The sequence below is a fragment of the Mytilus galloprovincialis genome, chromosome 12 (genome assembly GCF_965363235.1).
Source record: "Mytilus galloprovincialis chromosome 12, xbMytGall1.hap1.1, whole genome shotgun sequence".
In the NCBI taxonomy this organism is placed as follows: Eukaryota; Metazoa; Mollusca; class Bivalvia; order Mytilida; family Mytilidae; genus Mytilus; species Mytilus galloprovincialis.
This window is the reverse complement of record NC_134849.1, coordinates 15,818,615-15,890,570: the sequence shown is the minus strand read 5'-3', so window position 1 is coordinate 15,890,570 and position 71,956 is coordinate 15,818,615. Positions and strand designations below refer to the sequence as shown.

The window sequence follows — 71,956 nt, the reverse complement described above, 5'->3', positions numbered from 1 at the left end:
TTTGAAAAACCGAAGACAAGGAACATTTTCGTGTTGATAATGTTAACAGTTTTTAAGTATCAGTTCTCCCTTAACAAGCATTTCTTAAGTAATCAAAGATAACACACCATCAAATTAGTAAACCGGTTGTGTGCCTAGTCTACAAAAGAAACAAAATAGGAGCTCTAACTAACACAGATGCAAAACTAACTCAAATAGTAAGAAGTTTAAGAAGTTCAGATAAACAAAAACAGTGATCGTTGATTGTTTTCCACTTTAATGATAGCAATGATAGTTATTTATATAAAATAAGCATTTCAATGCACGGTGGTCATGCAGACATTCTGAAATTGGATCTGATAAGGTAACAATGAACAGTTACAAAACAAAATAAAAAAATACAATACTATGTTTAACCCTACTTTTTTCCATTTTATTAAAAAACAAACAAGGCCTAATGTTAAGGTCATATACAATGATATATGTATGTGATCAATAGGTCTGATGTTTGAATTAGTCAGAAGTTATGAACGTCACCCTTTTTAAGATGAACCTTCAGTATTTTTGTCATATTGAGTAGCTTGTCAGAGTCTTGTCGAGCCAATGGTTGCTTTCCAACTTGTCTGTTCATTAATACCATTAATATTACAGATCTCTGTTAGTTTAAACATATTTTATTGTTCCAAAAAGAGACAAATGGATTAGACACAAGTTTTTCAACTTAGTAACGTCTTCTCCAAAAGATCTCTGTTGGTACATTTAAAAGGATTGTTAACGGAAAACAGTCACCAGGACTATTCAAAACGGAACATTAAGATATAGAAAGTTCAAACACATCAAATGAATGGAAAACAATTTTCATATTCTGATTTAGAGCAGACAGTGCCTTCTATTTAGTGACAACAAAGTGTGATTAAAACAAACAGACATTATAGGAAAACATGTCAAAATACATGGAACAACAATCAATATTGTGGTTTAATCTGTGTCACAACAAAATCCAAACAAATATGTCAGCATAGAAAACAATTTGTCAAATAGACAAAGCACATGTTAAGTAAAAACGAAAGATAGGAATACAAAAATTACCAAAACACAATAACGCAATGACCTGAGGGCGAAAGTAGCAGTTGCAAGCTCTTGTAAACTAAATGAGTTGGTAAATGTATAACCTAAATGCAGGTGAAGTTGATATACATTTGTACTGCTACTAAGGTTGCTGAAATGGATAATTTGAAAATCAAAATTAATACTTAGATTTGTTTTTCATTTCTTGTAGACCGGTGATTTGTTTTTTTGTAAGTGTCTCTCCAAATTACCAAACAATACTACGGATGCAAACAACTGTGCAAAGGACACTTATAGCTACCTAACTGTTTACGGACGTAAGTTTAAACCCATCTAACTATGTAAATATTATGAACACTTAATTTTGCATAATAGTTAATAAGAAAGACAAATTCTAGTTAGTTGATGGTAGTATAAAAAACATAAATCAAGTGAAAATTTAAAGACGAAAAAAGCCAAAAAAAAAACCAAACAAATTGTTCAAAAGTTTGACCAATACCAACCTAAACAAAATCAGTCAATGAACTCAAATGGCCCGGAATGATACTTAAGTAATGCCGTCTTCACATACATGTATGACACCTGTCATATTGTATTTGATGGAACATTCCCTAAATATAAACAAAAAACAACAAGAAAAAACAATTGCTGGCATGATCCTGTATGGTGTTCAACATGTAGTAAATAAACTCATCATATATATTAGGACTTAATTTAGTATATACGCCAGACGCGCGTTTCGTCTACAAAAGACTCATCAGTGACGCTCGAATCCAAAAAAGTTTAAAAGGCCAAAATAAGTACGAAGTTAAAGAGCATTGAGGATCAAAATTCCTAAAAGTTTTACCAAATACAGCTAAGGTAATCTTTGCCTGAGGTAGAAAAGCCTAAGTATTTCCAAAATTTCAAACATATGTAAACAGTAAATTTATAAATATAACCATATCAAAGACAATTCATGTCAGCACAAAAAGTGTTGACTACCGGGCTTGTGATACCTTCGGGGAAATAACTCTCCACCAGCAGTGGCATCGACCAAGTGGTTGTAAATAAACTCATCATAGATACCAGGACTTAATTTACTGTATACGCCAGACGCGCGTTTCGTCTACAAAAGACTCATCAGTGACCCGCGAATCCAAAAAAGTTAAAAAGGCCAAAATAAGTACGAAGTTGAAGAGCATTGAAGATCAAAATTCCTAAATGTTTTACCAAATACAGCTAAGGTAATCTTTGCCTGAGGTAGAAAAGCCGAAGTATTTCCAAAATTTCAAAAATTTGTAAACAGTAAATTTATAATTATAACCATATCAATGACAATTCATGTCAGCACAAAAAGTGCTGACTACCGGGCTTGTGATACTCTCTGGGAAATAAATCTCGACCAGCAGTGGCATCGACCAAGTGGTTGTAAATAAACTCATCATAGACATGATAGATACCAGGACTAAATTTAGTAAATACGCCAGACGCGCGTTTCGTCTACAAAAGACTCATCAGTGACGCTCGAATCCAAAAAAGTTAAAAAGGCCAAATTAAGTACGAAGTTGAAGAGCATTGAGGATCAAAATTCCTAAAATATTTGCCAAATACAGCTAAGGTAATCTTTGCCTGAGGTAGAAAAGCCTTAGTATTTCTAAAATTTCAAAGAATGAAATGCCAGAAAAAAAGTTTTATTTGTAATATTGTATTTTTTCGAAAATATTGTATGTTATTATCTTCATCTCTTCTTAACATTTAGTTTTTGTATATTTATGTCACAACATTTAGAAACCTCTTTGATAAGATGATCGCTCTGAATATGACAGGTCGTGCGATATATTACTGTCCGGATCTACATGAGGCAATTCTGCATCTTTGCTAAGTATCTGGCATTAAGGAATAAGGCCTAACATTAGTAAAGCCATGTGTTCCTCAAGACATTTAGCTTTAAACTACCACCGTAACGTTAGAATTGCTGGAAAATGTGTTGGTGGTGTAAAAAGCAAGTTCACTATTCCAACATCTAAAGATCTTTAAAACATTATTTCGCTTGTCCACAATCGATATCAAATATTGTACAGTAACTGAATATAATTTGATATGCAAAACACATAATTTCCACATTAATTATACATTTTATCTAACATGACTGTATCATATTTTAAAATTGAAATGAAATTCAATAAAAACAAATTTGCTGAAAACGCGAATGGCCCAACTAACGGTTACGCAGATTCTTTAAAACAAAATTTTCAAACGGAAAAAAAATCCTACTCTAACCTAATGGATAAAACAGAGGATACCGAAAATCTGACAAAAATCCCAAAACATGACAAGCGAACATAATTAAGTTACCATCACAAACCACTCTCATCATTTTGAAAAAAAAGTCAAAAGTATAAGAACAATATTTCTCCAATCTAGTCTGTATTCATAATTCGTAGAATTGATAATTGGAAAATGATGCATGCAGTTTTTATGGAAAGCCAACGGGGTCAAAATTCTTAATTCGTAAATGTTGATTTGTAAAATGTCTATTTGTATATTGATGTTTTGTAAATTGTCGATTCGTAAATTGTCAATTTGTATATTAATGTTATGTAACTTATCGATTCGTAAATTGTCAATTTGTTTTTTGATGATTTGTAACTTATCGATTCGTTAAATGTCAATGTGTGAAATGTCATCGTTGTATTATGCTAACGATCATTATGACGATAGATGGCGCTCGGTTTTTTTTAAGTGTATAAGCCTCCTGTAAGTATGTGCATCGCCATATGGAATATATACCAAAGTAATTCAAATCAATTATGTACACCACATAGATATACAAGAAAACGAATAGATAAAACACATTTGTTTGTTTTATATGGCATATATACCAGGGAATCGATGTTATATAGAGGTGACCTCACATATACATGTTTGTTTACTGTAATGTTAACCAAACCTGGAATGGGGTGTGTCACTTCCTGCATTAAGGTATATACAGATGTGTCGCTAGAACGGGCTTCCTTATCAACTTCGCAAATATATCACTGTCACTTGGAAGGAAATGTCTATCTAATATTTAGCAGGGTCAAAATAAGACTAAATACATGAAATATAAGACGGTGCACTATTTTTTAATCAAATCTAAAGGAACAAAAACTAAACAAGGACCTAAAATGGAATACCAATATTTCCATCGTAGCCAAGAAGGCAAATTAACAGTAGGATTCCTGATAAGAAATTTTGAGATACTGTCCATTGGAATGCTAGAAAACCGCATATATATTTAAATGGTCAGGTCAATAATGGGATATCTTATGATTAACAGTATGGGACAAGTACAAATCTACAAACAACAATAAGCTTAAAAAATACAGCGACAACCTGCGAGATTTATAACAGGAGACTACAAATTCAGAGAAGTTGGTTGCGCCTCAAATACGCTCACCAAGCTGAAACTACCAGGCATACAGACAAGACACGCAAGCCAGAAGCTAATATTTATGTACGAGGTGGTTGATGGCTGGTTTCTCAGTGCTATAGAAACAGACAATTTAAAAAAAGCTCGTCCATAAAGACATTTTATTTGACATGCAAATCTAAAAAAAATAGCTTTATTGATTAACATCGTAAATCAGATCGGTAAGTTAACGATCCGACTGACAAAATATTAGATTTTGTAAGGTTGTCAGGCTATACGGAGATGTGGCACCGGGTGAGGTTCCTGTCGGGGGTACTGAGCGTTAAGCAGTTGTGAAGGTCGAGGGACTCGTCGATATTTTGGTCTTTTTGGTTGTAAATTTTTATAGAATGGAAATCTGGTAGCGGCAATATTTAAGCTTCTTGACCAGAAACTTTCAACTGTAGGCATGTATATTAATATATTTATTGCAGCCCTTTCCCCTCCTGTCAGAATAAAATGGTCCGATGATAACATTTTAGGGTTGATAGAAACCGTACCTGGGTTTTCCAGTAATGATGTAGCCTTTTATAGCCGACTAGATGGTATTAGGTTTTCTCATTGTTGAAGGCCGTAGATTGCCTATACTTGCTTACATCGACTTTGACTTCACGTTGGTGGATAGTTGTCTCATTTGCAATCATACGATTTATTACAACATCTCCTTATTGTATTTACCTAAATAATCCAGTTGTTTGTATATTCCGCTGACCAATTTACAAGTTACAAAAGAGCAATATACAAATTGACAAATCACACAGTTACAAATTACAAATTGAAAAGTTAGAACTTTGACTCCGTTGGCTTTCCATAGATTTGTTTACTCCCAGTTATACTCCCAGAGATACAGTCAGGTATTGATTTGAGTATAAGTTCTATAAATATAAACAATATAGGGAAACACACAGCAAAACATGAACTATCTTTATTTAAATTGACCATTATGTGAAAATACTAGGCAGTCAGACATATTGATATTCAAACGTTTCCATTTATGGGATTTGTATTTAAATTGTAATGTAAGAAGCATCCATGTATAATGGACACATTCACTAGAATATTGTAATAACTTCGAAGTAAAATTCGATAGAAGAATGTTTTGTTCATTTTCACATTTTATCGGCCATTTTGTAAAAAAATATATATAACATCATGACTTCCAGGAAACATTGAATTACATTTTTGATGATTTCAAAACCTTCGCTTTCGAAATTAAATGCTCTAATTGATACACGGTTGCGACATTTGGACTGATTAGAAGACATCATATTGCATTTTACAGAACGGGTTTGTTGTTTAAAATTGACTATCAAATGATTTTTCTATAATAGTGCAAAGGTTCATTATCATGATAATGTTATCATCAAACCCACAATTCTTCTAAAAATATTCACAAATTACCAGGATAAACACTTAGTCTATTTTAAAAAATATATCGTAAAAACCGTAATCAACGTATTAAACATCACATAAATTATACACTTGCTGATCTGTTATCTATAATACAGAATAATGATAGACATCAAGTATTATGCAACTGGGTCAGATGCCTATAAGTAAATTATATGCTATTTTCCTGGAGTGTGATACAATTTTTTTTAACCCGTGTCATGAATACACTAGTATTATTACAGCTGTTTGTCATCACAGGCTATTTCCTAGTATTACTAAACCTGAAAATTATAAACGACATTTTCTAAAATTAAAATATATGAATAGAGGTATTGATTTTATTAACTTGTCTAGCATATGCAATGACTCTTCCGTCTATAGCGTAATACCTCCATATTTTGATAATATAGAACAACCCATTATTTCGTATTCTTATAAAAAAACGAGCAGAAATTTGACTTTTAATTATACGTCAGTTAAATTAGATGTCAATATAGAAAAAAATGTTCCTTCCACTTGAGACTGCAAAACATCTAGTTTTAGATAAGTTCCCTATGGTCATGTTATTACAGGAGACCTCAACATCGTCGAAGACCGTGAGGTCATAACTTTTCTAAAGAAAGGACCGAAATACCGTCCTCCATCTAAAAAAAAATTGGGAACAGTGCCGTCAGGTCATTTAAGACGCTCTGTCCGCCCACTGTAAAAATTGGTGCAAACGTGAAAAATCTGATAAAAAAATCTTTAGACAGTTATTTAAATAAAAATTATAAATACTGTTTATATTCGAATATTTCATTTAGAAAACAATTCTGAAATTAATAATAGGATCCATGATATTCCCATTTCTAGAATATAAAATAAACTCAAGGTACTCGCAGAGCGGTTCGTGTTCGTACCGGCAGACAAGGCAGCCAATAATGTAGTGGTGGTGTGACGCATAAACTACACGGAAGTTCTTCAAAACGAAAATGACCAATTCCTCTTAATTCAGGTCCGTACGCACCACAGAATGTCAAATCGTTAACAAATATATTACTGCCACTACCCAGCTTAGAGCCTCTTCCTAACATTTGAAAGTGCCTACCATGTACTGGTTACCGAAATTACACAAAAAAACAACATTTAAATTCCGTTTCATCTCCGCATCGAGTAAGATACTACTCTATCAGTGCTTCTTACTGTCTCGCTTACTACTTTTAAAGAACTGGTTATTAACTTTTGTAATAAAGCTTATGAAAACATTGGTATTAATTATTTTTGGAGTGTTAAACATTCTGTAGAGGTTTTAGATAAAATACATGCTTTTGATGGTCCTTATAATTCTGTTGACAGTTATGATTTTTCTATTCTGTACACTACACTTCCACACAATCTTATAAAGAAAAAGTTTTTTATATTTGATCAAATGGTCTTTCGAAAAATTTCACTGTATTTTTTTTTTTTTTTGCTGTAACTCGTTTAAAACATTTTCTGTAACGAAAAAGGAAAGTATGCTAGATACACTTACTGGAAATGTGATTATATGATTGAAGCTTAAAATGTTCTGCTAGATAACATTTATGTACTCCAAACTCAGTAAAGACCCATCATTGTTATATTTGGTTGATGCATTCAACAATACCTACCGTTATCTAGTTGATATATTTTCGTTAAATAATCAAGAGTTCTCTAAATATACTTCTGGAATTTACCCAAAAGAACTTACTTTGACTAAGTCTAACATAAACAGCAGCAGTTGCCCTTTTGTAGATTTATACATTTCAATTTCTAAAGGGAAACTACATACTAAAATTTATAACAAAAGAGACGATTTTTCATTCCCTATTGTTAATTTTCCTTTTTCAGACGGCGATGTGCCTTTGACTCCATCAAACGGTGTTTCTATATCCCAACTCGTTCGGTATGCCCGTGTGTGTTCTGATGTCATAGATTTTAACGAACGTAATTAATGCATCACTGGGAAATTATTAAGTCAGGAATTTCGATACCATGCATTACTTAAAACCTTTTTCCTAAATTCTTTCATAGATACAAAGATATGATAAGTTACTTTGGCTGTACCTGTAGAAAACTTATAAAAATGGTATTTCACATCCTAAATTGTACGGTAATATTGTACTTAAAGCGCGGAAATCACTATGTGATCCGTGTAAACACATCGAACCTTGTAATTTAGGGTTATCGTACCAATAGTGTAATTAGATCAATGAATCTAGTTTACATTGGTACTTATATCGATGTTGTCATTAGCAAATTAAAACATAACTTAATTGTAATTTCTTTTTAGGCGGGATGTATAGAGACACACACACGTTAATTTTTATCTCTTAAAGATGTCGCTCCTCACTATCCTACTACCTGTCGAAACATTTTTGTTTGGCATTGCACGAGTCATGTCTTCTCTGACTATTCATGAAATATTCATGACTATTCGTTAAAATACTAAATCCCTGGGATGTGTTTTAGTTGATTTTAGTTTCTGATGCATGATTTTTTTTTATCATTAATTGTTTTGGCTTTTAGCTAGCTGTCAGTAAATTCGAGTACTCTTAAATCGTACTTTTTTGTTAATTTGACCTGTTGATACTGTTTGTAATGCTTTTTTGTTATTTTATATAATTTTAAATTGTCTATATACCAGTTTTGATTATTTTGATTATCTATCAATTTTCACTTCTTCGAACTATGAACATCAAGATTATTCTCCTTAAATCTTTACAGGGAAGTTTAACGAGCACTAATTGTATAGTTGTGTTGTTGATATTCACCCAATATGTATTTAGTGTTAAATTAGTTATTTAAATTAGAGAACTGTCTTGTCATTCCTAATTATTTGAAGATTTTATATACACAGATGTAGTATACCTAAAACAACAAAGTTATTTTTCATTTACCTGTATATATTATGAGAAAACGTGTTTTTTCAAAAGTGATTATTTTCTAAGTGTTTTAAATATTTCGCGGTTGTGTCTTGCCATGGCTTTGTTTGGACTTGTTTGTTTGCTTTTTGGTCTTGAATGTTTGTCCTTAATATTTTATTAACAATGTATTTGCATTCAGTTATCGCAGATCAAAATTATTCGTTCATAGTGTGTTAATTTACGTTTTTTGATTGAATTAATTAAGCCTTCCAATTGATATTTTATCATGTGTTTTTCTATGATGAGATGTTATACTATTGTTTCAAAAAAGTGAGAAGGTTTGGTACCATTAAAACGTTTAATACCGCTGCAAGTTTTTGCACCTGTCCTAAGTCAGGAATCTGATATACAGTAATTGTTGTTTGTTTATGTAATTTATACGTGTTCCTCGTTTCTCGTTTTTTTATATAGATTAAGCCGTTGGTTTACCCGTTTGAATGGTTTTACACTAGTAGTTTTGGAGCCCTTTATAGCTTGGTGTTCGGTGTGAGCCAAGGCTCCGTGGAAGGCCGTATATTGATCTATAATTTTGGATTGAGAGTTGTCTCATTGGCACTCATACCACATCTTCCTATATCTATATGTATTGCTCTTAACATTTCAGTGTTTATAATGTAGATCTAATAACATTTTAATAGTGAGATTAAAAACAAAAACTGATATTAATTATGATATATCCTTGAATTATATTTTGTACTATATTTATTCATAACTTAATGGTGAATGAAAGGGACCGGGTAACTGAGACATGCTGTCATGAATGATATGTGTACACATATTTGCACTTTACTATGTTAATCTATATACATGTACCCGCATAGTAAATCAGACATATTTTTTTATGTCAGGATTCAATGCATAATATAAATGGCATGAATATTGAAACAAAATAACTACTCATTTTTGTTTGAATAAATTTAGGGTACCAGCATGTCCTCCTTTAATTCAAAACATTGATACATTACAAAATTTCAGTAGTTTTGTAACCTCAGGCTGACTTGTACAACATAATCATTTGATCGTATCAACGAAAAACTGAAAATATTTGCACTTCATTATGTAAATCTATATAGCCGCACAGTAAATCAGCCGTATTTTTATGTCAGGATTAAATGTATAAAACAAATGACAGCAATATTAAAGTAAAATAACTACAAAATTTTGTCTGCATCAATTTAGGGTGCAAGCATGTCCTCCTTGTATTCAATATATTGATACGTTTCTAAATTTCAGTAGTTTTGATACCTCAGGCTGACTTGTACAACAAAATTATTTGATAAAATCAACAATAACTTACCATATTTGCACTTTATTATGTAAATCTAAATAGCCGCATAGTAAATCAGCTGTATTTCCAGGCGAAAAAACAGTTGAAATAGACCAAAAGAATCGAAGCTCTTTGTTAGAGAAGGCGATGAATGCTAACTGTAATGTTTACAATAGTAACAAAACACTCTCGGTTTTAAGTGGAGTTCGTGTTGTTTCTTTTTTATTATTCATAACTGTTGATGTAAATGTCCTTTGGTTTTATGAGATTTTGTTTACTCCCTGGTTTTGATTGTTATTGTCTTTTAAAAGTTAATAGAAACAAAAGAAATGACCATTTTTCTGCTCAATTACGAACTATTTTATTTTAAAAACACCATTTGCATACGTTTCATCATTAAGCAGAAAAATTAGATATGAAGTCGACGACATGGGTACATTTGGATGTAGAAATGCATAAAATCCGATTAGATACAAAAAAAATCCACGGACGTAGAAAAAATATCAGTCTACTCGTTCAGTAATTTTCGTGTCTGCCCATTATGTGACTCCAGAAAAGGTTCCAAAAAATGTGTAAACATTTTATGGAAAAGAGAAAATCGAGTGCACCTCTTTATGTTAGGGTGTGTTTCAGTTGAATATTTTGTCATTAAAACGTGAAAACAGGAGTATTTGATACATCATCCCGCTATATCAAGGCTACAGGTTGACTTTATAACATCATAATTCACAGTACTAAAAGATGAAATATATTGGGCAGGGAAAATACCTTTCTAATGAATCACAAAAATAGCTAGATTTTGCTAAACGTACTTGACAGTCTTTCAAGTTTTATGTTAAAAATGAATATCTTTGAAAAGTAATCATTTTTTTGTTTGTGATAATAAGGGTTTATAGTCTTCAACCACTGACAATTTCTAGTCTGCCCTTCCACGAAATATTGAACTAGAATTTTTTTTTTGAGATGCTTATGATTTTTCGAAATTCCACATGACAACCGATCGGAGAATAGTTTTAAGTTGACTCAATGCAGACAAAAACATTAAGTGATGGTCATTAGCGAGTAGATACATTTGTCTTTTAAGATACAACTGACAGATAAGGATCGAAATGGTGCTATGTGGATAAATTTATCGGTTTTCAAGAGTTAAATTGACAGCGCGTCATCCCTACAATGGCTTCCATTTCTACGATTGTAAAAATGAACGGGGAGATAATTTTGACGTAGTAGAATCCTGACTGTTTCGTAAAGACAAAACTCTCGACAAATCTGACAAAATTGACGAGATTGTTGATAGTTATACAACAGCTTATGTATCTGGACACTTTACAATTTACGTTAAAATAGTTTGTGGAAAAAACAGAAACGTAAATCAAATGCAAAGAAGGTGAATTACGATCAATAAATCCATGCATGTAATGAATAAACTAAAATTACGGAAGAGACAGTGAAAAAAAGGGATCGAAGCAACGTCGATAATGATGGTGATATCCCGTAATATAAGAATATTGTTCCGATGCGTAGGATAATCTTTCTATCTGCCTTCTAATTAAAACAAACACAACTTCATTTCTTTAACGATAGCTCTATGTGATTGTATAGCTATTGCTTAATGTATATAAAATTATTTGAAATTAATAAAAGAATTGTGTTAATATGTATAATATCTAGTAAAGTCTATAGCGAGTAAAGACATTTGCTATATAGGCCTTCTGGAAGAACAATGCGAATATTATTTACATATGTAAGACTCAAGTCTGATATGAATAGTCTTAAATACGGTTATCTGTCATAAGCAGACCTGTTCTCAGGTCCGGTCAATAGCAGACTTGTCTACAGGTTAGTAGCAGACCTGTCCACGGATCTGGTCAGGTGATGACATATCAACAGGTATGGTCAGGAGCAGCAGACCTATCCACATGTCTGGTCTGAGGTAGACATGTCTTCAGGACTGGTAAACAACATACATGTCCACAGGTCAGGTCTGGAGCAGACCTGTCGTTAGGTCTGCACAGTTTAAAAAAGCAGACCGTAGGTCTTGTTCACCGACGACGAAGTATAACTTAGAAAGCAGTCAAGTCTGCTCCAAGTTAAAATTGTCAAGGTTAGGACCGTACTGATATGTACATCCATTCAACTTTTTATTTAACTTTAAGCAATAGTTCTCTTTTATATTGAAGGATACAAGTCGTCTGAATTGTATGAAAATAGACAGGAAAACTGTATGTTTATGTCGTGTTCTCCTGGACAACCTAACATAATTAATGGTCCACATGTGAGCAACTGCATGTCAAATGCTGCACATTTTGTTTGTGGTAAGTAGTTATAAGTATATGTAACATAATAGTTATCAAAGGTACATTGTACCAGGATTATAATTTAGTACTCCAGACTCGCGCTTCGTCTACAAAAGACTCATCAGTGATGCTCATATCAAAAAAATATTTTTCAATTTAGACTTGTTTATATTTTTTTCGTTTGGGCTTGTATCATATTTTCCCTCCGGTTTATATGTTCCGTTTATCTTATATTGACTCTTAGAATCCAATAATCTATCTTAAATAGAGGGTATATTAAAGGGCCTTTCAAATACCGTTTCGAACTCTAACATCACTGACGAGACATTTATTGTCAAAATCCGGATCTGGTGTACTAAAAAACTATTGACGCCACTTTGTTACATCTTGTGATCAATTTAGTTTGGCAATCGCTAATGGCAGTCAGCAGGGTTAAAAAAAACATCAGCTGTTCATACTGAGATAGTTATCAAAGGTACCAGGGTTATAATTTAGAACGCCAGACGCGCGTTTCGTCTACATCAGACTCATCAGTGACGCTCATATCAAAATAGTTATAAACCAAACAAATACAAAGTTGAAGAGCATTGAGGAATATATCGAAAAAAATTCAAGACTGTATTCAAATGTCAAAAATTTGTCTTGATTTTTTAAGACTATACTCAGAATGTCGAGAACATGTCGAGAAAATTTTGGTTTTTTCCTAGCTGTAAGTAACTGATAATACAGAGACTTCAAATTTGTCTGATTTTGTAAATTACGGATAACATTCATACGCATAATAATTTATAATAATAGACGTTAGAAATTATGTTTATATTACGCCAACCGATTAATTGTTAACCTTGATTTATTTATGTATCGTTAAACTGACCACATATATATTCAAACTAATTTACAATACCTTAGAAAGAAAAAATGCGCCAGTTTTGAAAATACAACAGTAAAAAAAAGGCAAATTCGCCAAAAATAAATCAAATTGGTATTATGTTCATCCTAAATACATAAGCATATTCCCAAAATATTAAGGGTTTATTCGTCTAGATTAGTGAGTTAATCGTTTTTTTGAAAACTTACTTTCAATTCTTAGCAAGTCACCATCTTGAAAAATAATAATCACGGATATCTAATTACCAAAAAGTCCTAGCACCTAGTGTGACATATCATAATTGTGCATCAGTATGAACATAATTAGTCAAGCGTGTGGATGTTCTATCCGACAAAGTAATGGAAGAAGCCTCCATAGTTTCCCGGATCCAGTAAAAAAGAAACAAGTATACCAGACTTTTATCTGCAACTTGTCTGGTAGGATTTTCTAAGGCCAGGGTTACTCCAAATTTGAATTATTTAGGTTAATTATATATACGTTATTGCTTATCTGTTCTAAAGACTTTCGGATGGTTGTGCAAAATAATATGTTCTCGAAAGCCAATCTATCAAAAGTCATTGTAACTTATAGATGTTAAATTCCATGAAATATGGTCTCTAAATGAGGAATAAAACGACCACTCTATTTTTTTTTAAATCTTTATAACTTATAACAAGATCACGTGCATTGGTATAGAACAATTGCGACTACGATTATTAAAAAATGAGGTTTAAAAACCAGAGAAGATAAAATATCAAGTAACACTTTACTAAGATTGATTATAATTTTTCATAAAAAAAGACATCTTAATTGTTTAAGTGGGTTTACATATAAGAAATATTCAAAGTACAATGCCTAATTCAGGTATAAGAGCTATAAATGACAGAAGATCGTACATCAGTTTTAGCTCGTCTTAAAGTTTACATTTTTGCTGTGAAATAGAGTATCAATATTTTATAGAACTTATGCTATAAAAATGTTATAGTAGTCTCAATAAAGGCTGAAAAGTCCGCAGATGCATCATTGTGTACTTATTCAAATGGAGTTATAAACGTATCGTCATACTCACATTTAGTTTTAAAAAGGTGTTGATTTGAGAATTTTTAAACATTTTTTTTTAAATACTTTTTTTCTTACTTATATATTTAGTTTATTTTGGGTTTTACCCTAACTTGGCCAACGTTCGAATATTTGATTAAGGTAAACAGCATTGCTTTATTATTACCAGTATAGTGTCAAATTAAACTGACTTCATTTTTACTCTATATAAGCAATGTTATATTTCGAAATTAATACTTTTTTCTTTATAACTGTTTTATTATTTAACATGTGAATATGCAGAATATAACGTGCAGATTTGCTTTCTTCGAACGAGATAAGAAACCTAGAAAACAGTGCCTTATTAAAACAAGCACTCTCAAATCAAAAGAGAAACAAATATGTCAGTTGAAGTTAATTGGATCAGCAAAATCAATAACCTTTGATCTCGAGTGTATTGGTAATGAATTAATGCGTTTTTATATTATAGCACCTTCCATTATCCAAATGATATTAGATAATCTATATTATTTTTGTTAAATTAATCCTCACGACCTCACCGAGATGAAGTATTGCAGGTATACCTTTCATTTGGTCATAGCTTTCAAATGTGTTCCCGTACATAGTTTGCTTAATAAGGACAATTTAAATGCTCCTGTACAATTAGTTCTATTTTTCCCTCTTTTCATAAAGATACATAAATGGTGAGTGTATATCATTTCATACTGAAACATGCGTTTAGTTTCCTGACTTTATAAAAGCTTTTTGAAAGACAGTTCTTTAATGATATTATGATAATAAAGGAACTAAAAAAGGAAAAGATAATGGGTCTTTGTGCTTGTTTAACAGATATAAGCCATTGGAAATTATGCGTGTACTGATCGTCTCATACTTTTATAATTGGCCGCTTTTTTGTTTCAAAAACTATGAAAAAATAACAAGGATTTTATAAGATTTTCATATAGTATTACGTTTTTTTTTTAACTATATGTGAAAAATTAAGAAACAAGTGTGGAAGTTGGTGGGCCAAATTTTGTAAAAGCAACACATGGATAAACACAGACGTTTCGGTAAATCTGTCAGACATTCAAAAACAAGACATCGCAAGAGGAGTACACATCCTTAAGATAGAAATACATACCAAAAGACTGGCCTTTTTTTTTTTTAACGAGTCAACACTTATCCATTGTATCTATCTAACATATTCCCAGGAGGAAAGATAAAGGAATTTGTAAAAAATAATGGCAACTTTGCAAATTTCCAACAAAGACTATGATGATTAAGTATTGATTCACTTATAATATTAATGATATAATAAAAAAATAATTAAACATAGTGTAATAAAACATAAACCATTTTTATTTTAGCAAATAATGTAAGCTTACCCCTCTGGAATCTTGGATGGAATAGGAGTTTGCAATATTGTATTAAAACGTATGGCATATACTTTTTGGACGACTTTAAAGCTGGATGTGCACTTGTTAGAGCAAACAGTTGGACACGCTTTTTTCGACAACAATCGTCGTTTTATTACGATGTTCACTACAAAGGTGAGTTGTATCAACGAATAACACATACACATATTTTTGTTAACATTGATGATATCAATTTGGTTTCATTTGCTCATTAAGATTTGAATCAAATTTTAAATAACCAAATAATATAGCATCAGGCATCACTGAAAAGAAATTAATTTTTCAAAAAAAGCATCTTGCTCCTTAAAATTGGTACTGTGAATTTTATCATAATCAATCTGCAGTATTTATCAATTATAGACTTTGACGAATTCAATATGTTATTTACGGACCTGTTTAGATTATATTGATCGAGGACGAAGTCCGAATGCAATATAATATAATCGGTCTATACATATTGACTGAGTAAAAGTCCTTAATTTCTATAATAAGCCTCAGTCACACCTTAACGGAGAGCTCGAACGGATCCGTTCATATCCGTTAGACGTCCGTTCTCATCCGTTATACTGCCGTCTATATCCGTTTCATGTTCTTTTAGCGTACATTTAATCCGTAGACGTCCGTTCTGTCCGAAAAAAATTTTTTGCATGTTCAAAACTTTGATCGGACGTCCAACGGATGAAGTATCCGTTGAACGTCCGGTAGGCGTCCGTTTTGAACGGTACTCGTTCGTTTCGTTTCCGTTTTTTATCCGTTACTTGTCCGTTATTTATCCGTTAGATGTTCAGTAGACAAATTCAACAACGGACTTCTACCGGAAGTATAACGGATAAAACGGATGATGCACGGATAAAAGCATATTGAAAATTTTGCGTCAGAAATGACAATCAATAGTATGTCAGATTTCTTGAGTGTCATGAATTCGTATTACTCTTAATTGATCTTACTGTAAGGGCAGGTCGTCACTATCAAGCAGCTCTTATTCAGGTCAGAAACTACCCTTTGGCGGCATTTTGAAGAACAAACCAAAACAAAAACTTAAGGAATAGTTATGCGATTTACATGTATTATTATTGTTGCTTTTATTTTTTCCGTATATCTTGTTCATCCCTTTTACCCGGTACGCTTCCGTTGATTGTCCGTTCTATGCGGTACATGTCCGTTGGATGTACGTTCGACGTCCGTTCTCTTCTGTACGTTTTCGTTTCTCGTACGTTGCATATCCGGTGTATGTCCGTTATGCATTCGTTACACGTTCGTTTTATTTGGTCAGCTTAAATATGTAAAAAAAATTTAATATGTTATTGAAATATCATTTCTTTTTAAACTTCATAGCTTGTTGCATTAGCATTCTTCATGTTTATGTTCTTGTATTCTTATCTTCTGCATTGAACATAAAGTTTTTTAAATCTTGGCATGTTAAACTTGCAAATTTTCTTCTCTGATGCGGCGTTCCCTCCGTGGTTTTTATGTGTGACGTCATGAGGTCATAAATCTGAATTTAGTGATGTTTTCATATTAACCACCAATATTATTATAAATAGAAACATAGCGTCAGATAATGAAAATAAACTTTGAAACACGTAATCGTCATATCCTATGAAAACAGAAGAATGCTACACCATATGTTATATATGTAAGTATAAGGAAGCAAGATATTATACCTTTGTGGCAATACACATCTTATTGTACACATGTGTCCATAGTAATACATATAAATTGAGTATTATGTGGTGTTTTTTTTTTATCTTTTAGATGAAATAAAAAACCATCAACTAGTTAAGTGTGCATCAAAAAGATGGAATGTTGCAAACGATTTATGGATGAAGGAATACATTGATTGTAACACACGACTGCCGTATTATTTTTGCAACAAAGGTATAAACTTATGTGTATGTTCAAATGTAACTAAAACAGTTTTGTTATTGATATGATTAATGTTTTAAAAACAGAGGACAGCAGCCGTGTATGGAATGCCACAACTGTCTTATGATAAGAATAACCATATCATTAAGGTTAAAAATATGTCATAAAGCAAATGTTCTATACTCTAACGACATTTGACTATAATACTCTGTCAAGTTGCTATATCACTAAGATACATTTATATACTATAAAGACATTTGACCAATCTAATTAAAAACCGATCTCTCATCGCTCCTGTTTCTGATATGTCGCGTGGGAGATCTAACGAAACCCGCTTTGAGGTCACATGTGAGTGACCTCGTAGGTGTGTCTTTTTCGACCAATGAAATTGAGTCTTCCACGATCTTGGAAGTTTAACGTAAGGCAAAGGGATGTAACTCATTTTATTTACGACGAAATCGTCAGTCAAAATAATTCATAAACTTTTTTGATTGGCTAATTAATAGGTCGTCAACTCATTTGCATATCTTTATAAATTCATAACTTTTAGTTCACTCACATGTGACCTCAAAGCCGGTTTCGTTAGATCTCCCACGCGACATATCAGAAACAGGAGCGATGAGAGATCGGTTTTTAATTAGATTGACATTTGACTATAGTACTCTGTCAATTCGCTATATCACTAAGATACATTTATATACTATAAAGACATTTGACTATAGTACTCTGTCAACTCGCTATATCACTAAGATACATTTATATACTATAAAGACATTTGACTATAATACTCTGTCAATTCGTTATTTCACAAAGATACATGTATATACTATAAAGACATTTGACTATAATACTCTGTCAATTCGCTATATCACTAATTTACATTTATATACTATAAAGACATTTGACTATAATACTCCGTAAATTCGCTATATCACTAAGATACATTTATATACTATAAAGACATTTGATTATAATACTCTGTCAATTCGCTATATCACTAAGATATATTTATATACTATAAAGACATTTGACTATAATACTCTGTCAATTCGCTATATCACTAAGATATATTTATATACTACAAAGACACTTTGATATAACATTGAACTACCTTTTCATACTATTCTGTCATTTCACTGTGTTACGAAGATAATATTTCATACTATGAAGACATCTGGATATAGCATGGAGCTACGTTTTTATACTGATTTGTCATCTATACTATTAAACAAAAAGACCTCATTTTGTGTGTCGCTTCTCTTCCTGCCACAATAAATTAATCATCCTGCCTCTGTCCTACAGGTACCATGCATAGTCGCATTTGTCATCCATTCTTATGACTATTCAGTTTGGGTTATTTTGGGAGAAAAACGAAAATTGAGGCGTCCGAATATTGCTTCCGTCATCAAACCGACTTTCATGTCACATATATGACTTATCGTTTTAACATTGAGAACCAATCGTATGATAGATAACAAAAATGAAAAATAAACAAGCCAATCAGAGCGTTGTCCATATCGTGGTTTTTATATCGTGTGAACCACTACTATTAAACTTCGGTGTTCACTTACACATAATTTTTATATGTTCTTGGACGGGAAGGGACAACTAATTTTGCGTTTATTTGCAGGTTTACGATGATTAATATACTATTTTAATATAAAGAGACTATAACGCAGTGAGTTTCCGTCATCAAACCGACTTGTGAGTCGGACATGACTACCGGTTATAACATTGATAACCAATCGTATGATAGATAAAAAAAACATGATAAATAAATAAGCCAATCAGAGCGTTGTCCACATCATTGTTTTTAGACCGTAAGAACCACTACTATTATACCGTCGGTTTTAACTTTCACACAGTTTTTATAACGGTACTTGGACGTGGACAAGACAATTATTTTCACGCTTATCTGCATCCTCTCCATGTATACTATGATTAATATACTACTTTAATATATATAGAGACTATCTATACTCTCTATACAATATACATGTAGCAGCGATCACCATGGAGAAGAAATTCTGAAACTTTATAGACCTAATAGTTTATAGAAAATTAAACACACTTTAATATTTATAATATAGATACGTATGTTCAAAGTTTAAAGAAACGCGAAATTAATGGAATATAAAAGAAAACAAAATAATAACGGACTTTGAAAAAAAGAGAGGGCTAAGACATATTGTCCTGTCTCCATGTCCCTATATGACTTTTGATATCATTTCTTAAATTCTCCAGACATAAATTTGTTTACAAAAAGTCAGCGTAAAATAGTTAACATTAAAGCTGAACATGTCCGAAATTTCGCTTTTACGTGTTAGTCAAACAGGACTTCCGGTTTTAAACTTGCCGCGTGACATAAATTTCATAATAGTACTTGAGGACAGGACAACAATTATGGCGTTGATAGAGACTCCAAATAATATAGTAGTGATCGTCTGGGAGAAGAAATTCATAGTTAATGGCAAATGCACTTTATTTATAGTATACGTATGTTCATAAGCGAAAATAAAGGAATTTAACAGAAAAAAATAACGGACATTGGAAACAAGGGAGAGGACTTAAACTGTTTCCGAGTACCTATGAATTTTTATTCCTTTTCTGAAGTTCTCCAGATATAAAATATTTTCCTGAAATTCTCCAAACACAAAATCTCACAATCTCTAATGCCCGCGATTACGCGGGTCTGTTCTAGTTTTACTAAACTGTTTTGTGATATTGCTATTGCATTAAGATACATTTTATAAGAAATCTTAATATAACATTAATATAACACTTGCAAGGTGCATATCGTCTGTCATCGTAAAATTTCTGTATCCTAATTCAACCCCAATACAAATATATCAGACACTCTGCAAGGAAATCGAACATTTTTACCCATGGTCAAAAATTTAAATAGAATTGTGTTTTTCCTGGCACATTGTCGGAATACACCCCTTCAAATACCTGAACCTTGGCTTGAGAATTATTTCCCAAGTCATCTATAGTGTTTAACTTCTGATATACATTTTAAAATGTAGTAATCTTCTCCTGGATTGTCTGCGAAAACGGCTAATATAATCCCGGGTTTTTATTTATTCGATGAAACGGTTTTTGTCGCTGTTTGGGATTCGTCTTTCAATTACCTCCATTTCATACACAAGTTTATATTGACGAAAAGTTCCGGCCACGACAGTTATAACATGAATAGAAGGACAAATCGCGAAGTAAAACATTCAGTGAACTGGTATTAAGTCTTTTAATATTGGTGATTGCACCTTTCTAAAGTGACGACTTTAAATGATCTATTTCGGAGTACTTCCGCAACATAAATTTCAATTCGCAGAGGACTGTCTTGATGTCTCCAATTTGTCTTTGCAAAAGTTGGACGAAGTTCATATAATGAGATTATTCCCCCGTTTAACCATTCTTTAAAGAAATCGTTAAAAGCTATAAACGATTAATAAAAATTGCAAAATTTAACCTGTGTCCAACCTATGTCCCCAGGCGGAGTATATAGCAACATGCAATATTCTTTTATTTCGGCAGCAATCATCAACCTCTTTTTCAAAATTTCATAACAATTTTGTTCAATTACCATGAACATTTATTTGAAACTTTAGCACATGTAACGTCGGAAATTAGAGTCTCTCGGATTTTAGTCGTTTTTTGACGTTTGGACAAATTGGCTACCGTCTATAATGTGTGGAAGCATTTTATTCCTTTAAGACCCAAATATGTAGTTAATAAGAAAAGAATCTTTGCATTTTTTACTCTTCGTGTATCTATCTTTTGTTTTGATCAATTATAAAAAATACGCGTTAACTGCTTTGAAAAATGAAATATCAACTTAAATAATGGAAAAAAGTTACGCTTTCACATACGTAATTTTTTAAATGTTATACATTTTTAAAATCTTAATTACACGACTATTATCTTCAATAAATAATGATACTTAATGTTCAGTGCATCATAATATAAAAAAAGAAGATGTGGTATGATTGTAAATGAAACAACTGACTATACGAGACCAAAATTACACAGAACTTAACAACTATAGGTCGCCGTACGGCCTTCAACAATGAGCAAAGCCCATACCGCATAGTCAGCTATAAAAGGCCCCGAAATGACAATGTAAAACAATTCAAACGAGAAAACTAACGGCCTTATTCATTTAAAAAAAAGAAACGAAAAAAAATATGTATTACATAAACAAACGACAACCACTGAATAACAGGCTCCTGACATGGGACAGGCACATACATACATAAGGTGGCGTTGTTAAACATGTTAGCGGGATCCCAAAGCTCCCACTAACATAGGACAGTGGTATAACAATACAACATAAGACCGAACTATAAAAATCAGTTGAAAAGGGCTTAACTCATCAGATACACAAAAATAAAAGTGGACGTGGCCGGGTACGTACTTGTACATCCCAACATCAAAAAAGACACTAGGAACAGATCTGAGAGTACTCGCAGTTATCTGACAGCTAGACTAGATCGTAACCCTATTTGGCTGACTGAAAATTACTTGTATATATGAATGTAATTGTTTGTTATAATTCAGGTTGCGCTTAAATTTTAAAATATCCATTCATTCTTATACGAAAAGGTTAGCTTACAAGACCCAAAGATGTGTAGATGTAAACCGCTAAATAAGTTCGTAAAATGTAGATAGAAAAGTAAAGATTTATCGACTTTCAGCATAGATTTGTTAACTTCATTTTACAGATCATTATGATTTTAACATTAATGTCAGTTTTGCCGATCTTGACTATCTTCAGCTTTAAGTTAATTATATTATTCAAGAATACGGCTTAATTATAATGGATACGGGGAAAGTTGGTACGGGATACGATTATACATTTTGCATCGTACCGGTATACCTGTCAAAATGATTTGGCTTCACGTGGTTTAAGTAAACTATCTAAAAAAAACAAGTTGCTTTTATGATGATCAAAATTTGGCGAACAGAATATAGAATATCTTTTTGTTTTCGTCTTTTATGTTCTTTAGTTTATGCTTATTTATTTTTTGGGGGTACCAATCTGTGTGTCGCCTATCTTGTCGACACCAAATATTTTCAACTCCGCATTGGCTTGCTGAGGGCAAATGCAACATTAGAATTCACAAATTCATTCATCTTGAAAGCGATTCCCTAAGGTCCGCAAAAAAGATTTCCTTCACAGTCTTTTTTAAAAAATTACAATCGATGTTTCTTATGAATTTTGCGGGGAATTTTCACCGCTATTTATAGCTTTGTCTTATGGTACGATGAAATGGTCTAATGGTATGATGAAATGATCTTATAGTGTAATCAAATAGTCGACTGGTATATAGATGACACCCCGTGATGTAAGATAGTTATATGACATAATAGTATGACAAAATTGTTTCATGTTATATCGAGATGATTGTATAGTATAGAAATGTATCGTTATAATATACTGAGGTGACAACTTGGTATGCGAAAGTTGCTTAATGTTATATTAAGATGTCTCTATAGTATAAAATGTATATTTATGCCATTGCAATATCACATAATAGTTTAGCAAATTGACAAATCAGTATGAAAATGTAGCTCCGTAATATATCCAGATGTCTTCAAAACAAAGTGAAATGACAGAATAGTCTGAAAAGGTAGCTCCATGTTATATCAAAGTGTCTTTATAGTATATAAATGTATATTAGTGATATAGCGAATTGACATAGTATTATAGTCAAATGTCTTTATAGTATATAAACGTATCTTAGTGATATAGCGAATTGACAGAGTATTATAGTCAAATGTCGTTATGGTATATAAATGTATCTTAGTGATATAGCGATTTGACAGAGTATTATAGTCAAATGTCGTTATAGTATATAAATGTATCTTAGTGATATAGCGAATTGACAGAGTACTATAGTAAAAAATCTTTATAGTATATAAATGTATCTTAGTGATATAGCGAATTGACAGAGTATTATAGTCAAATGTCTTTATAGTATAGAACATTTGCTTCATGATATATCTCTAACCTTAATGACATGGTTATTCTTATCATAAGGTGCTGTGGCGTTCCATAGCCGTGTCCTGCACACTAAACGCAGATGATAATTTATATTAAAAACATTTACATTCTTAATTATAATTCGAATATACATAACCATATCACTAAGTAGTACAAATCATTTGACTTGTGTATACTTTTTGTGAAGTCAGTTGTAAGTAAAAATAATTTGGAAACCAAAGGGCGTAGTGAGATTTCCTCCCCTTGTCGTCGTCCGTCGTTTGTCGTCAGTCGCCGTCGTCGTCGTCTGTTTTCTTTTACAAAAATCTTATTCTCTGAAACGAAAAGGTGAAACAAAACCAAACCCCACCACAATCATCCTTAGGGTAACTTGTTTTAAGAAGTGTATCCGATGACCATGCCCATCAACCATTAAGACGTCATGGCTTAAAATGGAATATGGGGGTAAAGGTGTTGTCCTATAGCTCTGAAACTAAAGCATTAAGTGCAAATCTAACATGAGTAGACATGTACATGTGTACAAAGTCATGATATATCTGCTCTAAAATTTCAGTCGCATCATATACCTGGTTACTGGGTTGCTGCACCTAAATTGTTAATTTTAATGAAATTTTGCAGTTTTGGATTATAAACTTGAACATATTAGATAGAGATAATTTTTAACAGCAAAATTGTTCGGCAAAGATAGATCGAAACAAGTCAGCATGATAACAATTGTCAATTGACGCTTCTAGGAGTTATTGCCCTCATAGTATAGTTTTAACTATTCCGTAGATTTGTGTAAGGTTTCACTAAAATCTTCTCCTATGAAACTACCGAGTTAAATAAACCAATATTGGTATAAATCATCGTCAGATTTAAAAATGTATCCAATGATTCCCCCATCAACCAAGATGGCCGTCATTGCTAATACAGAACATGAGTTTAAATGCAGTTTTTAGCCAAGTTCTCTAAAACTAAAACATTTACAGCAAATCTGACTGGGATAAAAATGTTCAGCAGGTCAAAATCTATCTGCTCAGAAATTTCCAGACCTAACCTATTTTATCGACGCGTTGCTGTCCCAGAATTGGCACTTTTAATTTTGGATCTTCAATGCTCTTCAACTTTGTAATTGTTTGGCTTTTTATATACTTTGATATGAGCGTCACTGATGAGTCTTATGTAGACGAAACGCGCGTCTGGCGTACTAAATTATAATCCTCTAATATTTGTTGTTGGTTCAACCACTTCTAGTCAAGCTTAAGAGTTATACATTTCAGCTTTTTTGAGCGATGGAAACTAATATTTTGCATGCGAATGGGGGATGACAGATGTTTTAAAGAAATATTCTTTGTAGGAATATAACTATCTTATTCAGGATACTGTTTTATTATCAAGCAAGATATACTCACCTGACTTGATATTTTGATCCTAAATATGCATAAATAGTTTAAACTGGATGTTAAACAGTCAATAAATAAAGGCAACAATAGTTTTCCATGGTTTAATACTTGCTTTACAAGATTATTTTTTCCTTCTGAAAATGAAGGGTCAGAGAGTCGACAAAAAAATAATAGAAAAATTAAAGTTGTATTAAACATTTCTTTTTAATAATTCAGAATATAGATTACTCTCCTTTTAGCATTTTATTTCATCTTGGTTTAATATGTTTATGAGGAATTTGCATGCCAATAAATGCCTTTATTTATATGTATTTAAGTGTTTATCATGTCTTTATGTAACTTTATCACAAAGGAGTAGGTCCGGTAGGAACCGGTTTTGGCCTCAAATTTCAAGTTCATCTGACAAACAGATTTTGGACACTTTTTAAACACTTAAATGTCTATTTCAATTGATTCAATTATTTTTTGTGAAAGATTTTAAATGATTCACTCATTCAAAACGGCTCGATTTTAGCTTAAATATGAACAATTTATCAAATATGCCAAAAACTGTCACTTTTCATATGTTTTTTGTCAAAAATTAAAGTGACCGCATCCGTGTTCATCCTCGACCTTTATATATGTTATGTATTATCATTAAACACAATTTACATTTAAATATCAAGAATGAACACGAATGCGGCCACTTTCATTTAAGACGGAAATCGTCTAAAATTTAACTAAAATGCTGAAATTGTGAAGAATTTAGTAATTTACCATGACTTAATGATGCAAGTACCCGATATATGTGCATTGTAATGCCAAAAACAGCCCATATTTATGTAGCAGAGGCATTATACCTTCCAAAAAATAACTAAAAGTTTAAATTTAATTAATTTTGTAAAACTGCTATATTTTGGGGCCAAAAGGGGTCTTACTGAACCTACTCCTTTAAAAAGGTGTGGTGTTATTAAAAAATTTCTTATTTTTACTCTCAATATGAATAGACTCACTGATTTGATCATACACGTTATACTGTCCTTGGATACCCTTTTGATTAATTAACCTCTCCAGATTCAAACGTTTAGACATCAAAATGTTATCAGAGTACAGTTACTATCGATAATGCTATTTGATATCCTGCTTAGGTTGCATATTCAGGACAGTTATAATCCTCCTCTGCACTACAAAATATACTCTGAGCCAGATTTTTTTAATGTGCTAGGTCACAAGGTAAAAGTCTGCAGAAAGCCATATCACCCTACCAGGATGCATTATTCTGACTTTGAGCTGACTAGTTTTGCTATTACTCCTTACAGTCTTTAGTTTGACATAGCTCGGGATCTAGCCCTGATTATTCGTTTACTATTTGTTAATAGAGGTCAACAGATTGCTGTTCAATGGATAGACAGCGTTAAAACAAAGTAAATCTAAAAGAGGCACCAATACAAATTTTAGTCAATGGGGTATATACATTTTTGTAATCGTTCACGTTTTATTTCTAGGCCAATAACAACTTGTCATTCAGTTAAATTTTATCAGCACAGAAAAATGACGAGGTCTCTCTAGATGGTTTCGATGTGAGGAAGATGCTTTAGGGGTTGCTGTCTCATTGAATTTCAACTACATCTCATGATCCGTGTTCTAATTGGACATAGCAGTCATCAGAAGGTCATGTCAATCCATCTCAAATCACAGGGGTTTGTTACTTTTTACCAGCTTTAATATCCATGGAAACCCCTACATATTCATGTGATTGCTAGTGGTTCCCATGGATAGTAAACTGGTAAATAATAACAGACCCATGAATTCAAGACTTATAATACTATATATCATGTGTTATAATTGTCTCAGAGTCCATTACTACCTTGCTGTAATATACTCAAATATGTCTTACCCGAAATCGTTAAGTAGCCACAAAGTGTAACTTGCGTTTTGTCGCCTTGTCGGCAAAACACATTTTAACGGACAATGATGTTACCGATTCATAGGCAATATTTGAACAAACCTCCTGCACAGCAATATGTCTGCAATTTGAGTGAATTTCGTTTTCTCGTGGTGACTTTTCGATCAATCTAAAAAATCTGGACCATTCTTAGATCGGGAACTGTTGCTTCTCCACAAATATAATAAGGACATATGAGGTTATGGCACAGTGTTGACTACTGTAACCTATTTTTGACTATTTTACCTATTATGTCTGTTTTGTTAACGCATCGTTGTAAATATAATGAAGTTTGATGCGACTGTCATATACATGAGAGGTTTATCGCTATAACACCAGGTTCAATCCACCATTTTCTACATTTGAAAATGCATGTATTTAATTAGGAATATGACTGTTGTTGTCCATTCGTTTGATGTTTTTATCATTTGATTTTGCCATTTGGTTAGAGAATTTCCGTTTTGATTTTTCCTCGGAGTTCAGTTTTTTTCTTTTTCTTTTTATGAACTATGGTTTCGAATATAAGGCCTTTAAGGCAGTGTTCAACCTCAGCATTAAATAGTAACGACTGATATCCGGTATATTTCTCCACTACGCGAGCAATCTTATAGGGGGGAATCTGAAACCAGATATGACTTCCGTGAAGGAGACTACGGTAAATTGTCGATATTTTTTTTCACAACCGCAAAATTAATGCCATCGTCGATAATATAATATTTTTTTTTCACAGTTTTCTTTTTTCTTTTTATTCCCATTATCGGCAATGTAAGGTCGGCGGGTTTGTCAAATAGATAATTAAAAACGTTGGCCTTAAAAAAATTAACGGAACAGCAGAAACATTGAACTTCAACAAAAAGCATAACCATATAATAAATACTATGAAATATCTGTCAGGGTCTTTTTTGTATTATACATAAACATATTCAAATGTTATTCAACATGTCTCATTTACCTAACTATGTACCATACTTCCTTTTGTAAAACATCATTTTCTATCCAAAATATATACAACTGTATATGGATTAGAAAGAAAATTTACATTGACACAGCTGATTGGAAGAAAATAACAAAAATCAACTAAACTACAATGAGAAAGTCTGATAAAGTACAGGCAAGATATATGCATTGGAGCATACGTTGAACCTCGTTTATCTATGAAGTAAGCCAGTTATAACATGTACATTAATTGTACATCTTCTAAATCAAACACAAATCATACATTCACTTCACTTGTAGGACACTCGCATAAACGAAAACGCATTTTCAAGAAATATATAGTAACAAAAAAACCTTTGCTCGCTCGCGGCATTTTTATGGAGCTATTATCAGAATAAAACTAATAATCAAATTAAGTTGATGTGATTTCAGGACAAAAGTCGATTAAAAAACATCAAAAGGTTTATTTCGAACTTTTAAATAAGAACTTGTTTTAAAATCTTTCAATAATAAGATTTCAAACCTAAATATCTTCTTTCAAAATGAACCATTTTGTGCAAAAAACGTACACAAGTTTAGAACGTTTCGAATTTGTATATAATTTTTTGTTTAGATGCGAGTACTTAACAAAGGTTGACACCTGTAACGCTATATTAAGGCGACAATTGTTGACCGATCTTCAAATCTTGAAGGTCGATATTAAAGTAACAAACAACGTTTGAAAATGTGAAACACTAACAATAAGATTGTTGCACGGTATGATTTCCTTTACAGGTTCTCAATATTCAAAAACTACTGCAAAGGTTGGCTTTTCATCAGCAGTTACAGAGGAAAATGAAAAAAGTATGTACTTACTTCCATGTGTTTTATTATATAAAACTATAAAGGCAGGTAATAGTAACAGAACGTCTTATTGTTTTGTTCCCAGAATGCAAATATCACAAATTGTTGAATCCCTTATTATAATTATAATATTTGAACTCGTGATTACATGAAATACATATCATATGAAGTTATGAAAATATTGAAAAAGATGCAATAATCAATTTATATCCATTTAAATATACTAATCCAGTTTTCAGCGAAAAAGGAAGATTGTAATTCACGTTGATCCTGCTGATTAAGTTGTAAACTTTCAGTTAACTCTCTAGTGGCTTAACTTTGTCTCCTATTATGAAAACTTACAATGTGCTTATGCAAGTATATACATTGTAGTTCTAAAAAATCCATAAACACTTATTTCAACAAATAATAATTTAAAAAAAAAATTTGGTTTCGAAATAGCTTCACAAAAGTTAATTGACCAAGTTGATATTTTTCGTGCAATCATTATCATACAAGGATTACCTTTTCTTTGCTTTACGCTTAATCAGTTCATAACACGTTCTCTTTATTTATATGCTATTCTAAATTGAAAAAAAATGTTTTGAAAGAGGAGAAATATAGTTGCAAAAAAGAGTGATATGAAGGAAATTTCATTTTCTGCATTTCTTTATACACATATACAATCGTTATGTTCAGGAACATTATTCCCAAATTGTGAATGTGTTAAATGTGTGATATGTAAATTTAAGATACTACGTTAATTTATTTGTGTGTAGCAGGAGATAAAGCAGATAAAGCTTAAATCAATGTTTTTAAAATACTGAAACAAAAAAAGAGTATGTGCATACTTTGCTGTTTTTACAAACATAACTTTTTTTTCGTATGTCAAGAGCCCGTTCTTAATTCACTGCCATTGGTTTGTTCTCACCTAAAAATAACAGTATGAAAGCCGAGGATAAATAAACATAAATATAAAGTTATATGACCAAAATAAGATGAACAAAATAGCAATACTCGTATAAGGTCAGTTGATGGTATGATTAACAATGAGACAGTTATCCGTCATGCACCTAATAACGTAGATGAAGCTATAATAAGAAATAAGCATTTTGATTGATCCACTTGGATTTTATTCTCCCTTTTAAAGAATGTACATTTGAATTTCTCAACGTGAATAAAAGTAGCTCTTATTTAATTTGTTGAACTAATAGCTAACACAATGCCTATTAATGACACTAATACCTACATTGTATGTGTATCGATTTCGAATACGATGGTCTATGCAATTTGATCAAGATGCAACCACTGGTCCCCGGAAAACACCAAAACGCTGCAGTATAAATGTACTCGGTCAGACAAAAGGGAACTAATACTGAAGATGTTTCTAATGGTTTAACCTTAAACTCATTTAGAATTTGTAATACACTTTATAATTTATCTTTTTGATATCTAAAAATAAAGGAAGCAATTTATTTGTATTTGTATGTAATAATATTCGCATGTGTGTTTTTTAGCAACAGTAAATCGACGATATTCATCTTACGGGGGTCTTGTTAGGTCAACCATTTTATCCGCATGGACTTCACAAGCAAGTAAGAATGTATTTATATCTATTAGAATGTGAAATATATGATTATTAGGATTTGAAATATATGTTTATTAGGATACGATATATTGATGTTGTTAACAAATGAATTTAGATGTTGACCCGTATTTTGTTTAGTGCAGATGTGTTACATGTAGTTTTACTTAACAAAATGACAGATATACTTTTACTGAACAGAAATTTTATTGCCAAATCAATTATGACTCAGTAGAATATAGATACTAAATGTCATCAGGAAATATTTATGAATTAGACTATACGGCTGTGTAGGTCTCACCTTTAAATTCTAATTCGTAAACTCAAACGAACATAAAATATTTATCAAAAAACCACAAACTCTTACATGGGAGACGCCACTTGCAGATACAAGCGCACATTTTAGTATAAATATGAGTATAATATTTGTTGAAAGTTCATATAAAAATATAGCTATAAAGCAGCTTGTACTGGTTTCTCCATACTTGTGGTCCATAAATCTGAAAATAAATAATATGTTTAATAATATTATTTATTTTGCAAAATGCTACTGTACACTTTGACTGTAATGGCTCGAATGACTTAAACCACCTGAGTTCACTCGTGCATCAACTCAATGTCCCAATCGAACCGACCTTACTATAATTAACCAAACACGTGTGAACTATAAACAAACAACATTTTACATGTTCGATTTTGTACAACTTTGATAAATACATTTCCAGTGCACTCAAGTTTTGATAACTATTTACAACACTATTTACACCACCTGCTACCTTTGATACCTTCGAGTCTTATGTAGACAAAACGCGCGTCTGGCGTAATAAATTATAATCCTGGGACCTTTAATAACTATTTACACCACTGACGATGCCACTTCTGGTGGACGTTTAGTCCCCGAGGGTATCACCTGCCTTCAACCTGCACTTCGGTTTTGACATGAATATCAATTATATGGTTTACAAAACTTTGAATTTTTCGGAAAAATAAGTGTTTTCATATCTCAGGAATAAATAACCTTAGCAGGCATGTATTTGGCACATTTAGTTTTAAATATTTGGTCCTTAATGCTCTTCAACTTTGTAATTGTTTGGCTTTATAACTATTTTGACCTGAGCGTCACTGATGAGTCTCATTTAGGCAAAACGCACATCTGGCGTATTAAATTAGAATCCTGGTTTGTTTGATAAATTTATATTGTTCTTAACTGGTTTGAATGCACATAATGTAAAGACCAACGCACGTATATGTAGGTTAAATGCTCTTACTTGGTTTTTATTATATTTTCTATCAAAAACATGTATAAATTAATGCATGTTATGATGATGTTAATATTACTAAATGTGTGAACATCTTCGTTTAAAACAAAGCTGGCTGCCTCTTAAAACGATTTTTTTTTCAGTGAAGCAATCAAATGGTATTACCAATAGCGTTATGACGACATCTGGACCAACAAAAAATACTAGCTCATCAATTCATAATATTGGAAGAAGTAGTACACGTAACGAAAATCGATCAGGTAAGTATTTGCTTGTTGGTTGATAAGATTTTAAACAACAATCATTATGGTGCTACGAAAGAAATTTCATATGTTGATGTTTTCTGTTATAAAAAGGCAAAAAATACAAAGTAGACATTAAAAACTTACACATCAAGAGAAACTGACAACCCCCTGACAAACAAACAAATAAAAGACGATGAAAGAGACAACCTAGTTTACACAACAGTACATTGAAAACTAAAGCACACCTATCACCACACACTTGGTTGTGATCTCAGTTGCTCCGAAATGGCAAACAGATCAAGTTTCATTAGTAGCACTGTTGTATAAGTCATGTTTAATACAAATCCGATGATGATTTTCATTTTGGTATGTCACTTTCGGGGAATGAAGGACTCGATTGTGGTTACGACAAGTTATTGATTTTTGCATTAACAGAGAGTTATTTACTTCATGGGTTGGAGCTGCAAAAAAACTCATCCCTTTTCGGAGTAAAATTTTAGTTTTGTTCTTAAACATGAGGGAAGTCAAATGGTTTAATGTATAACCATCCTATACTACGAAATACAAATTTGATAAATTGAACAAATCTTCCTAATCCTATTTCTTTAAACACTATAGTGAAGCAGTTGACTCAGTGCCTCCCTGTGAATAAATTTTGACTGGAAACATATACCTTTAACACAGATAACAAACACTGAAAGTATTTTTACTCGAGCAAAACTGATCTTTGACTCGGTTGCCTTTTCTCAATTAAAGATTCCAAGTTTTAGAAAAAAAATATTCTGACAGTTAATTTTAACTCATTCACCTGACATTTTTGCGTGCTATATTTGGATTTTAACGAAAGATAAAAGCCTGATGGTAAACGAGAGGCTCCAAGGAGTATGTGTCGCTCACCTGATATTTTTTATTTACAATAATACAAGATACAAGTCAAACACTGCATTTTCCCCATGTCTGCCATTTGCTCTGAATGGTTTGGTTTCAGAGATATAAACCATTTTACCCTTACGTTCAATTTTTAGCCATGGCGGCCATCTTGGTTGGTTTGCCGGGTCATCGGACAATTGTTTTAAACAAGATACCCCAATGATGGTTGTAACCAAGTCCAATTTGACCCAGTTGTTTCAGAGGAAAATATGTTTGTAAAAGTTAACTTCCACGACGGAACGACGACGACGGACAACGGACGCCAAGTGATGAGATAAGATTACTTTACCAGATGAGCTAAAAAGGGTCTTCTACTTAAGGTTATACATTTAAGATACAGAAGTCGATTTCACAAAGAAACTTACGACTAAGATTGATTTGTTCACGACTTAAGACCAATATTAGTCGTACGCTTTTTTTTTGTGAAATCGACTCCAGGCATATTGTATCAATACCTATTTAGTGTTGAAGGCAAAATGTCGACCTAAAGAGGTTTCATGATCTGTGGTATGTTTTGGCTTTACCATTTATTCACATCTATTATATTTGTTTCTGGATATTCCGAATGATTCTAAATTTAAAATGAATAATTGAAGAGTAGTATTTAACGGATTATAAGGAACATTTGACCATCGTCATTCTGAATTTCTTGTAAATGGCGGAAGCACAATTGCATTGGAATTTTTATGTTAATATTACTCCAAAGTAAAGTTCATTATCAATTGATCGGTAGTTTGCATGTATTTAAAAAAAAAAATTAAAAAAATACTTGAATTATTCGACAACAGTATTTTGAAGTATGAATAATAAACAATATATACGATTAAGATTAAAATTTGAACAGGAATTAACAGTCATTTTTCAAACTTACTTTATAATATCAATAACGTAATTTTGATAAAAAAAGACTCCTTTTTCTGGATCATGAAGATATTCAAGTGACCATAATAAAATCGAATTGAGATCAAAATATTTGTTTGTAAATACACGATTTTTTTTTTAGAAAAAAACAAAAGCAATTTAAAATACAATTTTCATTTTAGTGCTATGGAATTGTTATATTTACCAATTGATCATCATGAGTTAATTGCTAAGTCATAGGCCAATCATAACATATATTACAGTTGACCAGATTAAAATATTATCTACAGGACACTCTTTTTTTTTGTAGTTAGAAACTTAATGAACTCAATGTTAATTTACCGATACGCTATTCTTTACCATGTTAAATTTATTAAAACATGCAACAAACGAAGAATTCCTACTTTCGGTGGAAAATTTGGCACATGCTTGTTCGATACCCGGCTGAGTTAAAATAATAAAATAAGCACGGGACAGTAAGGAAAAAGATCAAAGAAAGGTTGACTTAGATTAAAATTAAGTTTCCACGTAGAGTGACATGTAGTCGTGCGGACCTTTTTCCTTAAAACAAACAAATCTGGCACATCTACACATGACTTTTCTCATCATTTCATTTATTATGTTTTTTTGATATTACAAGGAATAAAATATGTTTATTTGAGCATTGAAAGACCAAATTTACTTGGCCATGATTTTGCATTAAAAATACATGGTAGATTCTAAACCTTACCAACTTGCAATTGTTTTAAATATATATACACATGGAAAAAAGTATTGCAACACCAAATTGAAATTGAAATTAAAAAAACACTCTTTATTTTTTTGTGATATAATTTGGTAAAATAGAACTAGTTAAACATTATTTAAGTATCACCTGAGTTTAATCAATAAATATCGACTCGATAAGTTTTTATCTGCACATGCAGCTACTGTACCCGTAAACAGCAAAACAGATGTTTTTACCCTCATTGTTTTCAACACTTTAAATAACCAATTTTTTAAAGTTATGTGATTGACACCTTGTAATGGGTCCCTGACAACTCCTAACTGCAGCAAGATGGCAGATTATCAGCATAAGAGAAGCAGGGATGTCGCTGTAACAACTGCACGTATTATTGGTCATCACCATTCCACTATAAGTCGTTTTGAGAATAAAAATCAGGCAATAAACGCTAATAAAAGACCTTCCGAGATAATGAAGACCCCCTATACCATTTGCTAGAGAAAATCAAGCATAATGAAGGTTGGTCAGAAGGAAACCCATTGCATACAAGACAATCCTAAAAAGAGAGTGGTGGCCATACAGGAGCCTTTTAACAAGAACTGTTCGAGATCAACTCATCGCTACTGGTTATCGTGCGATAAGACCATTTCGGAGACATCTGCTAACGAACAGACACACAGTTTTCCGTATCTAATGTAGTGCAGAGCCCGCCAAAGTTAGAAATTAGCATCGTGGAGGAAGATCTAATGTTCAAATGGAATTTGGTTCATCTTCCTTGGCCCGATCGTAGCCCGACTTTGAACCATATCGAGCATATATGGGACACTATTGGGCGGAAAGTGCGCGAAAGGATACCCAAGTTCAAACACATCATGAAATAAACAATGCCCTTCATCAGAAATGGTTGCTGCTACCTTAGCAACAAATTAGTCGATTTATTGCAGGATTCAGAAGACGTAAGATGCGGTTATCCGTTTGAATGGAGGCTTCGCACAAAGTACTATTTTTTTGGCATATAACGATCAACCATGATGTGAACAGTCATCTGAAGATTAATTTTGAAATGTCTGACATTGTAAAGTTCGACTACAGTAAAAGTTGTAAAATGCATTTTTTTGTAGAAAAAAACACTTCATTTTGTTATTAAAATTGTGGTTATATAAATCATTTTTTTTCAAACATTTTTGTTCGTTTCAATGCCAATGTTATCATAAACTATGTTTCAATAATATTATACACATATTTTATGATATTTCATCCAAAAAAAGAGGCTGATTTTTCAAGTTTTAACAAATCAAGGTGTTGCAATACTTTTTTCCATGTGTATATTTAGCGTTCAGCTAGGTCAACTTCACTTAACAGCGATGAGAGCATTTCGGAGGTTGTTAGTATATTTGTTATGTATCTGAAAATGTGCAGCATATATACGTATCATTGGCTCCCAATTATTTTGGTTTGGGCGTTCCTGAACATAATAACAGAAAAGCGCTTCGGTGTCATGGAATGATAAAGTGTTTATTTTTTTATTTACTCATAAACTAAGCCTCATTTTTACAGATGTGATCATTGGAACCGTTGTTGGTGGTTTAACAGTTATTGTTGGTGTTAGTATCTTGCTTTTAATCTGCAAAATCAGGTATGCTTTAGTATTTAATATTACAGTTGGGAATGATAGTTTACACAGTTTTGGGTTAAAATCATTGTTTTAGTCTGTCTGAGTGCTACACACATGAAAAATGTTTCAAAATGTTTTTAAACAGCGATATGAAATAATCGAAATATAGAAAATATAGGACGAATAAAATAACAATACGTGTATTCAAAATTTGCAGAATATGAATAAGATTTGGATAAGGTTAAATGTATAATCAATCGTTTTGCATTGTAATTTGAGAAGTTTACATTTTTGTAGCTTTTAGTCAGGCCTATGATAGAAAAAACGGAATACATTAATTTATGATGTTTATCTTTTAGTTCCTAAAGACTTAAAAACTATTCTGTTGTTTGCATACATTTAGGCTTGAGTTGGTTTGAATTTAATATATGGAATATCTATTTCTAGGTCTTTAGGGATATTTTCAAAGAAAACAGACCATTCGATTGCCGAATTTTCTAAAGAATCAGGTGAGAGATCTGATCAATCAATACCAAAGAAAAAGCAGCAAATTGTTGAAAATAAAAGAAGTGGACTTGAAATTCAAAAGACAAAAGACATATATGCAGAAGTGAAAAAAACAAAAAAGACTGAAAATATAAAAACATTGTACTCTGAAGTCAACAAAATACGAACGTTGTCATCCGACATTCGAAAAACAGATGATAACTATATCGAATTGCCCGAGGGAGAATATGATCGCTTGAACAATTTTGACATACGCTTATTGGAAAAAGACTCAAACATGTATGATAGTAACGTAGGAATAAGAAATGTTCAAGACCCCATGTATGATACTACATTGCATGCGAGCAGGCTTGAAAGCGAAGATGTGTATGATCATTCATTCCCTAATGTGAATACAGACTCAAATTATGATTGTTCTTCGTCATTAGCACACACCAATATAAAAGAGAATGATGTTGATAAAAGCGTCTAAAGATTGTTTAATGTTCAAAATTAAGTTTAAAATTATAGGAAAATACAATATGAAATTTTGACTTTATAACTTTTATAAAAAAAATTAAATAAATACAAATATGATAGTAAAACAGTATCAGTAAAACATTTTGGATTAAAACATTTTTAACATATAGATTTGTAATGTTTATAATGTGTCGAATACCCCAAATCTCTTATTTTCCTTTTTGATTCTAAGTTTAAATTAAAGAGATTGGGATGTAAGTCAAAGAACCACTTACTCTACAAAAAAAAAAAGATACTGTTTCCTTTTTGTTAGTAAAATAGCAGAAAGGTACGAACGAACCACACATAATAAAATTGAGAATGGAAATAGGGAATATCTCAAAAAGAGAACGACCATACCAAAGAGCAGACAACAACCAAATAAAATTGAGAATGAAAACGAAAAATGTGTCAAAATGACAACAACCCGCCCATAGAGCAGACAACAGCAGAAGGCCAACAATGGGTCTTCAATGTAGCGAGAAACTCCCACACCCGTAGGCGTCCTTTAGCTGGCCCCTTAAAAATATGTATACTAGTACTAACAGTGATAATGGACGTCAAACTAAACTTCACATTATACACAGGAAACTACAATTAAAAATCATACAGACTGACAAAAGCCAGAGACTCCTGACTAGGGACAGGCGCAAAATTGCGTTGGGGTTAAACATGTTATGCATTGCAATGATATATCCTTAAATGTAACGGAATTTGAAGAAAAGATGTAATTCTTCAATGTAGCGAGAAACTTCCTCACCCGGAAGCGTCCTGCAACGCGGCGAAAAAATCCCACACCCGCAAGTGGTCCTCAGCTGGTCCATATATAAAATTGCGTACTAGTTCAATAAAAAGTGTGAACTACACATAAACAATCATCAAGAAAAAGGACTGAATATTTAAAGAGTGGTTGAAAGATAATACCGAATTCACAAAAATCAGACCGCAACATGTAACAAAGGAAACCAAATTTAACATTCAGAAAAATAAACTTAATATTAATCTGACTAATCTGAAATAAACTCTAGTTAAGTATAGGCCACATACTTAATATTTAATTGAATTGGAAACCAAAAGGCGCATACTAAGCGATCGTAATAACTTGATGTGATTTAATTCTGTTTGTTACAAATATGTTACATTATGTTTGATGAAATCTTAAGAATGACGTTTTAAATCGCGGCAACCCTTATCGGATGCAGTAATTGAATTTCGCAGAAACATATTCAGCAATGAATGTATGATGTTTGATATGAAATTGTAACAGCTGTAGAAACGATATCTACAATATAAATGTATTAATTAGTTAAATACCTTAAACAGAAAAACTTTATATTAAAATGAATGCACACAGTAATAAGATTTGTGACAACAAATGATGTCAACAAATATATCGTCACCGACTGCCTTTTCACTGTGACAGTAATGCAAATTTAAACTTTTTTGCTAAAAAACACCCATTATAAATAGTTACATGTTCATATTTATAACATAACGTTAAGTTATACTAGACATGTTACGAAAAGGTATATTCATGACGCTGAGGTTGACAAATTACACTTTAAATGTGGGGACTGCGTCAAAACATAAAAGAGATTACCTGTGTATACCTGTGTTTACATTGAATGTTATTTGAAAACTGTATTGATTTTTTTGGAGGAAATTTCGTATGGAACGAATATTCAATACCATTTGTACCTTAAGAAATATAAAGAAATAGATATTAATAAATTCCATTATATTTTTTTAAGAAACTCTAATGCAAACAAATGGGAGGGGGGATGGTCATAAAAATGCAACGGAGACACGGGGTAAATACTTGTGTGATTTTTTCGGCTAGTAGCCTTTGATAGACCATGCAAATAATCTTAAGTACTATAATCTGCTTTATACCTGCTCGTGAATATATATACATATATATGTAACGGTCATCTATACTATTAAACGAGAAGACCTCATTTTTTGGTGTCGCTTCTCTTCTTTCCACAATAAAATAATCAACACGACTCTGTGTCCTATATATACAGTGCATAGTCGCATTTGTCATCCATTCATATGATTATTCAGATTGAGTTATTTTGGGAGAAAAACGAGAAAAAAGGCATCCGGATATTGTCCCGTCATTGGACGAAATTTTAAGTCAGATTATACTTCCGGTTTGCGTTTTTTCTGTAAACTTTGAACAAACAAATAGTACGAATAAAGTGTATTTTAATTCAGTTCAGAGTTTATTAAATGGAGAGGGTCTGTATACTATGTCAATTGACCACCATGGATCGATTACTAAACTAAGAATTGAAAGTAAATACATATATAGTAATATACAGATAAGCGCTAAAATTATTCATGTGAACTTTTGATACCTTTTCTGAAATTCTCCATTCATTAAATATTTTACAAAATTCATTGATTACAAAAAGAAAAGATGTGGTCTGATTGCCATGTTGAGACAACTCTCCACAAGAGACCAAAATGACACAGAAATTTACGACTATAGGTCACCGTACGGCCTTCAACAACGAGCAAAGCCCATACCGCATACTCAGCTTTAAAAGGCCCCGAAATGACGATGTAAAACAATTCAAACGAGAAAACTAGCGGCCTTATTTATGTACAAAAAAGGAACGAAAAACAAATATGTAACACACAAACAAACGACAACCACTAAACTACAGGCTCCTTACTTAAATGTTCATAACATACTAAATGTATGTTCATATTGAAATTAATAGCAACCCAAAAATTGGGAATTTTGGAAATGAAGGAGGAGGTATAAAACTTCAAACAACACTTTACATACTTTTAACTCCGCTCTGAATGCCCGCGATTTCGCGGATGTGTTCTAGTTTTTATATACATGTGTAGTTATGAAAAACAAACAAAGAAATTAAGTCTTTTGATCCATATCTAAAGGGGTCTGCTTTAAAACACCTAAACACCATTGTTATATAATTTAAACTTGAAACATGTTGCATTCTAGTTTAAAAAAAATTACTCCCGGTCACATAGCTTCGAGAGCATGCATATTTTCCTTTATATCTTTCCAACTTTGTCTTAATTTAAACAGTTTCATCTCAATTTGTATTTCTTGATAAGGGATTTGTGATTGATTGATTGTTGTTTGCTTAACGTCCAGTGGCAAATATGTAACGCATGTTCAGAACGATTAAAGGTTTGTGTAAAATATGACTCACTATTCACCGGTTGAACATCCCTGCCGCAGAGTTTCAAAAGCATCACATAATGACTTTGCATTTACACCTTAACGCTACCTTATGCAGATATGTTGTATTTTATAAATTCCTGAAACGTCTTGTGGAAATTCGCTAATCGTTTCATTAGAAAATGACGATAGAAAAATTAACACCGAAGACCGATGGGTCTTTCCTCTATTTAAGCTAACAATGCTAGGGTTTTCCTAACAAAATTATTATGGCGTTTTTATAGATTTGTACATATTACATCTCTACGGAGGTACCAGGGTTTTTTTCAGGGAGAGGGAGGGGGCTAAGAATAAATTTGAAAAAGGCATCGACTAAGAGCTAAACCACGAGAAGATAGAAGAAAATAAAAAAAAAATGCTCATATCAGAGTGTCGGGTATATGTCGCAGACGCTATAAGGCGCTTTAAAACTTTCAGAGTCATTTGAAGCTTATGGAGACACCCGAGAGACAGTGGAGTGACAGATTGAACTTTTCCAGGAAATGTAATACATCAATAAAAACTAATGTCTAACTGGCTTACTATGTATATATTATCAAACTAGGATCGAATTAATTTGTATAACTCTCAGCCCCTTTTTCTGGCACACCCACTTCTGCACGCGTACAACTTTCATGCCTTATGATAGCCAGCAATGATATCACAAAAGCAATTGTCATAATATAAGAATGCTTCTTAATGATGTTCTACATACATATTTAAATTTTATCTATTATCAATGTTTTGAGACCGTCCCCAAATTTAAAGTGTAATTTGTCAACCTCAGCGGCGAGAATATACCTTTTCGTAACATGTCTATTGGTATTGATTTCCAACGTTCTCGGTTTTGACTAACATCATGTGTTTACACTTCAAGCAAATATCATTAATACAAAACATAAATCGATCCCCATGTCCTGATTTAACATGTTTAATATACAATGTAATTGATCTGTCTAGTGTTTTTAAAAGGGTTGAAGAAAGTACGATTTAAATATATGAAGATTTGGTATAAGTGCCAATGAGATAATAACTATCCAAGTAATAATTTATAAAAGTAACCCATTATAGTTCAAAGTACGGTCTTCAACACGGAGTATTTGGTCAAACCGAACAGCAAGCTATAAAGGGCCCAAACTATTACTAGTGTTAAACCATTCAAACGGTAAAACCAACGGTCTAACTTATAACAGTTGCCTACCAAAAAATACGGAGGTTGAGAGATGAGAGAAACACGTGTGTAGAATTGAAAACAGCTGTATTCTATATTTTCAGATTCCACTTTCAGGTACATTATGTTTTTCAGTTGATTTGTATGTATATATGTCAAATCAGGAGACAACCATACGCATCAAAAATAAGAATTACTTTTAAGATCCGTTGAATGTTCTTTTATTATAAAAAAATATGTCATGTTTTTAATTCATATACATGTACTAATTATACATGTGTCTCTTTAAAGACTTCTGTTCTATTATAAGTTTGAAAACTTGCCACAAAACTGAGCACGTGAAAGAAAACGCAACTACAAAAAAACGTTAAGATACAGAATGTAGCGATGATCCAAATGATTTGGAAACATCACTTTTATTAACTATTTGTATTCAAAATTCGTAAACATTATGTCTATATAACATGTTTTATCCTGCCGAGATATGTAAGTGCCTGTCTCAAGTCAGGAGTCTGTAGTTAAATAGCTGTCTTTAATTGCTGTATATCATACTGAGTCTCGTACTTGTTTCTCGTTTGTTGATTTGTTCATAAATATAGGCCTTTTTTTTTTTTTATCGAATCTAGTATTTGATTTTTTTTAAATTTTGTCATGTCTAATCCTTCACTAGCCCGCTTTTCAGTATGGATGTTCTACAGTGTGGAAGACCGTATAATGACCTACAATTGCTAAATTCGTTTTCATTTCGTTCTGTTGTGGACATTTTGCTCATTGGAAATTATACCACATCTTGTTATTTTATATCCATAGCGGAGAAGCTAATATTTTTCTTGTTTTCAAATACAAATTATTAAGTCTTATTCGGTATTGTCGACTTGACATTAATGAAATAGTGACAAAAATACTTAACGACAAGATAACATATTTCTTGTGATATAGGACAGAGATCATATCATGATGGTGTTGATAATGAAACATATCTGTTGTCGTTTGAACACCATGTATATTTACGCCAAATAAATGATTATCTGTACCATGATGGCATCCGATAACTGTTTTAGAGATAACATCCATTTTACAATTAGACAGCAATCATTTAAGGAAATTATAAGTATATAGCTATTACTCTTCTGTTCCGCTCTCAACTTTCATTTCTGACTACTCAAGACTGGGACTATGACATTTTAAGTAGAACACGTGAACCTTTATTTGTTAATTTTAATTACTGGTCTTTCGTTCACACCGGATATAAATAATATTACAATCATAAAATTACAGGGTACTATTATTTCTAATCATTATAGAATATCCGATCAGTATGGCATGGTATTGTTGCAAAAATTCGATATTTTTCATTTAAATGCAATATTTTACATTTTATTGGTATATTTCTTCATTTGAATGCAATATATTTTCATTTGAATGGTATTTTTTTTCCATTAAGATGCAATATTTTTTATTTAAATAGTATAATTTTTCATTTAATTGGTATATTTTTTCATTTAAATGCAATATTTTTTATTGAAATGGTATAATTTTTCATTCAAATGGTATAATTTTTCATTCAAATGGTATAATTTTTCATTCAAATGGTATATTTTTCATTCAAATGTAATATTTTTATTTCAATTTGTATAAAAAATCATTTGCATGCAATGTTTTTTATTCAATTGGTATAATAGTTTTTTTTATTTATATGCAATAATTGCATTATGGGAAATTCTTTGACGTCTTAAGGTCAAATTTGCAACAACGTTTGTGATTGGTCGATAACTGTTTGGATTTCTCCCGTTTCTTTCTAAACATGGGTGACCAATAATTTAAAAAAACGCTTCAGAATATCGCCCTCTCACTTAATCTGGCGTTCGTGCGAGTCCTGCACTGGCTGTTTTATTAAAATCTTGAATCCCAACTTGTATTTCTTTTGCAAAATTTTCGATGGTCATAACGTTTGAGCCACTTTTCAAAAACTTCCATTGTATATAGATTTATATGCAAGTACACCTCTTTTGTCAAATAGATTAGACTTTAAATGGTTTTACACTAGTATTTTTTTAGGTCCTTCATAGTTTTCTGTTTGGTTTGAGCCAAGGCTCCGTGTTGAAGACCGTACTTTGATCTTTAGTGGTTTACATTTACAAATTTTGACTTGGATGAAGAGTTGTCTAACCGGTACTCATACCACATCTTCTTATATCTATATACAACGTAAGTTAGACGTTTCTCAGACTGTTTTCTTTTTTTTTTAAATCCTTTGCCCCGCGTTGTGTACTGTTTGATAACTCAATCTGAAAGAACAAGATTTATTTCAGTTCTAGTTGTTATTAGCTTTGAGCAAATTTCCAGTAATCGCAAATACTCTTATGTGGTGCTTTTTCTATTGTCTTAAAATTCGTTTTTTGTGTATGTCTCTTTTCGATCTTTCTTTTGAGTTACATGTAATCTAATTGCAACTGATTGTGCAGGTTGCTATTTTACCGTACTGTTACACCACTGTCCCAGATTCGGGATGGATTGGGTGCTCACAAACATGTTTTTACACCGCTGTCCCAGATTAGGGGGAGGATTTGGGATCCCGCTAACATTAACCCCGCCACATTCTGTATGTATGTGCTTGTCCCAAGTCAGGAGCCTGTCGTTTGTTGCTTTGTTATACATATTTGTGTTAGTTCATTTTTTTGTACATTAATTCGGCCGTTAGTTTTCTCGATTGAATTATTTTACATTTGCGATTTCGGGGCCTATTATAACTGACTATGCGATGTATGCTTAGATAACTGTCGAAGGCCGTACGGTGACTAATAGCTGTGTCCTTTGGTCTCTTGTGGAGAGTTTTCTCATTTGAAATCATACCACATCTTCGTTTCTATATCAACCCTGCCATATTCTTTATTTACCTGCCCAAGGTCAGGAGCCTGTAGTTTAGTGGTTGTCGTTGGTTCATGTCTCGACTCATTTTTGATATTTTGTAAATTGTTTTGTTATGTATAATTAGGCTGTTAGTTTTTTCATTTGAATTGTTTACATTTTCATGTCGGGCCTTTTATAGACGACTTTACAGTATCAGGTTTTTGTCATTGTTGAAGGCGTTACGATTGTCTATAATTGCTTACATCCACTTCATATTTGAACTCCGGTGGATAGTTGCCTTATTTGCAATCACATTCAATCTCTTCGTTTTTATATTATATACTTGACTTCTAAACTCGTGTTTTCATGAACAAGCATGACATATTTGTCACTGGGTGTTAAAATTAGCAACATACAATCAATTAATTTAAACTGTGTTGAAAAAAAGCCATTTTATATTTATTTATTTGTTCGGGTGGGGGACAGAAGGATTTCATATATGAATATGGTTGCCTGGTAAGAGCTGAATAACTGGCATGATTAGCGACAGATTGAAATGAATAATAATGCCTTCCCTTCCCTTCCCCATCCTTCATTAATAAATTTTAACTGACCACCATGGAATAGCCCAATAGTGTCGAAAGTAGCGTTAAACACTAATCAATCAAAACCCTTCCCTAGAATAAGAAATAATTGTCCCTAAACAGTTCTTATATTTATCCAGCTTATCGTCCTACTGTCATACATGTACCATAAAAAATGTTTATAAAACAGCTCACATTCTGCATTCATAAATTTATTTATTTCATTTAGACTAAACGACACCATGTTTGTACCTCAGCTGTCTTAATTAATAACTTATCAAAAAAGAAGAGGTTATTAATAAAAGAGAGCCAGAAGATCTTTCAAATGCAAAAAAAAAAAACAACAGAAATAGACTTCTTCTGGCTCACTTCCGAAGAACAAAAAAAAAACGCGACATATTAATATGTTTTTGAAAACGCATTGCCCCTACCCCCCCCCCCCCCCCCCCTTCCTAAAAAAAACAAAACAACAAACGGCATTATCAAATATATAAACAAAACATAGATAACATAATAAGGAAATGATGAAATATACAGAATAAGTTGATTGATTTTTGGTTGCCTTATGTCCAGTGGCAAATATGTCACGCATATTACGGATAAATATAATAGAGATCACAGGTTAAAGAATAGAGTGAAATGGTAAAAACTAAAAGATATAGAATTATAGAAACGATCTTTGATCTGAAACCCTCCCCTCCCCTCACACTCACATCATAACCATTACTGCCAATACTCGCATATATAAATCTCTATACAAATATCTTAAGTTGAACCTCCCCCCCCCCCTCCCCATAAGACACCGAGGTTTTTATTATCCGCCCATGTTATATGTGTCTTATTATATACATTTCGTACGGGTCTAGATAATAGCTAAACGTACAATCATATAATTTGTTGGATACCTTATTATATTATATACTGTATCACAAAATAAACTTGTATACCCCCTCCTTACCCAATGCAGTATTGAAAAGTAAATCATTTAAAAGTCCCGAAGATAAAATATGTTTTGAAATATGCTCTGCATACTTATTTAAGCAATGACATATATAATAATTATTGAACTACTGAGGGGCTTGACAAATAGTCTATTTAAGGGATTCGGGGATGAGAAAAGTTAAAAAAGCTCAGCAACGAATCTTAAATGTAAGATGATGTGCGGCATAATACATGAGAACACATATTATAGATAGTATTAACTATGAAGTTCACGCCTCATACAGTGAAGTCCTATGTCATAGGACTATTGTTGTAACATGGGTTAGTAACTGGTTCCAATTTATCCTGAATTGTCTTTATTAAAGAACTAGACTAGTTCCGGAGTATAACAGCTTATGTCTCTACTTGGCACGGGGTCTCTGGTTCTGCTGTTGTAATTAGGTGATTTGTTTTTCTTCATGTAGCAAAAAAAGAGGTGGCCTAGTTCAAATAATTATAACGTCCTGGAAGGCTTTTTATTCTTTTTTCATGTTTGCCCTCCTGCAACGTCTCTCAGGATCAAGAAAAGTAAAAAATAATATACATGTAGCACAAAAGAACGTCATGATAACATGTATCTGAACTTAGAGGGGGAAAAGGGGGGGGGGGGGCTAGCTATGTATATATATTTTTTTTATTTCAATGTGTAGACTGTAGGAGAGTTTCATCAAAAAGGAATTTTATCGGAGATGTTTTTGCAATGCACACAGGCATCTGTTTCTATCCATGAACAAGTTTTGTGTCAAATTAATTATTATTACTTGTCACTCGCATTTTTGGCTCTACCTGGCCATTATTGGCATTAATTGTCAGTGAACGAACTCGCACGAACACCAGATTTAGTTAGAGGGGCGATATTCTGAAGCGTTTTTTTTTATAATTATTGGTCACCCATGTTTAGAAAGAAAGGGGAGAAATCCAAACAATTATCGACCAATCCCAAACGTTGTTGCAAGTTTGACCTTAAGACGTCAAGGAATTTCCCATATTGGCCATAATGCAATTATTGCATCTAAATAAAAATCTATTATACCAATTGAATAAAAATTATTGCATGCAAATGATTTTTTATACCAATTGAATACAAATTATTGCATTTGAATGAAAATTTTACCATTTGAATGTATAAATATACCATTTGAATGAAAAATTACACCATTTGAATAAAAAATATTGCATTAAAATGAAACAAAATTGCATTTAAATGAAAAATTATACAATAAATAAAAAATATTGCATCTAAATGAAAAAATATACCATTCAAATGAAAAAATATTGCATTTAAATGAAGAAATATACCAATTAAATATAAAATGTTGCATTGAAATGAAAAATATCGAATTTTTGCAACCAATACCATGCCATAGATCAGTCAAATACATTATATTTATATGATGTTTTTTATAAATGTTTCCTCATGCTCCAACACCTACATGATCGGGAAATTATGATACACATATATCCGATTTAATAAATACGTAATATGTATTTTAAATGATGATTCACATATCCGTATATGTTTCACTTGATTATAAACATGACTAGATATTTGGACTTCATATGTTTTATTATTTTTATTCATAGAGGTAAGGCATACTGTTTATTATTTTTCATTACAAGGGATAACCAAATTTCACTTTTTGTCAGTAACAACATTAATGATAATCATAGAAAGTGAAATTAATTTGTGCTATATACAGCCCTCATGAGCATAATCAAACATAAAGTTCGAGAAGTACAATTGCAAATGTGATTTATGAATGCGGAAAGCACACCATATAATGAAACAAATTGAATGTTAAAAAAAGATATACCAAGGAAAACTGTGGAGTTCTATAAATAACTTAAGTAATCCAAGAAATATTAAAGTCCTTGTACGTTAAAAAGGACATGTTTAATGGGCATATAGGTGTTTATCTTATCAAGGAATTGTACTGATACACGTCCATAATTTTAAAATGGTAATAATTGCATCAATTATGGTAAAGACACACTTTCAGATCATTATTAACATGTTGAAAATCAAACAATGTTTAAAAATGACATCCGGAATAACATTATTTTTACATTTTTGTCGTGTCATTTTATAATAATATATCAAAATTTCTATATAATTATACTCCAGAATGTTGAAATATAAGATTATTGAACCCTTATACCAGAGGTATTTTAGATAAAAGTAAATTATACATGTTATAAGTGTATTTCATTTTGTAAGTTTTGTTTTTGATAAACTTAATTTATATAAATTATTACAATATACAAAGTTTACAGTGGAACAACATGGTCTGAAGCATATCAAGCATGCGGTTCCCACGGTTTAGAGAATGAAGAGTCAATCTTAAGGACAGTTAACATAACGGACGGAGAGGAATTTTGGATCGGAATTGCTGTTTACAGTATCTTAACACAATGGATTGAAGAAATTGGTAAGGTACAACAATGTATAGATTTTGTTCTCACTTATTGCATAACATAGGTCAATATCTTGAATTGATTTTGTATATGCGGTAATGGTAATGTTGTTTTCTGTAGCTCAGTCCATATCGTGGTACGAAGTTAGAATATTTTTTTCGTAAATTAGCATACCCCGAAAATCCTGTCGTGATGCGACTCTTCGTGGTAAATAATCCTTTTATAACACAATAAGTTATATTATGATTTAATACTTTGAAAACTTTTACTAGCTCCATAGTTTTTACACAATTATTCTATAGATATAATAGGATGATTTGGTGTGAGTGCCAATGAGACAACTCTCCATCCTTGTTCCTTTTCTTTACAAATCAACACAAATAGTTAAGATCAGTCAATTGTTAAATCTAGAAACATATTCAATATCACTACAAATAGAGTTTTTGATTACACACAACTGATAATTTCAAGTTCCTCATTTTGAGGCGCATTACGGATCTTGACCCTTATGCTTCATAGCGGACGAAATGAAGGATTTTCTTATAGGAACTATTTTTAATTGTTAGTTTGAGATCAAACAATACAACACATATAAATTCCAAACAACTACAGATCAATTATTTCTTTTTACTGACGTGTTGTATATCCATTTAGTGGAAGATATTAGCAAGCAAAATCAAGGGAATTGTGCAAATGATGATACAAGCATGAAAATTAGCACTAAGCATCATTATTATATACTTTTTAAGAAAAAAACTGCAGGCCATAAGAAAATTTTATTTTTTCAAGATGGCCACCACCTTTTTTAAAATGACTGATTTTTTCCAGATTGAAGACATTTTTCAAGGTTATCATACACATGCGTTTAACAATTTTGCGCATGCGCACACCCTTTATTAGTAAAGAATGAATTACACGCACTGCAAGGGCACAATGATCCAAATCGTAGTTTATCTAATAGATAAGGATTTGAATTTCTTAAACAGATCTTGATCGTCATTCATTCCTCTAATCATCTAGGTTCTGTTAGAGTATAAAGTGTTGCTTTTGATGCCACTGTTAGAAAACACACCCTTTCATGATCAGTTGCAATGATCAAGCATTAGATTGATAAGATGAAAAAGATGGTTAACTTTCTTAATATCGGGCAAACAGTTGAAATGGCCAGACTTGTACGAAGAACATACGTTTATCGTCATGTTTGGTGGATTGTACATCACAATGGCTTGTTTGGCGTATTAAATTATAATCCTGGTGCCTTTGGTGACTATTTTACACCACTGGGTCGATGCCACTGCTGGTGGACGTTTCCTCCCCGAGGGTATCACCAGCTCAGTAGTCAGCACTTCAGTGGGGTCCAAACAGCACGATCTGTTGAAGCAAATGCAAAACGAAAGAGAATCTGTTCTTTTTTTATCCAGAAGAAAAAGAACATTTCCATATAAGAGCCGTAAAATGAAACTGGAAACTTCTTTGTCAAAAACAAAAGCTAGAGAACATGAACACTGATTGCGATCTCTTTTCTAGATTTATTATTTCTTCTTTAGCCATTAAAACCAAACTGCTCTTCCGTCTTTGTGTCAGGATGTAGTATTAAATCGCACCAAATTGGTATACTTAAAACATTCTTCGATTTGCCATCAACTGATTCAAATTCTGACGCATTTATCGTTGGTGGGGCAGCAATGGTTAATTTATTGCCTGGGGCAAACAAATTTGATGATTATGTAAAAGACAACGCCATGGCTAAAAATGAAAAAGACAAACAAACAACAGCACACACGACACAACATAGAAAACTAAAGAATAAACAACACGAACCCCACCAAAAAACTAGGGGTGATCTCAGGTGCTCCGGAAGGATAAGCAGATCCTGCTCCACATGCGGCACCCGTCGTGTTGCTTATGATGTTATAACGGTCAACCAACTCGTGATGGCTTCCGTAAAATTTACGAAAGGATGATTTCAACTTCACCATTTGGAACTCTTGGTTTAATATCTTCATAGGCGGATCCAGGGGGGGGGGGGGGGGGGGGCTGGGGGGCCCGGTCCCCCCTTTCGTGGGAAAAATTTGGTTGATTATATAGGGAATCACTGAAGCATGACTAGAGCGGGCCCCCCTTAGGCCAGTCAGAGCCCCCCCCCCCCCCCCTAAGGAAAAGTTCTGGATCCGCCACTGAGCTTCCTTGTGAGCAGCAACCCTCTATCAAGAAAATCATGATAGGAAATGCAAGCATGGGAATATCGTATCAATTGGGAGAAATTAATTATTTAAAGGGTGGGACGAAAAGGAAGGGCAAAGTACTGGTGCTAGACGGAAAATTGTTGGTTCTGGTAGAACGCCAAGGGTTTGGAGTAGTTTTCTCTGTGAAGATGATAACAAAACGGAATTGTTCAAGTTTCTTGCGGACAGAATTGCTTCTTTAGAGACTAATGAAAATGCTTGTGCTACTCAAGTTGAAAATGTACTTTGGAATTTCAATACGGATAAGTAGTACTGACATAGATTTAGTAGTATTAGGAATTGCAGTGCTAGCAAGATTAGGTGTGGACAAATTGTGGATAGGTTTTTGAAGGAATAAACACCTTTGACTACTTCCTGTACATGTCATATCAAATGCGTTTGGTCCTCGTGTAGCAGATTTCCCTTTTTTCAATGCATTTAGTGGGTGTGACACTGAGTCGGCATTTCATCGGAAAGTGAAAAGGTCAGCTTGCCAGACATTGAAAGTATTCTCAGATGTAACGGACATTTTTGTCCTATTTTGTTAAAGACACATACATGGACATCATAGAAATATTTGTTTGCATCATGTACGGAAACATCACCGTTTGCTGTTAAGGAGGCACGATTCAAATCGTTTGCAAGGAAACAACGGTCTTATTATGCTATTCCGCCTATCATAAAATCATTATTAGTGGAAGATAGATATTAGCAAGCAAAATCGGGGGAATTGTGCAAAAAAAGAGGGACGAAAGATACCAAAGGGACAGTCAAACTCATAAATCAAAAAAAAACTGACAACGCCATGACTAAAAATGATGCAAATGATGATACAAGCATGAAAGTTAGTACGAAGCATCATTATTATATACTTTTTAAGAAAAAACTGTTGGCCATGAAAAAAACACCATTTTTTCAAGATGGCCACGGCCTTTTTTTAAAAATGGCTGTTTTTCGAGTTCGAAAAACATATTGTTAAATTCAAAACTTGTTCCTTGACCTTCTTTTAGTGAAAAATATTATATGGTTTGGTTGCGACATTCCTTGCATGTGACGTATTTAATAGAAATAAATATTTGACTCTTCATGGTTTGCGCATGTGCGAAAATGTAACAAAACTGACACATAAACGTTTGAACTATTTACTACTTACTTTGTGCTTTTGGATTTTTAATGATAATATGAATTGGTTTAATCAAATTATTTAAGGTTATGAATATGCGTTTATCAATTTTGCACATGCGCAAACTATTTATAGATATACAGAGCGTTTTGCACCCACTACCAGGGCACACTGATGTAAATCATAGTTCATGTAACAGAAGAGGATTTGAATTTTGTAAACATATCGTGGTCTTCATTTCATTCCTTTAAAAAAATATACTCTTCTATTCAAGTAACTGTAACTTCTATGATGCCACTGTTTGAAAACACGCCCATTCAGTTGAATGAATCAATTATATGATGGATAGGTGAAAAAATTGGTTAAACTTTCAAAATCCCGGCCAAACATCAATTATAGCTGCAGATCCACCACTTTTGGTATTGGGTGAGTAAGTTCAGTATGAATGGCCAGATTTGTACGGAGAAGATAAGTTTATCGTTATTGTTGGTGGAAAGTACAATAGAATGGTTTGTTGTAAAATTCATGGGGATATATTGCCTTAAAGTTGAGGGACTTGTGCTCACATTGAAGCCGACATTGCAACACCTAGAATGTCATATTATTTTCATATATATTCAAATAAACCAAGGTCTAGACATGCGAATCAGATAACTGCGTGTGTTTTGCTAGAACCATTTTTATCTAAACGCAGAAAATATATCTCATCAATTTGTGTCGTTCGATTATTTGATAGACTGGTGCAAGAAAAGAGAGTCATCTCGACCACAGTTTAATATCTGGTATTCAATTATGAATTAAGAACTTTTGTTCTTTCGGCGGTACGCCCATTTTATGAGTCAGATATCGCACCTCACAAACAGTCCATATCAAGCATGATACTGTATTTGTTTGGCATAAATCATGAAAATTATGTTCGGATCTTTCTCCGAGGTATGGCTTCCCTTCACGAGCATCACCAACAAGGTGCCAATGGTAATTTCACTGTATGTTAGACCAGCAAGTTTTTTTCTTATATCAAAATTTATCAGGCACAAAAACAGAATAATGCAATTGTGAAGGGCGATTTTGGTGCCACCGAAGATCCCCTTGAGACGATGGATGGATTGATGTCAGTAGACTGGTAGTTAAATTTGAACGAAATAGTGATATGAGTTATTCTAAAACAGATGGACGACATCATGAAGACTCTACGAAAACACAAAAAGGATTTTTTTTAAAAAGAGTCAAAGGCTATCTAAAGTGATGACCGAGTTTGGAAATCCATTATCTAATTTTACTTCTAGAACAGTCGCAATATTTGTACAAAGTTAAATTGTTTTAAGGAAATTATTGACTCGGAGGCAGGTGAGATATGTAAATAAACTCCAAGATATTGGGTGCGAACAGTTCGAAGATCTTTTAAAGTAAATGCAAAACGAAGGAAAATCTGCTTTTTATAACCAGCTACAAAAGATCTATTTCCTATTGTAGCCGTAAAATGAAACTGGAAATGGCTATGTCAAAAAACAAAGCTGAAGAACATGAAAAGTGATTGCGATCTCTTTTTCAAAGTAGACAGTTTGACCTGGAAGATTTCTGTATCCATGAAAAAAATAATTACTTCTCGATCTGTCTTCGTCTAAGGATGTCACTTTAAACAATGTTATCAAATCGCAGCAAATGGGTATACTTGAAACATGGTGCGATTTGCCATCAACTGATCCAAATTCTGACGCATTTACCGTTTGGGGACCAGCAATGGTCAATTCCAAGCCACCACGTGCAAAACTATTTGATGAATATGCAATTGATGTCATACTGCCTCACATAAAATCTTACAGCGATAAGTATTGAAGAGTAGACATTGTATTTGATGTTTACTTAATGAATAATTTAAAGGCTGGACCGAGAAAAAGGCAATGTGCTGGTGCTAGACGGAAAGTTGTTGGTTCTGATAGAGCGCCAATGATTTGGAGTCGTTATCCTTGTGAAGATGACAACAAAACGGAATGATTCAAGTTTGTTGCCGACAGAATTGCGTCTTTAGAGACTTATAAAAATGTTTATGTTACTCAAGGTGAAATATTCTTTGCAATTTCAATACGGATACTTCCCAGCTATCCCTTTACAAGCAGATACACGAATGTTTGTCCATGATAAGCTTGCTGCTGAAAATGGTTGATAAAAATAATTTTTACTAGTACTGATACATATGTAGTAGTACAAGAATTGCAGCTCTCGCAGTATTAGATATGGACAAAGTGGGGATAGGTTTTTGAGGATATAAAGACTTTCTATGGTTTCATGTATATGACATATCATATGTGCTTGGTCCTCGTGCAGCTGCTATTATTTCCTTCCATGTATTCTGTGAATGTGACACTGTGTCAGCAATTTGTGGAAAAGTGATAGGTCAGTTTGGCAGACATTGGAATTATTTCCAGATGTAAAGGATGTTGTTGCTCGCTTTAGTGTTGTATGAAGACAGAGACATGGACATCATAGAAGCATTTGCTTGCATCATGTACGGCAACATCAACATTTGCTGTTAACAGGGCACGATTTGACACATTCGTCAGGAAGCAACGCCCTTATGATGCTATTCTCCCTAGAGGTTTTCTTCCGGAGCACATCGAAGAGAAGCATTTCAAGTTGGACTCAACCGGATGTGTACATTCCACAGGTACACATACCAAGTCATGAACACTGGGTTTGGACGACAGAAAAACACACTGATAGTCGGAAACCAAAATGGATCCCTTTGGCTGCATTTGCACCATCATATCAGAAACTTTTGAAAAGCGGATGCAAAAAAAAACAGCGTTGTTGATACCTGTAAACGATTCCGTTCTGGCCTATCTTCTACGGCTTTGTGTGTTGGCAACTGTCAGATAATTATACGGTATGCAAACTGCCTTTTCTAACCAAACTAGGTATTTGAACTTAACACATTAAGTGATATCTCTTTTAAGACAATAACAATCAAAACCAAGGAGTAAACAAAGACTAAAAAAGCCGAAGGACGTTTACATCAACAGTTATAAATTATAAATTAGAAACAACACGAACTCCACTAAAAATTAAATTAGAAGAAAATGAAAATAATAATTAAATTTTAAACGTTTTTGTCGCCATTTTGGAACCGGAAGATACTTTTATGTCGTGTATGTATTGTGTCATAGTACTTTAGGTAAGTAATCTACGTTTTATAAAAACTTACATTGGATTATACCTACAACACAGCTTCCAAGGCCACACTTAAAAAAATATTTTGGTTTGCCCAAACCCTACCCAAAGGTTGAGACATTGAGTAGGTAGGTAGGCATTATTTTTTCAAAAAAAGAAATTGAAGTATCAGATGTTTATAAGTCTTCATGCCTATTTAATTAAAAAAAACTTCTTCAAATCAGTACATTAAAAGAATTTGAGTAGGCAGCTGTTTTCTGGGTAAGTAGCGTTTAGGCAAACAAACCTATTATTTATTATGGCCCAAGGGACTTACGAAAACGTAGCCATTTTCAAAGTTTTTGGCACCATTTTGGAATCGGAAGTAACTTTTCGTGTTTTATGTATGGTTTCATCGTACTTTAGGAACTGTTGTTTTCGTTTTATCAAACCTTACTTTGGATTATACCGAAAACACAGCTTTTAATGGATTTACGAAATGGAACCATTTTCAACGTAATTGCCGCCATTTTTGAACCGGAAGTCACCTTTTCGTCATTTATGTATTGTTTTATCGTACTTTAGGAACTGTTATTTACGTTTTATCAAAATTGACCTTGGATTATACCTATAGCATAGCTTTCAAAGGATTTACGAAATGTAGCGAATTATATATGACGCCATTTATAAAATGAGCGGTGGCCATCTTGAAAAAATGGAAATTTTTGATGGCCAGCAGCTGATTTTTTTTAATTATCTATACCAAATTTCATGCTTTGCACAATTACACAATTCCACAAAAACATCTATCTACAAACATATTCAGATTCGCGTGCCTGACGTCAGAAAACTTTTTACGTCAGATATTTTTCTCGTTCAATGTTAATACAAACAGTTTTAAAATTTAACATGGACAATGGTAGAATACAGGGTTAAAGAATCAAAGTCATTTCAGAAATAAACCGATATTCAAAAGTGTCCAAAAGTTCTATGGAATTTATAAGAATCCGCAAATAGTTCATTTCACTACGCGATGGAATAATTGTGACGTTAGTGGTTCAACATATTTTCTAATTCATAATAAAAATATATCATAATGACATATTATAGACCAGTTACCTACTGCCGGGATCTTTTAAAGTACAGAGTCACGTTATAAGAACCACAGAAACACAAAATGTCGCATATACAAAACACACCAGCAAAAAAATGTAAGATAATACAAACACATTGACGGGATGTTTAAGTACCGAGCCACGTTGAATGGGTATCTCATAAAAAATCCAACAATAAAAGTAATATTAATAATAGAGCAAAGACAAATGAAAGAACAATATAGCACGTTGTTAAGATGATAACCAACATCTGTACGCAAATTCTATACATCAAGACCATCATGTCTTATCTGTGAAGTTAATACGGTATAACAAGTTCTTGGTACCTTCCGATGAACATTTTTAGAAAAAAAGGACGAGACGTTCTTTGATATACTCCCCCCCCCCCCCTTCATCAACGTTCTGCTCAAAGGAGACGGGATTGTATCTACAACATTAGGAACATATCCGCTATCATCTGTGAACCGGATGTTGCATAGGGTCTTCTAACTCCTGATGTTGGCTGTAAAATTGAAGAAAGAATGATTTCAACTGCACCAAGTGGAACTCTGGTTTTAATAGTATCCTTGTGAGCAGGAGTCTTCTAGGAAATCGTGACAAGAAATACAGGTCCGGGAATATCGTACCAGTATAGGCGCTGCTCTTTTATCAATTTGTTTTAAACCGTGCCTAGATTTCAATAAGACATGTTTCACAGGAAAACATTAAATGGAGACTAAAGTTTCATCAATAGGTGTTCAGATGACTAAAAGTTACATGTTTTCTTTCCAGTATATAGCTTATTAAGTCAAACTGTAATAATATCTGTATAAACGTAATACTTTCATGATTTTCGTTATCACTACGAGAAATTGTTATTAAAGTACAAATTTGAGTACAGTAACTGTAATTGACAGATGACCCAAACGCATTTATTGTGGTTACGTATAGCACCCGTATTGTTATTGTGGAGACAACCTAGTTCTAATGCCTAGCTGAAAGAGTAACAAAATACCGATTTGAACAACAAACAAAAAGACAACACTTTGTGTAGGTTATATATTTATAGCGTTTGTTCAAATTCAAAGATGCCATGGTACAGATATTTATAAAATTGATTATTTCAAATCATTAGGTTGTTTTCAAAGTTCCACCATCGACATGAATACACGTGCATCCTCTTTCGGCCATTGCAGCATTTTATGTCAAACTGAAAACTACTTTGGATACATGCATACGGTAAGGTTAGCTCAATATGTTTTTCAAAAGTATGTACGTTACAAATTATTGAAAAACGGGATGTTAGGTTAATATGATTTTGACAGCAAATCAACAGTATAAAAATGATTAACATTATGCACAACGAAGAACACATATAGTCTTACAGAGTCTTGCAAGAACGGTGTCTATACAGTATGTCTCGCTCTGTATGGACGTCTGATTTCAAAATCAAAAGCTAAAACACATCAAACGAATTGACAACATGTTATCATACTACTGACTTGTCATTGGCATTTTTCTTTGTATAAAATGGAGGATTTAACCTGGTTTCATAGCTTGCTACATCACTCAAAAATATTACCGTCGTATAAAATTCCACTATATTGACAACGATGTTTGAACAAAACAAACAGACATAATAGGTAAAAATGTTCAAAATAGGGGTACAGCAATTATCATTGTTTAATCATCATAATCACTTTAAAAACAAACAGGTATATAAAGAAACAAGTACCATGACACAATAGCACAATAACAAAATGTATAAGTACATAGCCACATCACATGAAAGAAAAACTATAAAAAAAACACACACACAAAGCACATTAGCAATAATAAAGGACAACAATACAGAAATTATTAAGGAACAGTAACACAAAGACGGAATGTATAAGTACAGAGCCACGTCATGTGTTATCAAATAACACAAAAAGGCATACATATACAGAGCATACTAGCAGAAATTAAAGACAAGAATACAACAATTGTCATAGAACAATAACACAATGACGGGATGTATAAGTATAGAGCCACGTTAAATGGATACCATCACATAGTTATCAAAGGTACAATGATTATAATTTTGTACGCCAGACGCGCGTTTCGTCTACATAAGACTCATCAGTGACGCTCATATTAAAATATTTATAAAGCCAAACAAGTACAAAGTAGAAGAGCATTGAGGATCCAAAATTCCAAAAAGTTGTGCCAAATACGGCTAAGGTAATCTATGACTGGGATAAGAAGCAAACATGTTGTCAATAAGAAACTCCATGATACTGATCATTTGTAACTTTGTGTAGCATGTTTTACTAAGGTTGTGTAAAAAAAAAGGAATAAATAAAAAAATAAAAAAAAAAATTGCATGTGTTTCAATCTATATTTTTCAGCAACAATCATCAAACTGCATTTGCCTTCCAAATGGGATGGACACACTTGAACGGGCTGATTTATGTGATTGTGACAGGAAATCATTAATTAATACCTTCACCGTTTTTAAAAGTATATCTAATATCATATTCCAATGATAGCTATCATCTAAAAATAATTACTATAAGTTGTTCTTAGCAAAATCAAATAATGGCGTTTCTGTAATTATATAGTAAAACTATCAGACTATGGTTAAGCTTTATCAAAGAAGTATTGTTTATAATATATTATCTCCAACATTTTCAGGAGAACGACGTAGGAAATACATAAAGCATTGATATTTCGAAATTTATTCTCTCTTTTCTCATACTTGTGAGAAACAGTATCATTCTCAAAGCACAAACAAAGCCGAATGAGCTTTAATTTTTGTATCATGTCGTGAACTCCAAATTCTAAGAATGTTCTCTCTGTTGGTATATCCCCAATGATATCGATGCCAAAAGTATACAAACCTAGTGTCCTGTTTAAGTTTTGTTTTACGATAATATGTATTTGAGACTAGTAAAGAAAAATATCAATTATGTATTATGTTTGTTAATTCGTGGCAATTGATAGTTAGAAATGTTGTCCATGATTTTGTTTAACACCAGATTTCAGTGGAGAAATATTGGTGTCATTGCACCCTGGAAACTGTGCTACATTATGTTGTGGAAATTGTCAACTCGTCAAAGCTCAAAAGAATAAGTGGGAAGGCAGGGACTGTTTAACTACTAATGATACTATTATTGGTAGATGTGGTAAATAACATAATTAATTTTTATATCATATATTTGTTTTTAATATTTATTTAATATTTGTCAATGGTTGTTAAAAAAGGAGTCAATTTGATCATATAAATAACGACGGGTTCGCTGATTACATTTAATTTTCAGACTGATCTTTCGCATTCGTGCATTTGAAAACTAATGTCTCTTGGTATCCAGAAAAAAGTATAATCTTTGAAAATACTTATATTGATCCCAACTGAAAATGTAAAGTCATGTATGTTTACACTATACGGTCATCAGAACAAGTAGTGTGTACTTACATATTTATGAGCAAAATGCGCCTGAAATCTACTTTACACGGAACGATTATGAATTGATTGAACAATACCATATGCATATGTTGCAATTCACGAGTGACATGTTTTTACATTAGAACAACTATCGATGTTCTCATCAGAAAATTAAAATATAACTAAATTTTTTTTTTAAATGTCAAACGGGATCTATAAATACAAGTCCAAATTTTTGTATATATAGATGTTAACTACGAACTATCCTACTGCCTGTCGAAACTTTAAATTTGGCAAAGCACAAGTCGTGTCTTCTTTGACTGTCCTTGGTGTTAAAACGATAAATACCAGGGATGTGTTGTAGTTGATTTTAGTCTCTTATGCATGATTTGTTTTATTTTGTTTTATTGTTTTTGACTTTCAACTAGCTTGCAGTAACTGCAAGTACTACAATGCCTCGTAATGAAAGATATTGCCAATGTTACAATATGAAAGCTATTGAAAATGAATATCATTTTGTAATGATTTGTCCAGCCTATAGACATCTGCGTATAAGATTTTTGTCTAAATATTATTCTTGTTCTTGGCCTAATATGTCAAAATGTTTATCACTTATTCAAACATGTTCAAGAACTTTGGTATTAGAACTTTGTTGTTTGTTAAATGAAAACTGGAAACTACGGTCACAACTGATAAAAGTAGATTATATATAATACTATTTGTTTCATATGTTGGTTTTTTTTTTTGTTATTGTTTTGCTTTCTGTTTGCATTTATATTATGTCGCTTACTATATTTTATATGTTGTTGATGCTATAGCATTGTATTAAATGCTGATTTGCAATAAACTTATTACAATTACAATTAATTCAGGTAGCCTAATTAAAGTGATGTCTACTTAATCAGGTAACCTATTTAAAGTGATGTCTACTTAATTCAGGTAACCTAATTAAAGTGATGTTTACTTAATTCAGGTAACCTAATTAAAGTGATGTCTACTTGATTCAGGTAGCCTACTTAAAGCGATGTCTACTTAATTCAGGTAACCTATTTAATGTGATGTCTACTTAATTCAGGTAACCTAATTAAAGTGATGTTTACTTAATTCAGGTAACCTAATTAAAGTGATGTCTACTTGATTCAGGTAGCCTAATTAAAGTGATGTCTACTTAATTCAGGTAACCTTATTACAGTGATGTCTACTTAATTCAGGTTACCTAGTTAAGGTGATATCTTATAAAATCAGGTAACCTAACTAAAGTGATGTCTACATAATTCAGGTAACCTAATTAAAGTGATGTCTACTTAATTCATGTACAATACATTTCAGGAGGAAAAAGTGATAATGATAGCAAAGGTTGGTTGATATGAAATTAATATATTATTATGAAGTAAATATCAGGATTGAGAAAGGAATTATAGTATACAAAAACAGTTGATATTTAGAAAATTAAAGTCAGATTAGTTGTTTTTTAATATGCAAATGCAGATTTTTTCACATGATATATAGATTCATCATACTCGAAACCATAACAGTTTGAAAATTTAAGTAAACGAAAAGAAGCTCAAGAGCTACTGGAGTAAAGTGGTTTTGTTTTCTACTTGCTTTGATATTATTCTTGGTAAGTTCTTATATATGGAAAATAACTGTGTTTTGTCTTCATATTGCAGTTATTTGTATTTATTGATTTTGCTTTGAAAGACATCAAAATTCTTATTTATTGCATTTATTTTCGATAAGAAATATATAAGTTTTTTGTTTATTTTACCTTTGAGGCCCGCGTAGAAATATAAAAAAATCACACAATGAGCTGATGACATTTTTGACATATAAAATTTAAAGAATGGAGACAAAATATTTGCATTTCTATTTAATTTTGCCTTATTCGTGGTTTCAAAATGCTTGAAAACAAAAGAAAATAAAATCACTTTATAGTTCACACGAGGTCAATAAATACGACCAATCTGATGTAACCCGTTTTTACACACCAAATGTAAAACGCACTACACAAGATTAATTCGGGAGGGATGTTTAAAGCGACATTTATATAAGTATATAAAGCGATAGTTATTGGCCTGTTAATGTATGATAAAAGAAAAAAATGAAAACTGCACGTTTAATAATTTCTTGCGTCCGAAGCACTTTTCGAGATTCACCAGAGACAACAAGTGCAGATTGATAACTTGTATCAATCCATATAACTTCTTCAAAAATGACAGGGTTATTATTTGATAAATAATTCTCAGTTTTGACGTCATGTTTATTGGCATGTCTTGTATGATAATATTTTTCGTTATTTGGAAAAAAGTAAAAATGATGTTTTACCTTTGACTCTATCAAACATTTAGTCGCTACTTTTATTTGCTTGAGGTTGTATTTTTGATCTAAGTTGAATAACTGTTATTCTTTTTTTAATGATTATTACTGGCATTTTTGATTGAGTTAAGCCTTCCAATTGATATTTTATTGGGTACCATTAAAATGTTTAATCCCGCTGCAAATGTTTTCACCTGTCCTAAGTCAGGAATCTGATGTACAGTAGTTGTCGTTTGTTTAATGTGTTTTATACGTGTTTCTAGTTTCTCGTTTTTTATATAGCTTAGACCGTTGGTTTTCCCGTTTGAATGGTTTTACACTGGTTATTTTGAGGCCCTTTATAGTTTGTTGTTCGGTGGGAGCCAAGTCTCCGTGTTGAAGGCCGTACATTGAACTATAATGGTTTACCTTTATAAATTGTTATTTGGATGGAGAGTTCTCTCGTTGCCATCATACCGCATCTTCCTATATCTAATTAATATGATCAATCATACACTTGTGATCAAAGAGAATGACACAAATATTTTCGTTATACTTTTTACAAATCCACGACGTTTTGTTACAGAAAACACTAACAATTTACATGTCCATTCGAGTTATCTTTTATTAGAAAATAATTAAAAATAATATTAAGTATTTTTACTTTCTAAATAGGTCCAATCTTCAGGTATGGTCTGAATTACAAGAAAAGCAGACAGATTTGTGTCAGTAATAACCAGTTGCTGGTATCATCAACGTTTTGCGACGAACATAACTTTGATGGGGTAACAGCCTGGACAAATGTAGTTCGTGAGAGAATAGAAGTTAATTTACCAGGTTAACAAAATTATATTCCATGAAAGCTTTTTCTTCTGAAATTACATACATGTACACCTCATTTGATTTCTAAAAGTGTATTCTCTAATAAATGTGAAAAGTGTATAACTTGCAATTCTTTTTTTTCAAATTTCAATATTTATTTCTTTATGTTTAAGCATAAGGATAAAATGATTCGTTTTATGGGTAAAGTAGGGATTTTGTCCAGTTGGAAAAGATAAACAAATTAGTATGGCTTAATCTATCAAATTAGATTATAGACCCCTGAACATAAAATTGTCAATTTCTTTAGTAAAATTGATAGAAGTTCCTAAAAATTTGACATGATTTTTGTAAAAATCTTAAATGTACAGATCATGTGCAATTTTTAATGTGTATGTATTGTCTAAAGGAAATGCAATATGAAATGAATATGTTCTTTGGGCTAGTTACATACATGAACAGTCCTTTTCAAACGGTTTGTATATGTGACAGCGGAATGCATTAGTCATTTTAGTCCAAAATGGCTGTCTATCGAACTTGTCTGAGAGGTCGGTTTTATTCGTAAACAATTAATTTTTCAATCAAAATTGAAAATCGTTCATGTCATGGAATATGCTCAATTAGATTCGGATTGGCATTATTTGCCTCACTATTGTGCACCTTGCTATCGCTTTAAAAAAAGTTATTCACAGATTAATATTTTTCTATATTCAAATAAGCATTGAACATGAAACGAATGAATTATGTTCTACTGAAAGAATGAAAGACAAACCTGTATCTACAAATCATAGATAAATTACGTTTTGTACGAGTTTAACTGTTCTAGATACAACATCTTATGTTCTTTGCAAACTAAAAAAAATGAATAGGAAAGTATTAATTATAATTGACTTTTAGCTTTGCTACAATTTTCTATGTAGGTACAAACAAAGGCACGAGAGTATCTTGCTTAGCTGCAAAATTCCAAATAACGAACGGAAAGAGAAAACTTGTAAAGTACCGGGTTCAGTGTAGTAAACATCTAGAACAGTAGTTTTGCAAATCCAGTAAGTAAATGATATAAGGCACCTAAGCACATATGTCGTTTTTATATTTTACAAATATGTAGCAATTTTACTGATACACTTTTGGTTCCTGTAGGGAAAAGGAAAAACAGTCAAATCAAATGCTTAAAGAGTACATGTATGTGAAATGAAAGAACGTTTATGTAAAAAGTAAAATAACGAAATACAATCGAAAAAGACTAAGATAATATTTTCTTATTATCTGAAGAAAGTGTGTAAAGCTATATTGATATAGATATTATATATTTCAAAACTAAAACAATAAAACACCTTTGAGTATTATATGAGTCATCGTTATCGAATGCTTTTAAATTCAAATATGAGAATTGACTATATTTAGTTGAATGAACTCTTAGTAAATCTATAATGGAAATGAATTTCACCATGTACAATGATGTAATACATTATAAACATTAGTATTCTTGCATTGAGTACAATTAACCTTTAGAACGTTTCTACAGCATGACCCTACCGTGAATCATTGTTCTGAAATCTTGGTTTTGCTTTATTGGCTTCTAGAATATATGGTTATAGCTTAGCTGAAGTAGATTATACATGTTGAGTACAAGCTATATATCTTAAACTTTTGCTAACCTGAAACCGATCGATACTGCTGCACTGAATTTGGAGTCGCAAATAATACCTCAACTATTTAGCTTATCTCATAACTTGTATTCCCCATTTTCAAATAAATAAGATTAAGATTGTAACGTTAAACACGTGATTAAGATATTGTTTTACGCTTTAGGGTTTAAAAAGGAGACAACATCATTTACAGATATACAATCAACATCAGCATTTCTTACTGAATTGATAACGTCTGTCACTGACAAGAAAGCTTTTGGTAAATATATGGAAGAATATGAACTTACAATCAATTGCCTGCAATACATATTTGGTAACCATAAATATACTTACCATCAGACTGATTGAATATATAATAAGTTAATGGTATTATGCGATATAATGAAGTAAGGGTCACCGGTTTTGTATTGTTTAGTTTATCAAAAAGGATTAAACCTGACATACTTCACTTTCAGTCAGGGTATTGCATTTGATATTGAATCAATACTCTAAGAAGCCCTCAGGAATTTTTTTATAATCTATATCGGAGTTAAGTACATTTTTTTTACATTCAACCTGTTTTCATTGATTTTCTTTAAATTTTCCGGGGGATGGCAGGTATGGTTTTGAATATTTGTAACAAAATACTGGTATTTAAAATATTTGAAGTATTATACTCTGACCACATTGCAGTATATCTAGTATTATAAAATTGAGAAGAAAATGGGAAATGTGTCAAAGCGAAACCATCCCGACCATAGAGCAGCCGACGGCCACTAATGGGTCTTCAATGTAGCGAGAAACTCCCGCACCCGTAGGCGTCCTTCAGCTGGCCCCTTAAAAATATGAATACCAGTACAGTTATAATGGACGTCATACTAAACTCCACATTATACGCAAGAAACTAAGGCTAGAGGCTTCTGACTTGGGACAGGCGCAAAATTGCGATGGGGTTAAACATGTTATGCATTTAAATGACATATCCTTAAATGTAACGGAATTTGAAGAAAAGATGTAATTCTTATAATAGTGTAATTTTTCATACTTACATCAGCTTGAATTCACTCATCACAGTATTTTTCGATGACAATTATTCGTATATTGGCCCTATCACGTCAAAACGGGAAAGGGGACTGGATTTTGGTTTACATTTGTTCATAGCAATCACAACGTATAATTCTGATCATTAAACATTGCATTCCCTTTGTCTGTTATAATGTATTAAAACATAGCCAAATCGTATACCAAAACTTTATCTGATTCAAAAGAAATACCACTGCTTGTCAATGTTATATCTTTAAATTTTATTTGTATTTAGACAACCAGCCTGAGGTGGATGACAAAAAAGATAAAAAAGAACATTGGATTAATCAAAACGGTATGTGCAAAATGTATAAGACAAAAAAATAGTCGTTGCATAATTTCAGTTACATGTACAATAAAGCCAGTTAAGTTATTATAAAAAATCATAGGTTAAAGTAAAAAAGTTATAAGTCAAAAACTCTAATGATTATGGATTATTATGATGCAGCACTTTTCCGTTTGTTCTTTTTCCCGACTTTTACATAATTTCATACGACAAAATATGTAAAAATTTAACAATATCCTATTTATTTATTTTTTTAATTTTTTTAACGTGACTAATATATTTTATCGCACTCTATTGCTGTTAACAATTGACTTCGTGTACAGCATTGCGCTAAGTATCCCTGATATATTAGTTATTATGTATCCAGGGAGAATATCTTATAAAAGTAAATTATCCTATTTATCATTTCTATCAATATTCCCTTTTTTACTTGTGATATAGATATCAAATGACTAATTTAAGCTGTTTTAATGCATTGGAACCTTTTTTCCTTGGCCTTGCTGAGCAATGTAACATATACGGATTATCAACATCAAAATGCTGATGTCACATTTACAAAAAAATACAATGCTCTGTAATTTAGCCTAATCATTTTGATTGTCCTATATACTTTAGTAATTTCTGATTAATGTGAAAACATCTCTTTTATACACCACACAGGTACGCTTATTGGTGGAATAGTATCAGGAGTTGCCGTTCTTACTGTACTATTGATATTAGTTGTATGTAATTCAGGTAAGATACCTAAATCATTTTTTAAATTAATATAGCATGCGTTACGTACATATCATTATAAAATCGTAATCCTTACACATTTACATGTACATTAATAAATGTGACACTTATCTATGAATACAATATGATCGTAAACTGTCAAACATTAATATTGTTTTGCAAAACATATTCGTTTCTCAATATAGACAAAAATTATTATAGGCATTGATAAACATGTATTTTCAAATTGAAAAATCCACGTGTATGAATACCACATTGCAATCAAAACAATGTACTCATCTCATTTACTCGATTAAGAAAGACGCATATAACATTATATAAACGTGCCACATATTTTATGCAGCACAGTCTTTTTAGTGAAAAATTATAAACCAAAAAAAAAGGGATTTATAAAAAACAACAAAATTAAAATCACAAAAGTTCTGAACGAGGAATATTCAAAACGGAAAGTCCCTAATAAATTGGCTAAATCAAATGATAAAACACATCAAACGAATGGATAACTATCATATTCCTGACTTGGTACAGACATGGTACAGGCATTTTTGTATGTAGAAATTGGTGAATTGCACCTGGTTTTACCTCTCACTTGCATTATAGTCGCATCACACATTATTTTATTGACAGCGATGCGTAAACAAAACAAACAGACATAATAGGCAAACATGTAATAATTAGGGGTACAGCAGTCAACATTGTGTTATATCTTAATCACTGAAAAAATGTAACAAAGAAACACAAAATGGCATATAGACTAAGCAAAACTTATAACACAATAACGGGATGTATAAGTACATAACGACGTCATACAATGTATATGTGACAAAGAAACATGAAAAAGGCATATAGACAAAGCACATAACAAAAATGAAACATAGTGTTTTTAGAGAAAAAAATTTAAACAAAAACATATGGTTTTATCAAATGTTCTATTCGCTCTGAGTCTAGACAAATTGTCAATACAAGTCGTTCTGACTAAGTATTAAAGTTTGCCTAGCTATTAACACTGGATATTGTAAGGAACAACAGTTAAAGAAAAAAAGTGGTTCATTTAGATTTACTCATAAACACATATTTAGGAACATCAGTTACATTAACTTTATATCAATATTGTTTCTTGGTTCTTGTTACATCCTTGTTGTCCAATTTAAATTATCGCAATCGTTTTATTTTGCCAATCACTTACAAATAATACATATTAAACATAGGTTTGTTGTAATTAATCAAAATTAAATTCTTGATATAATGAAACTTTTATCTTAATTTGCTTACAATATGTTTCCAATGCTATATATGGAGACCCTGTTGTAACAAAGTTATGTTTATGGGATATTCATGTATAATGAACCTTTATTGCTTCAATCAAGCTGAAACTTATTTCAAATATTGATTTTGGATTAAAGTACTATGCAATCTTAGAAAGATATTTATCAAAAGTGACGTTCGAATATAAAATTCAAGATGATTAAATACTTAACATCTTTGAAAATTGTTATCCCAACAATTATTAGTGATAGTAACGGTGGGGATGGGTTGAGGTCATCCGAAATAAAAGTTGAGGTTGGAAATTGTTCTAGATTAAGTCTTTTTGCGAGTACTCGATCTTTCTAATGTCGATTTCAGTGTTATAATCATGTACATATTTAGGACTTAAAAAACCTAAGCAAATAATTTCCATTTTTTCAGATCAAGCGGACCTTTCAAATCAAGGGATGCCATTCAAAATCAATCAGTCATCTTTTCAAAGAAGTTGGAAGAAGGCGAAACTACTAAAACATTATTTAAACAAGCACACAGTTCCGACCAGTTTCAAATGGGGAATAAAAATGAATTGTCAGTTACAAGAGTTATAGATATTGACAAAATTTATACTGGTTCGCCTAATGGAGAATATGACTTATTGAATAATTTGCAGAGACGGAAGATTAGAGTACAAGAAAATGTATACGACAGCAATGCAACAATGCTTAATCAAGATGACCAAATGTATGATCAATCAGTGTTCAGAAAATTGGCTTGTGAAGGAGATGCAGATGTGAATGATTATTCTTTGACAACAAGAAGAAGCAGTGGGGATTATGACTATGCTTTAAATTATAAAGCTGCAAAAGGGAATGAAAATGACATATATGATAAAACATGCTAAAATTTCAAAACTTATCTCATTGCTCAAAATAGATACGAGATGGAGGTTGAATATTCCATAATATTTGTTCTTATTTTATTGCTGTGCAGATAAATTAGACTGCCAAAATTCTCGTCTGATTTTATTTACTTTTTTTCAATGCAATTCAATGCTTGCTAATGCATGATTTCATTTATGGCGGAAAGTTGTCTCATTTGCAATCATATAACAGTTTCTTGCGTTATAAAGAGGTATTTAAACTCATACAACTGTAAGTCGACGACAAACTGGCTAAAAATGAAAGCCAAACAACAGTTTGAAAAACTACATCTACATGTACATAGTACTTCTTAACCTCAATATGATGAATATAACAGAAAGGCACGTACTTGGGGATTTTTTTTAAATCTAAATTTTAACTTTAAGTCTTTAGCCGAACAGTTTTCTCATTTTTACATTATTCAATTTACTGTGTGCTGGTTCATATTCTGGACACCAGTCTTTGCTTCTTTCTAATAAAATCCACATACCAAAAAACAAATATGAAGCTTAGAAATGAAAAAAAATATTAAATACTAAACTCGTTCAAAGGGTATCTACACGTCTCAATCTTCAAAGTCGCTTATATAAAAATACTACCATCGCTAACATTTTTAACAATAAAAATCGTGGTTACCCTTCTATCGATAAGTGTCATGCCAAAAAAAAATGACTTACATGTCCACGTCTTTCCACTAACAATACGGTAAGGTCCACGTTTAATGGTCGCACATTTTCTTTAAATTTTGAAACTGATATTACTTGAAAAACAAACAGTATTATTTGTTTACCTACATGAAACAAACAGGGATGCAGTATTCAGTACGTAGGTGAAACTGGACGATATTTGTCTAAACGCACGCAAGAACACCTGTATCGTTTTAAAAGACCCAATAAATTCAAAAGTATCAACATCTTAAGAAGCACAATCATCCTATTAAATATTTAACAGTTCAACCTTTAGAAGTAGTAAATAAGCAGCCTGGTGAATCTCATTCAAAGTTTGTACGATCACAGAAAATAATTGAATTACATTGGATTAAAAAAAATACAGACAGTCTTCCCTCTCGGTCTTAATGATAATATCATGGGAATTTGAAATATATCAAGAACCGATTCTGTTAACATTTTGAATATAGTTTCTAAAACTATTCGTAAAATCGTTCTCATGGACGTAGAAAAATCGCAATCAGAGAAAATTTCGGACCAACCATACAAATATTTCGGACCTAATTTCTATTTCCAAAAACAACTGCAGACATCTGTTTACCAAGCTCTGTTCTTTACCTATAAATAAATAATTTTTTTTTTAGAGGATTGCAACACAATTTCATATTACAGTCCTAAGTATGAAATCGTTCAAATTATATTGGCATATTGTTATTCTAAACTGTTTCCCAAAATTGATCGCCCTGAAGATCATAAAAAATATTTCATTAAATAAAGAATGTGAATAAAGGTTTTGATTTTGTAAATATTGCAGTATTTTTAACGAGCATTCTGTTAACGACCAAATTCCTTGATAATTTGATAATACTGAACTCCTTCTTATTTGTTATATTTACAAGGAATCTACCCGGAAATATATGTTTAATTGTGTAAAGTTGTAAATATCATTGAAAATACACCTATGTCATGTGTAATTGCAGTAATTCCGAATACACTTATACCTTAACATCGTTCGCGACCAAGAGTTAAAATCATTCCGCAGTAAAGGATCTATATATCGTCCCCGTCAATTATTAATTGGAATGAGTGTCGTAATATCATCCACGACTCACTCCGTACCTACTGTTTGAAATGGGTAAAACGGGAAAAAGCTGACAAAAAATATTTGAACTCTTTTTTAATTCAGTAATGAAGGTAGTTGATATTCGAAAACAACATTTTAAAGAACATTTTACTCTTAACACAACCATAAAAGCCCTATTTCGCGTATCAAACATAAACTAAAAGAACTAGCCAAGGAATTTTTTATTGTCCCGGCTGATAAAGCTGCTAATAATATCATTATTGTTTGACGTAAATTTTATATTGAGGTTCTGAAAAAGGAAATGCATGCATATATTGGTGATTTTGAATCTGTTCAATATTTTGATTTTTCTACCCTATATACCACTTTGCCTTATATTCTTATTAAGAAAAATTCCCATCCCTAATTAAGTGGGCATTTTAAAAGTCAGAATGCGAGTAAATATGTTCAAACTCTTTTAGATCATTTTTTAGTAGCAATAAAGAAAAGAACTATGTCAATTGGACATGCTTTGATACTATATATGCGCTTGAATTTTTACTTGATAACATCTTTGTTCGCTTTGGAGATTCTGTATATCGTCAAGTTATTGGAATTTTAATGGGGACTAACTGTGCACCACTTATTGCGGACCTGGTTTTGTGTTGCTATGAGTTACAATTTATGACTAAAATTAGCAAAGACCCATCGAAACAACATTTGATACAAAAATTTAACAATACTTCTAGATATTTTGATGATATATTGGCTCTCAATAATGACAACTTCAGTATGTATACTAAAGAAATTTATCCTGTTGAACATACTTTAAATAAAGCTAATACTAACAATTACCACTGCCCTTTCCTCGATCTTGATAACTATATCATTAACGGGAAGCTTAATACAAAAATTTATGATAAAAGAGATGATTTTTCATTTCCTATCGTTAATTATCCATTTTTATATGGTGACGTTCCCTTGTCACCATCTTATGGTGTTTATATATCTCAACTTGTACGATTCGCTCGTGGATGTAACAACGTATTAGATTTTAGCGAGAGCAATTTATGTATTACTGAAAAATAATTACATCAGGGTTTTTGATATCACAAACTAGTCAAAACATTTACTAAATTTTATCATCGTTATAAGGAAATAATTCGTAAATATAACTCAACATGCATACATCTTATACGTTCAGGTTTTTCACATCCAATCTTTTATGGTAATATTCTTTACAAAGCACAAACATGTCAGTATTCACCTCAAAAGCTTACAAAACCTTTTAACAGACTTATTAAGAAGTGATAAAGTTACGATACCTTTGTCAGGTCATTAAAGATTGCATATTTTGGCTTTAATATTGATACACTTATATGATCTTTGCATCGGAACTAAACACATTTATTTAAAAAAACAGTTGTTGGCATGACACGGGTTATGATCTTCTCATATATTTTATGATAGTATGATACTAAACCCCTAACGGAAGGGATTGTGCCTGATATTCATATGATGAAGACATAATCTTTCAATCAGTTTAATTGAGGTCTGGAGCTGGCATGTCAGTTAACTGCTAGTAGTCTGTTGTTATTTATGTATTATTGTCATTTAATTTATTTTCTTTTGTTACATCTTCTGACATCGGACTCGGATTTCTCTTGAACTGAATTTTAATGTGCGTATTGTTATGCGTTTACTTTTCTACATTGGCTAGAGGTATAGGGGGAGGGTTGAGATCTCATAAACATGTTTAACCCCGCCCCAATTTTGTTCCTGTCCCAAGTCAGGAGCCTCTGGCCTTTGTTAGTCTTGTATGATTTTAAGTTTTAGTTTCTTGTGTACAATTTTGAGTTTAGTATGACGTCCATTATCACTGTACTAGTATACATACTTTTTAAAGGGCCAGCTGAAGGACGCCTACGGTTGCAGAGTTTCTCGCTACATTGAAGACCCATTGGTGGCCTTCGGCTGTTGTCTGCTCCATGGTCGGGTTGTTGTCGCTTTGACACATTCCAAATTTCCTTTCTCAATTTTATATTTACAATAAATTCAAAAACATGTTTTCTTTTTTTTTTTTTTTTTTTTTTTTTTATAACATGATTTGATTTACGATATATGTATGATTTTGCTCTAATCTTAAATGCTTC

General features: G+C 32.2%; 1 protein-coding gene and 1 long non-coding RNA gene across 2 annotated transcripts; both read left to right on the top strand.

Moving 5' to 3' along the window:
• Positions 1-17,440: 17,440 nt before the first annotated feature.
• LOC143055070 (uncharacterized) lies at positions 17,441-36,863 on the top strand. The gene is made up of 6 exons (XM_076228214.1): positions 17,441-17,559; positions 28,571-28,639; positions 30,136-30,213; positions 31,606-31,722; positions 35,780-35,858; positions 36,285-36,863. Exons 1-6 carry the CDS (start codon positions 17,505-17,507, stop codon positions 36,814-36,816), a joined length of 930 nt encoding a protein of 309 aa, XP_076084329.1. The 5' UTR covers positions 17,441-17,504; the 3' UTR covers positions 36,817-36,863.
• Positions 36,864-47,897: 11,034 nt separating this feature from the next.
• Positions 47,898-65,907, top strand: LOC143055079 (uncharacterized). The gene is made up of 10 exons (XR_012971937.1): positions 47,898-48,059; positions 56,770-56,873; positions 58,025-58,136; positions 58,655-58,801; positions 60,391-60,417; positions 62,032-62,193; positions 63,096-63,221; positions 63,988-64,083; positions 65,122-65,181; positions 65,833-65,907. It is a non-coding gene; the product is annotated as an uncharacterized LOC143055079 (long non-coding RNA).
• Positions 65,908-71,956: the final 6,049 nt, after the last annotated feature.

What these genes read in the sequence shown, in the direction of transcription:
- LOC143055070 (XM_076228214.1), top strand. Translation starts at nt 17,505, where the DNA reads ATGAAGGAATACATTGATTGTAACACACGACTGCCGTATTATTTTTGC. An exon ending in CGCATGGACTTCACAAGCAA is followed by an intron (nt 30,214 to 31,605) that starts GTAAGAATGTAT and finishes TTTTTTTTTCAG; the next exon opens with TGAAGCAATCAAATGGTATT. An exon ending in CTTTTAATCTGCAAAATCAG is followed by an intron (nt 35,859 to 36,284) that starts GTATGCTTTAGT and finishes ATCTATTTCTAG; the next exon opens with GTCTTTAGGGATATTTTCAA.